At 36.4% G+C, this 72089-nt stretch overlaps 2 long non-coding RNA genes across 3 annotated transcripts; one reads left to right on the top strand and one right to left on the bottom strand.

Annotated features, from left to right (window-relative positions):
• Nucleotides 23350–53068, top strand: LOC110399062. Its single transcript, XR_002438861.1, has 4 exons — nt 23350–23422; nt 29299–29365; nt 46986–47057; nt 51116–53068. It is a non-coding gene; the product is annotated as an uncharacterized LOC110399062 (long non-coding RNA).
• On the bottom strand, nt 58412–61725 carry LOC110399061. 2 transcript variants are annotated; one of them, XR_002438860.1, is made up of 4 exons: nt 61525–61725; nt 59322–59440; nt 59128–59221; nt 58412–58531 (listed from the first exon to the last, which is right to left on the bottom strand). It is a non-coding gene; the product is annotated as an uncharacterized LOC110399061 (long non-coding RNA). The 2 variants fall into 2 exon arrangements; XR_002438859.1 differs by lacking the exon at nt 58412–58531 and having other exon boundaries at nt 58972–59221.

The following is a 72089-nucleotide window of genomic DNA, read 5'->3' as shown; positions in this document are numbered from 1 at the left end:
ACCTAAAATAGGTGCAGAAGGGTTGCAGTTGCAACAAAAGATAGCAAGCAATATTGGCTCAGAGTGACATAGCTAAAAATAAACTGTAATACTTAGTAGATTACCTAATGAAAATTCTAAATGAAAGGAAGTGGTGTCTGTAGCATTTGCAAATAAGCAGCTGCTGCCATACACAATCTACCCCAATTACCTTCTGTTAATCTGGCACATCTTTAAAATGAAATACTGTACATAATTCTTCATGGTTCAAAAACTGTAGACTTTTCTTCAGGTTCACCAAGAAAAGTCAGTATCACAAGTGATCTGTGTAATTGAAAGTGAGTTATTTTAGAAACAGATTTCCACAGAGGGAATGAAAACCAGAATCACAGGGAATCCTCAACATTTCTTAGAATTCTAAGCCAACATATAAATGTAAAGAGAGGTAATCTTGATATTGTTGAAAAAGAGATGAGTGTTCTTCTATAGAAAGTTATCATTTACATATTATCATATTTATGTAGATATATGCATAAACACTCTCGGGATATACTGTAATCTAAGAAATAAATTCTGCTGTAGTTATGAAGAAGAAATGTTTTATGGATGAGAGTACACTACTGCATCATCAAAGCATATTTCAACAGCCCATTCTGGTAAAGAGCCGCTATAACTACTTGGCAAATTTGGTGAGATTTGAAAATTTAAACCCAAAGTGAGGAACCTTGCTATCCTTGAGACCAGTACTTAGTTCTCATAAAGCCCAATTTTGATCCAGCTGAGTGACCTTATGTATGAAGTAAAGTCATGGAGAAATCAGCTGTAACAAGGAAGAAAGTTCCCATTCTGGAAGAACTGAGGCATGAAAGTTTTTGGAGCACTGAGGATGCATTGAATTTTTCTCTGTCAAAAAAACTACCACTTTCTATCAGCCACCTTAGGAGACTTACCTGTTTTTTAGAGCAATGCATATTGCTTTTACAATTCTGACTTCCCCAAAGAATCCTGACAGAGGCTGCTGTAACTTAGAATCTCTCAAACATCTGAATGATAGCAAAAGACATTTCAAATTAAGAAAAGGCCAAAAAATGAAGGATAGAAATATAAATCAAGGATCAACTTATTATTGTATCATCATCACCAAATTTCACTTACAACTTCCAGATTGTCTGGGTTCTTTTTCTATCTTATAGAAGAACAGTAATATAATTGCACCTCTGTTTGCTTTACAATAATCTAATTTCCAAGTGGCTAAAGACCACAGCCTAAGTATTGTATCATAATAGCATAATATGATTATCTCTTAGAAAAACATTGTAACAAATGTTTTTCTAACAACAACAAATGTTCAAAATAAATAAACCTCATTTTCAAACTCATGTAAAAAGCCCTAAACTATTGACCTTTTCTGTGATACCTGCTTGTGGTACTTGAAACCACAAGCAGTTGCTTGTAAAATTTATTGCATATCATTGCAGTGTAGAGATTTTATTATGAAGCTATAATGAGAAATGCTGGTTCAACCAAAAAAGTCCAGAATGCTGAACAGCTTCTGAAAAACCACCTCACTATGAAATGCTAAAGAAGAAATGATTACTATGGTATACTTCTTTTCCAATAATGTAATATGGAAATCGATACTTGGGAAACAACTTCTAAATAAAGGCTTTGAGGTAGTATAGAATTGGTCAAACCATGACAAGTATGCTTTGCCAGATCATAGGCACTCTCCATTAAGCGTTTAAGTAAAGTCCATAGATGTGTTTCTATGTAATGTTTTTCTTTTCTTTCTGATGCATGCTTTGGAATTGTTGTTTTAGCCCGGCAGGTAGTTAAACACCACTTAGCCTTTCACTAAGTTCACCCCAGTGGGATGGGGGAGAGAATTGGAAAAAAAAGTAAAAATAGAAATCATGTGTTAAGATAACTATTTACTATGACAGAAAAGGTGAAACACAATGCAATTGCTCACCACCCACCAACTGGTGCTCAGCCAGTCCCCAGGCAGCGTTAGCCCCCCAGCCAGCTCCCTTCAGTTCTGTAGTTTTTTCTACCATGTAGTGTCATATGGTATGGAATGTCCCTTTGGCCAGTTTAGGTCAGCTGTCCTGGTTCTGTCCCCTCCTATCTCCTTATGCCTCCCCCAGCCCTCTTGCTGGACAGTATGAGAAGACGAAAAACTGAAATGTCCTTGACTCTGTACATCACTTTGCAGCAACAACTAAAACATTGGTGTGTTGTCAACATTGTTTATCTCTGAAACCCAAAACACAGCATCATACCAGACACTATGAAAAAAATCATCTTTGTCCCAGCTGAAACCAGGACAGGAATTAAGTTTGAGACTTTTTTATAAGTTATTTTTTGTTCCTGTTTATTCAGATGATGCTTCATTTTTTTTCTATTTACTAAGTAACCCTGCAAGCAGAATATACACAACTTAAAAACAAAGTAATTGGTACTGCCTCATATACACAATAGCTAGTAATAACAAGCCTGCATACTAAACATCACTACGCTCACCAAACTCATGTGAGACTTTATGATTAAGTTTACGCAGACTAACCTTGCTGAACTGTTGCCTTGCAAATGTTTCAATTTACTTTAAGACTTGATATCTTTATCAATGTTTTTCTTCTTGAATCTTTGAGCAGCTGTCCCCATCTCAACAACCTAGCCTCTGAGTGGAGCATTACTTTTCTTACTTTCATATCTGCTTTCTGTGGACTTTCTCAAAGTTCTACACAGTTATGCAATTTTCTCTGAGACAAGGTTATGCAGCTAGACTCTATCAATGTGGCTTTGGATCAGTTAGATGGTGGAACCTCTTGAGGGAGGGCTAAAGTGAAACTTCTAAGTCATCAGTCGTTTGAGGAAAAAAAATGGGGGAAAATATTTGCCGTGAAGAAAAACCACAAACTCCACATTTGGTGTTGTATTGATCTTCAGACTTGAGTCACCTCATCTCAGAACTTCAGTTTATGCTAAGCTAAGCTAAACACACTGTTGTTTTCTACCGCATTTTGATTTTCTGTTCATTGAGTCTTTTGCAAAAATCTGTCTTGTCTTTGTCACTTTGCTTTTTATAATCCTGTCCAGTACACATTTAAGTTGTTCATCCATCATAGTCAAAAGCTATCTTCATGAATCACATCTTGGTGCCAATGATAATCATTTATTTTGTAGGAGCCAAGAAATTGGATAGGCAGAATTTTCACTAACAATTTATCCTCTGAAAACCTGGATCATTCTCAACACATTATAGAGAATGTTCCAAAATATGTAGATTCTTTAGACAATTAATTATTTTTTCTTTTTCATAATTAAATTAGAAAATGTTTTCATTTTAGACATATATTAACATTAAAATAAAAAACTAGTCTCTGCTACTTTGCATACAATATCCATACATTTAAGGGTAAGCTTACATGTACAGCTGTTTATATTATAAGGATTTATAATTTCATTAGATTTAGATGACTTGGTGGAGAGTAGCAAAATCATGCCAAATGTCATATTGAATTTGCGTTGAAAGTAGTCCCAGGTTTCAGTAGGGCAGAGATGAGTGAGGAGAGTTGATTAGTTACACTGCGTTATGATGCAAAGCTATAAAAATTTCATTTGTAATATTGCTGTTTATATTCCAGTAAAATCTAAAAGGTTCACATTAAGATCATCCCCCCAGCGCTAGACCTTGTACAATCAGAGAATAATAATCAGTGTTTACTAAAGAAGCTCTCGGTCCAAACAGATGAGAGAGTGGGAGGGAAAAGATTTAAATAATTTCCTCTTCTCATAATTATCTCTAGGATGATTGCTAAAGTATATTTCATGTAAGAGAAGAGTAAATTTGAGAAAGGTAAAGGAACATATTAACATTATTATTTTCTCACATCCTATGTGAATTTATCCTTGGGCTGCTCCTTAACTACTTCTCTACTCCTGAAATTCCTAAGTTCTGGTCCGAGATCTGGTCTCTGGTTCTCAGAAAAATTGATGTTAGTGAATCTGCAGGGATAGAAAGGAGGTATTTAAGTATACCTGATGATATTATTTGTCTTTAAAGCCTGACATCGCTGTCATTTGATCTGTTGACAGACTCCTACTTATTTCCACAAAGTCAAATCAATGTCTAAAAATAAAGAATTGCTAGTGTAAGTTTCTGTATTCCTACTACTGCATCCTAGTTTTTGAAAAGTCTTAAAATAATGACTTAGTATTTACTTTTCATCCTTTTTCTTCACCCTGTCTAGTTATTAAGGTAACTCATAAAAAAGAGATTTACTTATGCTTGTGCTCGTATTTCACCTATTCCTTTTAGGAGCTGGAATTGAGAGCATCATTTCCTTTCATCTACTTTTTCTGGAGAGATGTAAGAAAATGTACTTATTTTTACATGATAGGCTAGAATTGATGAAGTCTATCCATTCTACTGAAGGATGATTCTTAATAATCCATCACATTGAATATTACCTACTGTTTACATGTTTCACATTAAATGTGTTATATGCAAACACGCAAATTCCAGAAAATTGTTTTTTACAATCTGTAACATTTTACATGGCCATTCAAAAATATCTAAGGAACGAAAATAGGAAGTAGAAAGTGAAAATTACTTTCCCTTTGAAACTATAGATATATAAACCTTTATTTGGGGCCAGTGGAGATAGGGATTTTTTATTATTATTATTCTGAAACTAGTGCAAGGATATCAGGAAATTGATCACATTCCATAGAGGCACACATAATAGTGATTTAGTGCTTATTCCACAGCAACTTTCAGATTCTCTCCTCTCCCTCCTACAAGATAAAAAAACATATTGTTAGTTTTTTATAGTACCAACGTTTAGAAAAGATTCACAGCTTAATTGGCAGAAGATGCTGACTTATACAGAAAGAGACACTTATATATTTCTTCTTCTCAAATGTTGATATAAAATCATGGACTTGAATGGAACCACTCACATAAAACTGTTTTGATACATTGGTGAATGAGGACCATAGTACTATTTTTATTTCTGCTATGCCCTAAAGCTGAGCTTACATTTAGAAAAGGGAGAAGATAAAACAGTGTTAAAAGAAATAATTCTTTTTCTTTAGTCACATCAGAAGCAGCAAAAACACAGCAAATGGCTTACTGCTATAGTGATTCCTCAAATTGCTGCATGTTAAATTGACACTCACTGCTTGAATCCATGCCTAGGTCTTCTGAGGTAGTGAATGAAATATTGCAACAGAAGTAACAATAAGAGAGCTGAAGTTAAAATGTTTTATTTGAAGATATCGAAAAGCTCAGATGTATCTTTTCCAAATATTATCGTCTCATTTGACTATGGTATCTTCAAGATATATTGGTAAAAATTAATATGTTCTGTAGTATTAGGTAACAGCTTCATGCATGCAATCCAGTTAAAGCTTTTTCATATACAATTGTTCTGAGTGAAAAAAGCTACAATTCATAAGAGTTTGTGAACATGGGTGTAGCACTAGTGAATAAGGAATTTCTGCCTTGCAATCTGCATGTTGTTTTACAGAAGCTTCCAATTTTGAGTTAGATTTTGTTATGCATACTTTTTGTTCAAATTCTTTCTTTAAGCTAGATGAGTAAATCCCATCTTCTCTACTCTCATCATAGTTTTCAGCATGTTAGTGCTACAGGCAAGATTTTATATGTATTGTAGCAACTCTTAAAATAAGTGTTGTTTCATTGGATATCCTAAAAGATCCATGAATGTTAAAATATGAATCATAAAATATATATATACACAGATGCGTGAAATTGTACTTGCATGTTTTTCATTACTGCATTCTGTGATATTAACCAGTTGTATTGGTTTATGTAGTGCCATAAAACTACTGAACTGTGAGACACATGAAACACAGTTTTAAAATGAAAAAGAATAATGCTTTAAGCTATATCTGGTTTTAGACCTGGAGCCCCATCAATAACCTGCAGCAAAATGAAATTATGCACACATTTGTGTACACAACATATATTGGAACTAGTTTCTAGATGAGAGAAAATGGATAGATCTTATCAATCTGATATTCAACAAAGCATTTAATGTTGTGACACATCATAATGTAAGTGTCTGCTGATATAAAATTAACATAGAAGTTAGAGTAACTGTAATATGTCTAAAAATTTGAGAAAAATAAAGGGCAAAACAACATTGTGGACTCCCATCCTGCACTGAAGAGTATTTAACCAGTTTCTAAAGACTCAGATGGTTGACCACTATTTTCATGGAGGATTGTGATATAGGAGGTAGAAGCAAGATAGTAACATTTGGTAATAGCCCAATGTCAAGATCCAGACTGTATGTTGGTCGACTACCTAGCCTGCAACTGTGTAGGGATAGCAACTGTGAATTTGTAGGATTCTCTAACACTTGGGGTAAAAATATCAGTGAGACTAAGAGGGTGTAGGGCACCACCACAGGTAACCAAATGTCAACTGTTAAATTTTGTCCTACTTCTGAAATAGTCAATGGATTATGATATTTCTTGTTCTCATTTATTTTCTTCAAACAGAACTTTTATTTCTCACATCGCTTTCCACTTTCTCAGGCAATAAATCATTCCTTAGTTTCTTGTTTTGCCTTTATCAAGGCAATCTTCAGGATGCTTCTCAGCCACACTTCAAGGATATCCTTTGTTGACAGGCCAAGTTCCCAGGCATGCAGACATGTTCTGTAAGTGTTCAGTAGACATTTTGTGTCAGAACTTTCGCATCACAGACAGGTTATCTATGTTACTTCTGTCACCCAGATATGAGAATCTTCCTTGTTAAGAACAAGGTTAAACATGACATACAGGGATACCTGAATGATTTTAAGCAGGGTCTGTTGTGACAGGACAAGGGGAGATGGTTTCAAACAAACAAACAAAAAAGGAGATTTAGACTGGATATAATATAATGAAGAAGTTGTTAACTTCTTCAGGAAAAGTAAAGGTGGTGAAGCAAGCACTGGTGCAGGTTGCCCAGGGGGGCAGTGGGTGCCCTCTCCCTGGAGACACTCTAGTTCAGGCTGGAATAGGGCACTGAGGACCTGATGGAGCTGAATACGTCCCTGTTTATTGCAGGGGAGTTGGACCAGATGGCATTTAAGGGTCCCTTCCAACTCAAACCATTCTATGATTCTATCTACAGAATAATGTATTTGAGAACACTTAGTAGTATGGATTGCAGTTTAGTGTACCCAGAAAAGAAGAACTTCTGCAGCTAAATAAGTATTGAACAGATGCAAACAATAGAGAAGAGATGTCTTTTAAACATAGTTAAGACATAAATCCTCCTTGTGGAGAATATAGGTTTTGGTTACAACAGATATGAAGGGCAGAGCTAGTATTTCAACAGAGGACATGGAAACATAAAAGCCAGGCTATACCTATGGTGTGATTTGGTATCAGAATTGTCTGAGGAGATGCCTTGCATTATTAATTCCTCTACCACAGCCATACCTGATCCAAATAGGAATGCCATGTTGCAAATATGTTGTATTTCTCAGCTGCAATTAGAGAGTGCTGTTTGTGTCTGACATGTTCATCCCTGATTCTCAGATTACTGACTAATAGTCATTCTGAGCAAGATTGTCAAGAATATTCTGATAAAGGACTCCATAAATGCAAGTTACAGCTTGGTTACAAGCTGGGGCGAGACTGGAAGACTGATTTACAATTGCAGGAAATGGACCTTATGAATATTTGCTGCAAGTAAATTCCAAGTGAGCTGGAAACTAAGCTTGGTACTGAAAGCGATAGGGAGCACAGTGACTGGGTAGGCAGAGCTCTCAAGCAGCAACAATTTAGATAAAAAGTGAAAGCACTCATGTTCTCAGGAATGAAAAAGGATTTATAAGCCAAAATACAACAATGCAGGCATGCTGCTTTCAGATTGAAGCAGTGTGATGGCATGCTGCACTAACTAATTGAGCCAGTGAGAACTGGAGGATCTGTGATACACTAGAGCAGTGTGTTCATGCTCTGTAGAATGACAAAAAAGATACACTACATTATGACGCCAGCTTCCATCACCTTCTTGTTACATTTTCAAACCAGCACTTCTATACTTTCTCGCATGGGACAACTCTCCTATAAATATCCACACTACTGTTTGCTTGACAATAGACTGCTGGTGTCTCAAAAGCACATACTAACATCGTGTGTATTAATAGTTTCTTGTTGCTTGCTCATACTTCAGAGTTTCCCTTTACCCTTATGCTTTACCTGGCCGTATAAAAAGAATAATAACATCAATTCAACCAGGTATTTTTGCTCCATATTTGTCTATGTTCTTGGCAAAATAGGGTTCTGTTTCACAATGTACAAGGAAATAGCATGCTACTGCATAAAATGCATTCATAACCAGGCAGCTTAAACAAAGCCTTTTTGATGTTTTTTTCTGGATCTACTCTTCAGTTTAATACTTTTTTTTATCCCACAGAATGTGGCAAAGTGCAGAATATGTATTGAACATTCATTCTTAAATTCTTCTGTAGTTGACTATAAGAAGACCACTGATTATAAGAAATGTCAGACAAAAAAAAACATGTTCATTCACTTACAATTTCATTATTTCTCCCTTCTTCTATTTGTCTTTTCCATTTTCTTAACTCGTTTTCAGTAAGAATAAATCTAATCTTACTCTATTATTTTAAGCAACATGTAGAAGCAGCAGCTATCTAAAAATGCACATTTAATGCTGTAAATATTGGAATGTCAATAGCTTTCAATTACCTTGGAATCTCCTGTCTTCATGGGATCTGGAGAGACTGGTATCTATGGTCTTTGACAGGTATTTTCAGTGTTTAGTTTCTTTATCTCAAAGTATTAATATATGATATCTTTTTTTTTTTTTTTTACTCCTGCAAATGCAGAGTAGGAATTACTTTATGTATTTGTTGATATAGTATGCAACAGTTTTTTGTTCACTCCTTTAGCTTTTCTGAGAATAAAATTGGCTTCTCTCCAAAGGACTGCACTTCGGGAATGAAAAGGAATGTGCATCACTTAAGCCTCATCTAAGATTTAAAACAAATGCTTTAAATAGGATTTTAGATGAGTCATAATTACTATACAAGCTTTCTGCACATAAGTGAATGTGATTTACCTGCATATTTTACTCAGAATGTAATTACTTGCCAATCTATAACCACTCAGTTTTGCTGGATCTATTTTTAGAATTAAATCATGATGTATCCTTCTGTTCCCACCACAGAGAAGTCTCGTCCTAGGCTTTCCAGTGCTCTTGGAGGTGATCTCTGAAGTCAGAGAAATTTCCCATAAGACGGAATTTAGAATAACTGAGGTGATTTTATACATAAATTGTTTCTTGAGAAATCTTGAGAGCAAGTGTTTTGATTCCTTAAAGTCATGTCACTAGATTAAATATAAGTTCCTTTAATGGAAGCTTTCTTAGGAATCAGTGCACCTGTCAAAACCTTCTGGTATAAGATGATCCATTCCTGCCCTCACCTTGTTGGTTTTTTTCCTTTTTTTTTTGTACTTGAGGAATAACCTAATCTCATTCAGAATTTATAAAACCAACGTAGTTTCCTAGTTCTTATGTTTTATTTGACCTATTAAATTTTACGTTATTTTCTTTTTCATCTCCAGTGCTCTTTTTCTCAAGCCGTGCTATTTTGCATGTTCCACTTTGGACACTCTTAGCCTCAGCTTCCTTCCCATTTCTCTACCTGATTTCTTCCTACAGAAACACAAGTCATCAGTCTATTTTCGGACCAATGCTATCATCATACAAATGTCTGATGAGTCTCTTAACTTCTGTTATATGGTTTTAATAACCAATGTTCTTTTAGAAGATAGGTAGGAAAAACTTCTCCAGTTCCTGAGGTGGTCCTGAGCATTCAATATAATATCAATAACCTGGATTTCTCAAGCCACCTTCTCTAAAACTCTGTTCTTCTTCTCTTAAGTTCATTAGATACCAACATTTCTATTACTATATTGTACAACAAACATATATGTTTTTTCCTCAGCCAGCTCTTAGGCAGGTCCTTCTTTTTGCTTCCCACACGTTTCCTGGTTATCCATTTTCATTACTCCCATATTACTTCAGTGATGCCATGTTCATTTATTTTTTTAATATCCACCTGAGATGTTTTTTTTTTCCCCCAGTTTCTGAAACTATAAGAAATAGCACATTAACATCAGAAATTTAACAAAAGGATGACCTTATTCTGCTGTGAACCTGTTGTGAAAGACAAAAAGTATTACTTGCCAAGCTTCAGTTTTTGTTTGGGCAGTTGCCTACCTGTGACTGGCTAAAACATGTTCATTTAATTTTATTGCAGTATACTTTTTGTGATGTGCCCCAAACTGTTCCTTGCATTTTACTTGAGGAGCAAAACTCCAAAAATCTGAAAGCTGCTGATAACTTCTAGTCAAATGAAGAAATCTGTTTATGGATGAACTGTCTAATGGGAGAGCACAGCTCTCTGGTGCAGATTGCTACAAATGAATGAAGTTAGTGAATTATTCCAAGTCCACTGGGATATCCTGGAGAAGTCTTCATTAACTAATACTTTACTTCAAAAGTATCATTTAAACTGTGCTTCTATTCTAGCGTAATCAAAATGGATTCTGGGAAATCCTTACATTTATATTTCATTATTTCAAAAATATAATAATGGCCACTGTTTAAGAACTATTAAAGCTGTTAAAGAACTATGAAAAAAATTAAACATGCAAGAAATAGGTGCAGTGCAAGTATGCATATTCTTACGTGTTCTGAAATTTTTACATTGACTTAAGGTAAGTCACGAAGCATTCCCAGATAATTTTTATGAATCACTACATACTCAATATATTTAAAAGCTGTGTGTCAATACCTGGTTACTAAAACCCAAACATATCCTAAGACATTTAGCAGTGTAATTGAGTGGCATGTTTATCAAATGAAACAAACAAAAAACCCAAACAGGCAAACTTATTCATCTGTCAGTAAGTTGAAGGGAACCTATCGAGAATCCTTTGTCTTATCTTTCCTGGTATTGTGCAGATGTTTACTTCATATATATAGCTTCAGATGAAGTCTTCATTGCTGCTCTTAGTTCACTTTTTTTCTAATTATAAATTTACAAAATGCTTTCGTTGAATTCATAGAGCAGGGCTGAACCCTTTCCCTCTGTGATCACTGAGAAAAAAGTGCCCAGAAATTTCAGATCTTCATATCCAGGCACTGTTCAACACTTTGCAAGCTGGACATGAGCATTAGTAGAACACAAGTAGAATATACTGAAAAGGCATATGCCAGTGAGTAGGCAAACTGACTTAATTCACCTCTGAGATTAAAATTACATTCAGTGTTACGTTTTCATGTCAAGTGAACTTTGACCTATAGCGTGCTGAGGTTCACTGTGAAAAATAAAAGATTTGAGAATAGAGTAGAAAAGCTTCAAATTGTAAATTTGAGGTTTAGCTGCTCCAAAAGTGTCAGAATTTGCAAATTTGATGTTATTTTAATAACTGGTGGGTTACACTGCTACTTTTATGGAGACTTTGATATTATAACTTTTTCTCCTCTCGTAGTGATGTGTGATAATGTTCTCATTAGAACTATAACAGAATGTATTTCAACAAGAAATGGTGGTTTATAAGAATAAAGAAATATTGATGAATGAGGAAATTTTTCCATCTTATTTGGTCTTGAAGAGGAGAGAGACTTATTTTCTAAGGCTGTGAAACAACATGTTGCTCTCTAATGAGGCCTGACTTCCAGAAAAGCCATATGTTGGCCATTCCAGTGCTTATGGTTCCTTCTGTTTGAAAGACTTTGGGCTGTAACAATTGGATACATAAAATTTTATAGTATGACCTTGGAGCCATGGTCTTGACATGCTAAGTTGGCAAAGAAGATAGGCTAGGTTACTTAACAGTATGTTTACACAAAAGTTTGAAATAAGTACCATTTTGCTTCATTTTGGGAGAGTATGCTAGGTACATTCTACTTTATTTATTTATTTGTTAATAAAGTGCATGTTTGCAATATGCCCTAACTTAACATGATGTTCTTTGGACCCAGTGTATCATACTGGAGGGTTAAAGAGAATCATAGAATCATAGCATCACCATGGGAAAAGACCTTCAAGACCATGTAGTCCAGCTGTCCACCTACCACCTATATTTCCCTACTAAACCATGTCCCTTGGTACAACATCCAAACGTTTCTTGAACACCTCCAGGGACGGTGACTCCTCTACCTCCCTGAGCAGCTCATTCCAGTGCCTGACCACACTTTTGGAGAAGAAAGTTTAAACAAAGAAAGTTATTATGAAAGAGGTTATTCAGTGGATATTTTTGTCAGTATAGTCATCCTTAAAGACCCAACAAGCAATCAAGGTTATTTTGACTTAATTTGCTTTGGCCTTTTTCTTACCTGTGCTTGTCACTATTTATAAGCCTCTGGGGAAGTTCCCTTGCTGTCTTTGAAACTTCAGTAAATAAGAGTGCAAGGAATTCCTCACTGCTGATATACTGAGTTACTGCAGCCTGGCTCAGTGCTCCTGTCTATTCTGGAGTCAGAGCAGTTCACGTTACACTTCTTGCCTGACATTCCTGAACCACTGAATAGCTGTGTAAATGTGGGGATGGAGGACAGCGTTTTACATTTACCCAAATGGGAACAGCTTGCTTTGAAATACATTTTCATTTAGGATGTGAACAGCATCTTTTGAATATGTCACAAATTGTTTGTGCAAATGCTACTTCTGACTTTAATTATTTTCATTTTTCATCATTTCAGAAATACACAATCTCCTTATCACCTTAGACCGTAGCATAAGTTTTCTCAAAATCTGTTTATCTCCGTTAATGTTTTACCTTGAACAAACATCATGCTTGTGATTTTTCTGTAAATGTGATTAGCTGTAAGGAAGACACAAAGGTTATATCTCTCCTTTTCTTGTAATTCAGTGACTGAACTCCTTTTTCTTTTGTCCATGGGAATGGGTCTTATTATCAGTATGTGTATCCATTACAATTTATTTAAATAATAGTGTAATCCTTAGCTCTGTGACTATTAACAATGTCCCATTTTTTATTCTCCTTAACAGCGATATTCATACTGATGCTAATATTATTACACTACTTTAGTAATACTGCCAGTAAAATATTTCTCACTAATTGGATTTCATTGAGAAAGTTTTAGATATGCATTCTATTTTTCCATATGTGGCACAAGATATGAAAACAAATATTCTAGAGGATGCCAGCAAAGGAAAGTTTATATTAGCTACATTTAAACATTTTAAGAGGAGACTATTGATTGGCTACATATCCAGCTGCTTTCTTCTTTTTTATTTCCTCTTATCTCAATCTTTAATCTGCCTCATTTTTCTAAGTACTGCAAAGTAACTATATCATGAGAAACTGCCACTTAGAAAAATTACCTGAGGGCATTCTGACTTTCTGCTCGAGCTTTATTTTGTCATTTATTTCTATTAACAATCATTAAGCAATTTAATAATTATAAGCCTCATTAGCATTTTAATGAGACTAGTGGCCATTGCTAAGTGTAATTAAATTAGTTTTATTGTATGATATTTTGAAGCTGTGATTAAATCAAGTATTACTGTGCTTTGAAGAATAAACCTATGGAGATCCCTCTTCAATAACGGTCCTGTTAACTTATGGGGAGTCGGTAAAATAGACTTATCCAGGAAAAAATGGAAAAGTATTCCCTGCTGAGGTTAATCATAAAAGATGAAAAATCAAATGCTCCTGCTGCCATCAGCTCCAACATTACCAATATATTCTTAGTGATAGTAGTAGGTCTGTTAAATAGCATTCATTGTAAATAGCTTTGTGTAATCTATTTTTAATTTTTAGAAATAGCATCTAGATACTGTGGTGATTTGTTCTTTATAAATCATGGAGAGAATTGTATAATGCTTACTCAGACAAAACTCCTATTGAGTTAAAATGAAATTTCACAACAGTAAGAACGGCAGGGTATATAAAACCTAAGTATTATTGTTGTTTGTTGTTGTTATTACTATTATAGTTTACAGGAATACATTGGGTAGAGAAGAAAGGCAGTGAGAAGAAGAAAACAGTAGTACAACCATAGTCAGTTAAATTCCAGTGGTCTTTAGTGGAATTTTTTGGTCAGAAAAGCCATACAGAACAAAAATTAGGCATTTTTCTATCTGTGCTCAACCTCTCTCTGTGAAGTCTTTAGCAGTATCACTGTATTAGAACAGGTCAAAAACTCGATGGTTGCTTTTCCTTGCCCATTTATCAGGTGAGAACTGCCATATCTGTCTTTCACTAAATAGTTCTCTTATTTTGTTAACATCATGATTACACTCGAATGCATTGCACCACTTAGCTGTACTCCAGTGAGCATTAAATTTATGAATACATGAGTTTGCGTTTGATTATTATGGTAAAGGATGTTAAGTATATTTATGGATGCATAACTTTTTTTTTCCATTTAACACCATTTTGTGCAAGTTTTTTCAATCTCAAACTATTTGGGATTACATACTCCGTCCAGTTGCAACATAAATTAGGAGTAGGGCCAATGAGCCAGATTGTTCAAAACTAGCACGTAATTCTTACAGACCAGTGCCTATGCATGGAACCATATCCAAGAACCACAGCTGGTTTCAGAATTTCTTAGCAGCCTAGAAAAGACAGCTGAAGGCCCTCCACTAGTGACTGGCCTAATTTTGTTTCTCCTTTCATTAGTGAGATAGATAGATAGACAGACAGATAGATAGACCGACAGATAGATAGTTTTTTGCAATTTTAAGTTTAAATTTAGTTCAAATTGCAAATCTAAAGTTCCCAGCCAATCTTCTCTATAGATGGTAAGGGTTGTTACTTCATCTTTACCATTTTTAAAAGTAAGCATATTTTTGAAGTGATTTCACAATTTTAATGCTGAGAATGTTGGGGTTTATAAATGGCTAAGATTCAGGTAGCCCAGATGCATATGTGGTTTTACATGGTCTCTATAAGAGTGAGGACATTATTTCTCTTGAGAGCAAGACAGCATTTAGGGTTGCACAGACTGAGAAATCCCAAGGAAAGTTGTCATCAGATCAAATGACTGTAAGCAGTGGAATACTGTAGCAAGAAAATGACCAAGAAAAAAGTGTCTGATCAGTTTTAATATTAGGAATGCATATTCATTGGTACTTTAACTTATGTGTAATTTAAAGAAAGTTAGAATCTGAAAAGCTATTTATGCTATAATAGCTCACAGATTGTAGACCACACAGGACTTCTCACCAATAAGGCCAATGATTGAATAAATCACAGAACATTATTGGCAGCTACATTATATGTTGGGAGAAAGCCACCTGCTTATATATGAATCCTAGTTATACAAAATAAAATAAAATAAAAAAATCTAACCTGTAAGTAGTCTTATGTGTTTGGAGTTTCATGCCAGCCTGGAAGAAACACTTCTGCAGTATACCTTTTTAAGTGCAAATCCTAGTTCTTTTCTTATTCCTCTCTATCCTGAATCTTGTTATTCTTCTACATTTAAGTTCTGAAGTGCTTCTGAATTCAGCTCTCAGATTTAGGATAAAACATAGCACTCTATTTTTAGTTCCATTGTAACTTTTGATGAACTGCAATTCATCAAAATTAGGGATATTGCAGTAAGTAATTATTTTATGGTCGCTAGGCTATTCCAGCAGTATTTTTATAACAAAGTAAAAGTTCGTAGTACATAAAACCACTAAGAGCGTCTTCAGTGCCTATGAGAAGAATATGAGAGAAGGAAAGACTTTATTTTGAGAGAAAAAAAATGGATAATTTATTACTGATCTCTGACATTGGAAGCCTGTTCCCAGAAAGGCATTTCTAGATCTTTCACTGGTGTTTAACAGCGCAGGAACCATCTTGACTTCACCTGGGAGACTTCTCTGCAAGCCATCAGTGCTACCTGCTGAGGGAATTCTTCCTATTGTAAAGCCCAAATGTTTCTTCAAAAATTGTTTTTCTGTTTCTGTGTGTTACAGATAGAGGCAGGTTTAGGAATTCTACTCCCATGATGGTTGTTTCTTTCAAATACATGAAGAGGTAACTCTCTCTGCTCCTGTTTGTATTGTTTGCTCTTAGACCTTGTTTTAACTGATACTGCTAGGATTACAGAAGGAAGTTTTGAAATACCCTCAAGAGTATAACGAGATAGTTGTGCTTTCTGATGAATAGCTTCACAGAGAATGTAATTATGCATTTTACAGGATAGCAATTTGTATACCACATAAAGCACATGTTTACTTGTGGGAATTGTGTGGTTTTGCTGTAATTATTAGAGCCTATTGATTGTCTTCCATTATGTTAATGTTTCCAAATTAAGCAATATGAAGCAATTTTCTGCCATGCTGTATCTCAGAAGCCTTAGGGATATTATCTGCAACTTTTACTGCAAGTCTAGAGGCCTTTGTGAATAGAAGTTATAATTCACTTCATTGTAAGTTTTTCTCCTGATTGTAATCAATGAACCTTATACCATAGAATATAAATGAAGTGACAAAGGAGGAAATAACCCTTCTGAGGTAGGAGAAGGGTAATGGTAAAAGGCACAATGAGCATTCAATTGACTTCTTCAACAGAAATACTTTTGCCCTTTCTTTTGAAGACTGGCTACTTTCAGATAATCATAAGCTGTTTGCAGCTATGACCACTTTAGTAGAGAAGAATAATTTTAATGATGAGTCATTATTGTAATTGCTTTAGCATTTCTTGCACTAGTTAAGATAGCTTATTTCTGGCCATATAGTGCTTTATTGGCTTTTGAAATACTGTATCGTCTATTCAATTTGTGGAAAACTATCAAAGGAGAATAACTGAACATTAGGGGTGGAGGCACCAAAAGATTTCTGGCAATTATTTCCAAGATCAGCTTCAGACAAGTTGTCCTGATTTTACTTCTTCTAATCTTACTTCAAAAATGCACACATATTCTCTTTTCATTTCTACAAATTTCTTTTAGGCTATTCCTGCCACTCAACCATTACTATTCTATAGGTTTGTATTTTATTTTCATTTTTTCTTTATTTAATCCATTCTGATTTCTTCCAGTTCTAACTCAATTTTTATTTCATATGTACCTATGCTTTTATTTCTTTTTACTTCCTAAATTTTTTCTCTTCTATACCATCTTTGTTATTTCAATTTTTTTGTTTTTGTTAGTCTTTTTTATCTTTTCCCCTTCCATTTTCATATACATTTCCTTGTTTCTTTCATGAGATACCACTCATAAGAAAGACAGAAACACAGTTTCTGAGGTCACAGACATAATTATGTCTTTTCATTTCCCCGCATCTTAAAGTACTGGGAAAAAAAAACAAAATGGAAATACTCAAAAGTATGTGGATTGTGTATGTGCCTCTAAGAAAATATGAAAACACATGAACCTTTTGAAATGGAAAATATCACAATTTCCTAAAGTAGTCAGAGAATCAGAAATACATTTATGAGCAAATTTGTGGACATACAAGCCAGTACTTTCTCACCAGCTATTCTTAAATAAGAAATATAATGAAAATATTTTTGCATTTGTAACCCTTTCTAGCAATAATTTCAAATCTCTGAGTTTGCTGATATGATGGAGAAAAAGATGCCATTTTATTTTTTTTGCAATATCATCAGTGATTTAGATCAAAGTCTGTACTTGGAATCCAGAGAAGATCCGCTTCTTTTGCTTAGAAAATGTAGTGTAGTAGATACATATATATGTTAAATGCCAGTTTCTAGCTTGATTTCTTTTGTGATGATAATTTTGAGGTTTTTGTCCTCTCTTTTACTGGTTTTGCTAATAGATTTTATATGCATATAGATTTTATGTATCATCCTTCCAGCGGAGGGACACAAAGATGATAAAGGGCCTGGAGCATCTCTTGTTTGAGGGAAGGCTGAGTAACCTAGGTCTATGCAGCCTGCAGCAAGGAAGACTGAAGAGAATCTGATAAATGTTTACAAGTATCAAAGGGGAGCTGGGAGGCAAAAGGATGAGGTCAGGCTTTTCTCAGTGGTGTGTAGTGATAGGACAAGGAGCAATGGCCTAAAGCTTGAATGTAGGAAGTTCCGTACAAACATGAGGAAGAACTTCTTTACGGTAATGATGATGGAGTCCTGGAACAGTTACCCAGAGGGGCTATGGAGTCTCCTTCTATGGAGATATTCAAGACTCATCTGGACTCCTTCCTGTGTGACCTATTGTAGGGAGCCTAATTTAGCAGGGGGGTTAGACTCAATGATCTCTTGAGGTCCCTTCCAACCGCTGCGATTTTGTGATTCAGAGTGATGGATCTATTTGAACTGAATTGCACTAGCCCAGCCCAGTTCTCAATGAACTAGTTTTGACTGGAAATTCTACCACCAAAGTGAATAAGCATAGAAATTAATGGGATTATTTTCACTGCATATGTGGATGTTAGCTCATGTGCTTAGGGTAAGAGGCTTGTTTCCCTCAGTTACTTCCCTGTCTGAAGTGAAAAGATAAGCAGATTCGGAAAGTTAAAAAAACATGATAAATTTTCCTTCTTAAATGTTTTTGCTAGTGGTTTAAGACATCCTCTTTGATCTTTGCACTAAAATGGATTGCATGCACTCACCATCAGTTATAAACAAAAATGATGTCCTTATTGGATGTCATATAGAATCATGGAATTGCTCGGGTTGGAAAAGACCTTAAAGATCATCAAGCCCAACTGCAACCTAACCATACTACCCTAACAACCCACCCCTAAATCATGTGCCTGAGCACCACATCCAAATGGTTTTTAAACACATTCAGGGATGGTGACTCAACCACCTCCCTGGGGAGCCTATCCCAGTGCTTAACAACCCTTTCTGTGAATAAGTTCTTCCTGATATCCAACCTAAACCTCCCCTGGAGCAACTTGAGGCCATTCCCCTTGTCCTGTCACCAGTGAGAAGAGACCAGCCCCGCTCTCACTGCAGTCACCTTTCAGGTATCTGAAGAGAGCAATGAGGTCTTCCCTCAGCTTCCTCTTCCCCCAGACTAAACAGTCCCAGTTCTTTTAGTCTCTCCTCGTAGGGCATATTCTCCAAGCCCTTCACCAGCCTTGTTGCCCTTCTTTGGACCTGCTCCAGCACCTCAATGTCCTTTCTGTACTGAGGCGTCCAAAACTGAACACAGTACTCGTGGCTGGGGCCTCACCAGTGCCGAGTACAGGGGCAGGATGACTTCCCTAGTCCTGCTCACCACACCATTCCTGATCCAAGCCAGGATGCCATTGGCCTTCTTGGCCACCTGGGCACAGTGCTGGCTCATATTCAGCTGACTGTCCATCAGTACACCAAGGTCCCTTTCCATCAGGCAGCTTTCCAGCCACTCCTTCCCAAGCCTGTAGTGTAGCCTGGGGTTGCTGTGACCAAAATGCAGGACCCAACACTTGGCCCTATGGAAACTCATAGAGTTTACCTTGGCCCATCGATCCAGTCTATCCAGGTCCCTCTGTAGTGCCTTTCTACCCTCCGGCAGATCAACACTCCCTCCCAACTTGGTGTCGTCTGGAAACCATCCATAGGTATGGATAGTTATTTAAACTCAGTGCATGTGTATGTCTATACCTCTTCAGTAACTTTAGTCTGAATGTAAAGACTACACTGCACTTTAGTTTTGTGTTATTTGTGTAACACAGAACTGAACAGATTGATGGAAACTCTGGTGGCCTCCTTGTGATAGATCTCATTAAATCTATGCCAAGCTGGATGAGTCATTCTGCTGGCTGCTGGAATCCTAACTCTTAAGTAGATTTCTATGTACCTAGTCTTCTTACACTGTCTTCCTCTAGATGAATCAATCTATTGCTGCGACATCTTGTTATAAAGTCACGTTTCTGAGCATGTGCATTTCTGTTCACATGATGAGCAAAGAAGCAATGTTTTTTTTTCAGCTTATCAGAATCCTTTTTGTTCTTTGACAACAGTACTGAGCCAAGTACGTGATAACATACTTGATGTTGTTGTAGTTAGTCGATGTGTTGTGTCTGAGTCCAGGACTAGATATATAAATTGAATGACTCTTCAGATTTGACCTCTGTTTTTAAGAAGCTGATGTTCACTAGAAAGGCTCCTTACAAACTTTCAGAGTCTTTGAACATAAAAGTTCCTTTCAAGTTAATAATTAAGCCATTTAAAAATGAATAAAAACAAAGAGGTACAGTGCATTTAATCTAGCTTTTCATGCCTTCTGGGAATGATAAATAGAGTGCCTTGAACAAAGATGCTTAATTCAAAAGGTGATGAGCATGAAGTAAAATAGTGCCATCTGGATTAGAGGAGGAATTTGTACAAGAGAATGTTCAGCAAGCATTACTTCAAACAACTTACACCAAAGAACAGAGACTATGGTAATATTTATAAGTTATTATATGTAATCATACTTTTCCTAGTAGAAGACAGTGGCAATATTAATTCATTCTTTTCTCCCAATATTTGCTAATATTTCAGTAAAAATTACAGAAGGATAATAAAAAAATATAGGAGCAAGAAGAATTTTTAGTTTCAGATAAAAATTATTCATCTGAGTTTCAAAAAAAGACATTTTGCAGAAAAGTATATATAAATGTCAGGGCAGTTACAATTTGCAAATGGGTAGTTACAAAATTAAGATTCAATCATTACAAAATGATTACAAAATCATGTGTTTATGCTTTTCTATTTTCTCTTTTTTCAGTCTCTTTAATACAAAAACATCTTAAAAGTTCTTAAAACAAAATTATTTTTACATTAATTTCTGGGAAAAAAAGTTTGCAAGAATGCAAACAGAATAATTTCTGTATGGTAACAGCACAAGTCTCTAAAACTGATTCTTCATTTTTTCTGTTAGCAGAGCCCTCAGTAAGTAGTATTATTTCATTTTGGATTCAAATTTGAATGCACAGAGGCTATTAATATAGTAGACAACTATGCCAACTCTCAGTCTCAGTCTTAGAAATCTCTGTATCAACAGCTTACTGGTAGGTAATACTTGGTTTGCAGACTTCTGTTTTTGGCATTGATATTCACTGTAAAGAGAAGTTTTCCTGATACGTAGTTATATTAATATAGTTGTGATCAATAATCATTAAAGCATTAAAATAATATTAAATATTATTTTTTCATAACTGTATTAAACTGAATGCAAACAACTGTTTTACTAGAGGTGTTTATATTTCAAAGGTAAATTCTTTCAGTTTGTACAAATTCAGCGCTTTGGAAATAGGCCTTTTGGATTAGAGAATAGAAACTGGAAAAATCCTAGGAAGCACTCCAGATCTGCAACAGAATAAATGTCACTGACCTGATCCTTCTTCATTACTAAGGGTCAGAATACAAAAGATTAAATATTGAAACCTATTTAAGCGCAACTGAAAACTTACTGGAACCGCTTTAAGAAATGTTTGTAAAAGCTACTTTGAAAAACATGCACAGAGGATTTTTTTAAAATGAAATTGGCTTTGAAGAACAACTTAAGTTGAATTTTTTTGAGTGTAATGTAGTTAAGATTAATTTCCTGGGAAATGCATAGTGTAGTTAAGTAAGCAATGACATGATCCAAGGGCTCAGAGGGCTGGAGCACCTCTCCTGTGAAGAAAGGTTGAGGGAACTGGGCTTGTTTAGTTTGGAGAAGAGAAGGCTCCGGGAAGACCTCACTGTGGCCTTCCAGTACTTGAAGGGAGCATATAAACGTGAGGGGGAACAATTATTCACGAGGGTGGATAGCGATAGGACAAGGGGGAATGGTTTTAAACTGAGATAGGGGAGATTTAGATTAGATGTTAGGAGGAAGTTTTTCACTCAGAGGGTGGTGACGCACTGAAACAGGTTGCCCAAGGAGGTTGTAGATGCCCTGTCCCTGAAGGCATTCAAGGCCAGGCTGGATGTGGCTCTGGGCAGCCTGGTCTAGTGGTTGGCAACCCTGCACTCAGCAGAGGGGTTGAAACTCGATGATCTTTGAGGTCCTTTTCAACTCAGGCCATTCTGTGATTCTATGAAAGAAATAACCATAGATTATGTGATAACCAATCTAAAACTGCTATGTCTAGTAGTATATCAGTGTCAGTGTGCAAATATAAAAACGCTGGTCGCAAAATGAAAGAAGAACACTACTAGTGGCCAGCTGTATTCTGTTATATTGTATATGTAAACATTCTGTATCCAGAGATATCTAAAGTTATGTTTTCCTCATTTTTTCTCTATTCAAATATATTTCCTTGTTCAATTTAAATACTTCTGGCATGTGTTATATGCATATCTGCCCTTGCTATCAGTGTTACTACAAAGACAAAAAAATACTTGTAAATAGTCAGAACTGTTTAATCAATGGGACAATAGTTTTACAAATGTAAAACCATTTGAGCTGTTTTTTTTTTCTTTCTGTCATACTAGCATTTGAAATTATGGTTCTTTCCACCAAGTTTAAAGCTTAAATAGATTCTGAACCCAAGAAATCTGTAGAAAATATTTTTCCTTTTAGTTTTGAGCTCACACTGAGTGAAAAGTAGGAATTCAGATTCTCTGGATACTTAAAAAAAAAAAAAAAAAAAAAAAGAGGAAGAAAAATTGAATACAGCTGCATACATGAGGAGCTATCAGGAACCAAAGCCTTGGCATTATTTCTTTTCCATAGTTTTCCAAACAGTTATAAAATGTAGGTAAAACTTTATAGGCTTCTAACGCTGAATTTTGTCTTGGGGAAATATTAACAGAAGTCAGGTAGCTCCTTTAATTTATAAGAGTATAGTACATTTACGTGAACAAGTATGTATTTTTCTTTGAAGCATTGTATGTGCATGAGTAAGGTACACATAATCAAACCTTCTGTCATATGTAGCTGTCCAGGTTACTAAACACATTTTTTTTACATCAGGGTTCTTCTACTTTGTTTATAATTCCAGTAATTGTCTGCAATCACAGCTTTCCAACATCCAAAGTAAAAGGGATTATCTTTTTAGTGTACGTGATGAGCTATGCTGTAACTGTCCCTGTCATTACTGTAATTCTTTCCCAACAATATATTTTCACTTTGTTTAATGGTAAGCCATGCTTCACATTATTGTTCTCATTTTCTCAGAAAAACATCTGGAGATAGACATATAATGGTATTGCTCTGGTAATAATTATGTTAAATAACTGCAGAAATGAGATAGCACATAACTATTTATTATTATAATTCTGGTGCAATTGCACTCCAGCGAAGACTGGGGCTCTAATCTGCTATATAACAACATACTAAGAGAAAAATTTGATGAAAGGAGCAGGAATAGAGGAGCAAAGGAAAGAAAAGTGAGAGTGAGAGCAAGCAGGTGATAGCTGTTGGGGTTGATTGAGCTCAGCTGGGAAGACTGCAAGGATATAACAGGGCTTGCTGGTGGAGGCTTAGGGGATATATCTGCCTGCTTGAAAGCACTCTTAAACTTTCTATGGAAAGGTAATTTATATTATGGTGAGTAACTTGCAATGAAATACCGGGTGTGGCAGTGAAGGGGAGTCAGAAGGGAAGAAGATAGAGTTGGATGCTGCGAAGATGCTTTATTCTATATTCTAGTAACTTTTTGCTAATCAGTCCTGGTAGGCTGTTAGGAAGAGCTAGGTAATGACAAATATGAGTTCCTAGGGGCAGACAGTCTGCAGTGTCAGTGACAGGAGCTGTAGGCTGTGTTTCTGTAATTTGAGCTGAGCTACTGTGTGCAGTATTCCTACTTACTTAATGTAGCTATGAATGAGGGATGTTTCAGGAGGCCTTCCTGTGCTATGGGGGTTCTGGGTGACTCTGAGGCACAGAGTTCCCTTCTTCCAGTTGTAATGTGCTCTCAGCCTTAACAGTCAAGGGGAACATGAGGAGTCTTGCTGCAAATGATTGTTTCTTTGGGCACTATTCCTGGTATACTTTCTTTTATTCTTCTACTGTATTACACAGCACCTTGTTACAGTTGTTATTTTTTTGTAGCCAAATTCTACTCTAAGCCCTTATCTATTCTGCTACTGAATTTATTCTCCCGTGTTGTTTTTTTTTTTTTTAGTTTTTGTACGTATCTGATGTTTTCTTCCTTGATCGTTTTCTTCTACCACCATTTGCTTTTGCTTCCAACCCTCCTTTTAGTTCTCTCTTTATCAGTTTCTTTCTGGTTCTGTTTTCCCACATATTGTCCCATTCTTTTATCTCGTTCTGTTCTCATTATGTATCTCTCAAGGGGATTTCCTTAAGGTAAGAAGAAGAACTAAGTACTTCAACAGTTCCCTTCTAAAGGTCTTTTCTCTAATTACAAGCAAACCAGTTGTACTTGCTAAAATAAATTACCAAACAATGTTTTCTCCTGTGACTCACTTGTCCCCCTGTCCATATGGACATGAACTGTAGGTGTCCATATAGAAGCTGCAGAATAAAGTGATGCCTCCATCTGGTGAAAGATGGAGATTGGATGGCACTTGACCAACCAATATTTCTCTGCTGGGAGGAAAATTGAAATATGGGAGGCACATAGGAAAGTTTAGCTCAGAAATCTAACTGTAAATAGAATTTTTAAAAGGCATCTTCAGTAAAAAACTTAGACCAAACAGTGAACTGATATTTAATCTGTGATTTTAAAAGTTACTAAAAACAACTGGCAGTCATAGAAAGCAGGATAACTCCAATTACTCCTTCCATATATGAAAGCTTGCTTCAGGCTTTTTTTTTTTTCTTTTAAATCAACTTTCCAAAGACATAGTAAATGTCAGGTGCATGAGAAGTGAAAGAGAAATTTCTTTGTATATTCTTTTTTGATGCTCTTAAAAGATGATCTTGTTTCTTCTCGCTCCCATTTCCTGCTAATTATTGCTAACTGTAACGCTGCTTCTTGTAACCGTATTTTAAATGATATGCTATGGATCTCTGACCTGTACAGTAGAGTTTTTTCAAAAGTATTATTTATTTAATCATTGGTACTTTAAAGGTTTCTTTAGAATAGTGTTCCTTTTTCTTCCTCTTTTTTTAACACAACTATTGCACTTTCGTGGTCACTTACTTTAGGAGTGAACAAGTTCTTTTCATTTTCTATCCCTAAGATCTTGGTATCTTCTAAGAACTCTTTATTTCCCCCTGGGGAAGAAAGTACTGATGGAAATGTGAAATTATGGGAAAAATGAGTTTGATCCCAGCTGTAGGTCATATATTCTTCATAGCAGATTCAACTTAAGGAAGAGAGGGAAGAAAGTATGTGTATGAGCAAATCTATGTGCTACTGTTACGCTGTTTTCATTGGTGCAGTGGAGTTTGGGATACTAACATGCCAGTTTTTTAAAAACAACAACAGAAAAAACACCATGCAAACCAACCAAAATATCCCAACTCAAGACAGGGTTAAGGTATGTTGGCCCCACTCTGTGGAAAGTGGTGTGGATGTCTGAGTCAGTGCTCGACTAACAGATCTTCATGATTTTGTGCAGTATAATGCAGTATGATTATATTACACAAAGACAGCACATCTGTCTTGCCAGTGTAATGGGTATGCAGTGATATAAGCCTTGCCTCTGAAGTGTAGGTTTTCCTAGGTCAGGTGCAGTTCTGTGTTGAGATTCCTACGCTAGTATAACTTCGGAGACAGTAACCTTCAGGACACACCTTCTCTGCAGTGCTCCATGTTGTACAAAGCATGTGCTTACAGTCCAAGCCCTTCTCTAGATACATGGCTTCAAAAGTTATCTTTTTTGGTTTCCTTGTTTCTATTGCTTCTCTTTACCGATGTCTGTATTTTTGAAAATATACAACAAATCTTTCCACGGTCCCTTTAGTTTCTCTCTGTTCTTGTGTCTGAGCTTTTGTGAATTAAGAGTGAATGAGGTAGTCTGTTATTTCGATGATCTTACTCAAAACAGAGATTAGTTGTTTTCAGAACTGTGATCTTAACTTCAGCTTCTTAGGTTTGTAGTACGAGGTATTAACTATTCTACTTGAAGAATTTAATTTATCAAAAGTTCTGTTTCCATTTTTTCTTTTTCTAGCAAAGGGAGTAGTTCTTTACTTCAGAACTAAATGAGTAGATCTAAAATATGAATGAAGCATGAGGGTCTGTATTGAGCCAGAAGCAGAATGAAGTTTTCTTTTCAGTGATCTATTACCGTTGCTTACACAGATGTGATAAATTGTCTGTGTATAGTAAAAACTGATTCTTTGTGATTCACTCTATTAAAACTGATTTCTGTAAAACTTTTATTGACTCTTGTGTGCTTTTTTTTTTTTACTTTGTTTTGGATTTTATTCATCCTTAAACAGTTCCTCAAGGTGTTATTTTTTTTTTTGTTTGCCTTTGTTCTTAAGTGTGTTAACACAGTTGTTATGAAGTGGATCTCACAAATGCTATTAAACAACTCAGAAGTTTAAGTGATTTTATAAACTATTGATTAGTAACTTTGAATTTATTTGATTGTGTTTATGATTATTCTGCATGATTTGGTACATTTTTATACCCACCACTTCAAGAACTGCTAAGTATCTTGATGCTTTTTGACCATTGACTCAGTAAGAAACCTCCTGTAAGCTCCTGTTAGCAGAAGGCATAAGGAAAGGAGTTGATTGTTCTGTGGTTAGCTGATGTTTGTTCTTTTAAACCTTTCAAGCATTATGTGTGCATCTTAGCCCTTCATAGCAACAATTTGCTGGCAGGCACTTGCTACTGCTATGATTCATCTGCTGCCAGCTCTCTGCCTGGCACGTGAAGCTGAAATGGACATGTGCAGCACTGCTGTCTTTGAGCCAAGGGAAGGTGTGCTTGATAGGTAGAACAATTCTCAGAGTGCTTACTTGCCGTAGTCTGCAGATTTGCTGCTGCCCTGGATGTTGCCCTTGTTATTAATGTGATTATGAAGGGAAATTAAATCATGTTAAGATAAAATGACTTTTATTATAAGATACCAAAGTTATTTAGGAAAAGTCATAAAATGTAAGATGTCAAGAAATATTCTTGATATACTCAGGCTGAAGATCCCTCTTTCATCTGCAGCTGTCCTGCTTTCTCTCTTGGTCAAGAGCCAGTCAAGAGATCTGAGGTGGTTTCCCTTATCAGCCTGTCCAAATTTCACGGATGAGTTCAGTTATTCAGTTTGAGTTCTTTCCTTCTTAGTTTCTGTCACTGAAATAGTTCAGTGATGACAAACATTACATCAAGGTTGGATTTTTGTTGTTTCTTTGAGTTTTCGTTTACAAATGTGTAGCATAGCATGATCAGCTTTGCTTTGTCTGTTAGTAAATAAGAGCTTATTATGCCATTTCCACCAGCAACTTGATGGCTTTATGCTGCACTATGCATTCTAAATAACCCTATGTGTGAAAAACATTGTAATGCAGATGTTCAAAAAGAATGAACTAACTAGCTATGGTGATAATTAACTGCTTTGGATCACCTGATCTTCAACTTCTTCCTTCTAATCCAACAGACCTTCCTTCTATTTTTTCTCTTTCCTGTTGCACAGATTCCATTGTGATGAATTGTAAAAAGCAATTATTTGGAATGGTGTGGATTGTGGAAATTAGTTGCAAATACTCGTGATTTCTTTGGGTTTCTGTGTTGTTTGTTTATTTCAGGATAACTTATTTTGACTAGTCAGAGATTAGAAGCAATTGTGTGTGAACTGTTGTTTTAATTATTATGGTTGCTAATGAGTTATAGAGATAAAATATACAGATTTCTTGCAGTGAAGATGTGCACACTGTGAACTCCAGGTTTGATATATGCAAGGGCTGCTCTGAAAGTAATGCCTCTTATTTTATAATGTTGGTCCACAACGTCAGAGGCAAATGTTGTTTATATGGCGGTAGAGGTAAAACCTTCCTGCCAGTATTCCATTACATGGTGTTGCCATGTGACAGATGGCAGCAGAGGGGCAGTCTGACAGAATGGTGTCTGACATGGAAGTGCATTTGAAGCGGAGGTGTGTCACTGAATTCTTCCATGCATAAAAAATGGCACCCACTGACATTCATTGACACTTGCTGAACATTTATGGAGCCCAAACAGTTTCAGCAGTGGTGACAGCAACATTGAGTCACTGGGTCACCTTTGCTGGTGCAGGTTAAGATGAGCATGGCATGCAGGCTCTTGTTCATCGCTGGAGAAAATGCTCAGCTAATGGTGGTGACTATGTTGAAATATAGTGCTTCGTAGCTGCAAATTTGCTCTGTCAAACAGTGTTATTGTACTCTTTGTGCCTGTTGTAGTTTCAGTGGAAATAAATAGGTGGCATTACTTCTGGAACATCTCGCAGACATCTCAATTGCTTTTTCTTGTTATGTTTCACCTTGACTTTTATCTAGGAACAAAGCATACTGATTACCATCTTTCTTCTTTAAATGGAAATATCAATAACATTTATGGAATATAACTCAGACAATGAAGTATATAGAGTATTTCCCCTTCAACATATCTTGATCAGAGATATGCTTGGCCTGCCAACCAGCGTTTTTGATGACTTTACCTTTTTTTTTTTTTTCCCCTAACGGGGGGTGAAAACATATTATTTACAATTAAAAGAAGAACTTCTAAGGATTGGAGAGGAAAAAATATTTAGATATGGGCTTAACTACTTCCATGGACCTTAAAGGCCTGATTTAATCAATGTTAATAAAATCGATGTTGCTAACTATTTCAGTTGATAGAAGCTGGTATTTCTCTGTAAGGAAGGGGAAATACAGGTAGGATTTCCTGTAAGATAAGGACACAATATGGAAAACCAAAATGAAGAACATTTCATTTGCTGCTTTCTTCCACTTTTCATGTTGAAAACAGAATACCTCACTGTTAGTGAGGTCTTGTGCTATTTGTGTTATATCTAAAAATAAGAAAATTAGTATTGGCAATGGGGTCAAATCTCTATCTGATCAAAGATAATGCAATAACTGATAATGTGCTACCATCAACTTGGTTTCAATTAAAAAAAATGTTTAGCATATACCTCTATCTGCTCCAAATCTTTGATTTATTAGTATTGCTAGTAATGAGAGAATGTGTCTCTGTTATTATAATTTGTGTCTATTGCTAGAGTACTAGAGTGAGTTAGGGCTTGCTTTTCATTTTGTTAGGCTTTTATTGGTGTGCATCCCATTTTTTTTTTCCGTGGTCCCAAGTTAGCATTTCTTAGCTCATTCTGTGACAGTATCTCTAGTAAGACATAATTTCCACTTGCTTTGCATTTGTGATTCTTAATGCATGGGGAAAAAACAGATCTCAGGCATTATTGTGGGTATATTTCTTATTTATGGTATGAAAAGATGCTTATTAGCTGTTGCAGTTCAAAGCTTATTCCATATTATATTAACATATTCATGTTGTTTTGACTTCTTAACAGGCGATAACTTCGAACACAACCTTCAGGCTTTCATTGAGAGCATAGATTCTATAGCAACGAAATAACAGTAAGTTTTTTTTGTCAACCATTTGTTTATGTTTGTTTTTGTAACAGAAGTCTTTGTGCTGTTTAATCTAAGTGTACTCTAGAAATGCAGTGCAACTGCCAACTATGGCTGATACTGAAGTGGTACTAAATAGTTCTTTCTCAGTGCATCTGGATTTAAATCAGATTTTTTTTCTTCTGTGAAAGGCAACAAAATAGTAAGTCTGAGTAAAGGTTTCTGTTTAGTTAAAATTCTTTATGCTTTCACTGAATTCCATGATTGTGTTTATGAAATGATTCTTAAGTTATTACAGAGAATTAGAAGTGAAAGAGAAAGCATTAATATTCCTGGAGTTTTACTGTATTTTGGTGAGTAACAGGAAGCTTGAAAAGAAGAAAATTAATATATTACAACTGAAACAAGTGTCAGTATTCCGTAAGGTTAAAACAGGGTACTAAACTGATAAATGCTAAGCTATTTCTAGATAATTGCATGGTTTTTTTAGTCAAGGTTTGAAAATAGCATTGGACACAGTGTTATTACGTCCTTTTAATGATGTCTTCATTGTCATGGGTTCTCTTAATGGCTTTCAACAGCCATCATGCAGAACAACAAAATGCAGAATTACTATGCAATAAAGATTAGTATCCTCTCTAAATGTATTTTAAGCACATACCTGTTGTACAATAGGATATAAACATAAAGACATGCCAGTTGTGGTGTTTATCACCTAGATATTACTTGAGAATTTACATCCTTTTCATTGGCTCCAGTTTGGCTTCAGTTGTCAGCAGTTATTGAGTAAGGATTGTTGGAGGGAGACAGGCAGGCTGGCTCACACTGAGTGGCAGTGTGTGATGCTGTGTGGTGTTTGTAGCTTCAGGACATCATAGCTTGGGGCAACATCTAGGCAAGATCATAGGAGAGTAAGCGCCATAGTATTTGGAGGGTTCTGTAACAATCAGTGCCAGTACAAAACTGTGCTGTGAGGACTGTTCTTGGTAATTTGTTTTTAATTTAAGTCTCTATATCTCTTTTCCTAAATTCATGTCTACATGTGAGTTATCAAAAATGGTTGCAGTAATCTTCCCTTTCCACAAGTAGCGCTATGAGTCAAGGGAAAATGTTGTGACTAAATGTTTGAATACAGTCTTTTACTGAGTATTCTTAAATCAACTTCCCAATTCTGCTTCTAATTCTTCATTTTTCAGCACTGAAATCTTGGGCTGGTATGGAATTAAGTGTTTTAGGAGGCGGTTCTATAACCTTATCAGTACCCACATAATTTTTTTCAAAAGGCTTTTTGTACTTGAAAGCAGACAAAATCTTCTGCAGGGATCTGTATATTTACATAAATGCAAATGGCTTTTTTCCTGATCATTGCAACCTGTTATCTCTTACTTCCTGTTGGCATTGTGGGCTATGTAGAAAAAATGTTCTTTTGCAGAGTGCTGTGCTTTTGTTCTTAATTTATGTAATATAAATGAGTGGATGGGTTGGGGAGGAGGAGCTGAGCAGTGGGAACAGAGTGTTTAAAATTCATGGATCCTAACCCTACCTGCGAGAGGGAGGGGAACTTAGCCTATTTGAGTAGGTAAAGTCACTGTTTCCTCCTGTAAAGGAAAATGCAAAATGTGCAGGGAACATCAAACTTAACCAAAAGTGCCATTCACCATTACTGTTAGAGAATCGATTAAGTGAACTCTTTATTTTCTGTCTCCATATCTTCTACGTCCTTGTATTGGGCTTTCAGGGCAAGGTTTTGGTAGCAGGGGGCTGCACGTTGGTCTCTGTGAGCAGAGCCGGCTCGCGCTGCTCCAAAGGGATCCGCCGCTGCTACAGCTGAGCCGTGAGCGAGGCCGCGTGTGCACCGGGAGAGCAGAACGAAGGAAGGGCGAAGCGCCGTGCACAGTAGTGGGAGAGAAGCGGCCCTGCGGGGAGGGCGGGAGGTGCTCCGGGCTCGAGAAGCAGTCCCTACGGCCAACGGAGGAACGGGCCGTTTCCCGCCGTCCACGGGCACCGCGCGGAGCAGGTCGCCGCGTGCGGGCACGGAGGAGCCCGCGGTGCAGCAGCCCATGGGGCCTGGAGGGAGTGCAGCCCACAGGGAGCCCCCCAGGAGCGGGCCCGTGGGGAAGGGCTGCAGGACGGCTGTGGGAGCTGCTGACCGAGAAGGACCCGTGTGGAGAAGTGCGCTCCTGGAGGGCTGCACCGTGCTGGATGAGGAGGTAGGAGCGGGCAGGTGGGAGGAAGACTCCCCCTGTTTAGTTGTCCCAGCTCTAGTCCGTTAGCAGTAGGTAATAAATCCATCTTCCTTATGCTCAGCCTGTTTTTTCCTCTGATGGTGATTGATGAGTGATCTCCGTGCCCTTATCTCACCACTTGAGTTTGTTATGTTTCATTTTCTCTCCCCCTCCTGAGGAGGAGGCAATGAGAGAGCAGCTTGGTGCTGCTACCAGTGTTAAACTCCCATGGTTCTGTAGTGCTGGCTGTTCTGGTCTTTTCAGTGGCAGCTACTACTCTTTTTTTTTTTTTTGGTCTACACACCTACTGGTTAATTCTGATCTATTCTTTTTCCCCCTAGTTATGGTAAAATGTGGTAAAAGTTCTCTGCTTTGTTAGCTCATCTTGAATGTGAAGGGGAGAGAGAATTTGTGTGGAATTTGCTCTTTTTTAACATTAGAGATTTGATTGCCAATAAGTAATCATAAAGATTCATATTTCAAGTATGAAGAGCTAACATTTATGAATATCAAGGTGTTGATGCGAATGTGCTTCCCTGTTCATTTTAATCTTTGCTATCATGGCTGGGTAACCTATGACTTTCTTGTTGCTACTGAAGGCCGGTGCCCTTTGTTCTCCAAGGTCACTCTCTGTTCCTGGTGGTTGCACAAGCCAAAAGCCCCATGTTACAGGTGTGCTCGGAGAGCCAAAATTGATGTCCATAAAGGGAATGTTGCCATATTTAAATGCAGACTTTCTAAATTATGGTAAATTAAGTAATTTTGGAGGCATCTCTTCTAATTATTTTCATCTGAAAGTGAAATAATGTTATCTAAGTCATATAGATGAGACTTTTGTATGGTAGTATCTGAAAAAGAGCCTGTCATACTATTCAACCAGATGAGCTGTGAGGCAGGTGCACAATGTGTGTGGGTTTGGGGTTTTTCAGTTTCTTTTTTTTTGCATAAAAGAAGCATTGTTAGCATGGAATCAAAATGATTATGATAGTCTGGGAGACATGCTTTCAAGGGTAACTTGCACAAATGAGGGTCATAACTAAAAGCTCTTCAGCTAGCACCGAACACATTAAACTGGAAGAACAAACAAAAAGCTGGTGTTGGCAGATCAAAGAAAATGAAAGCATAGAAGATACTCTTAGAAGATCAGTTGGCCTAAATATAAGAATTGTAGTAATATATTTTCTGTCTTATTCTCTTCTGTTTTACTACTTTAATGTGTACCTTGATTATTTTAGTCACTGGTATCGTTTTCTTCAAAAAGTTGCTCATTTACTGCCCAGAATTTAATGGGCTAGTAAGTATTCAAGCCTATGACAAGAGAGTTCCTTGTTTGAAAATAGAATGTTACCAGTTTTAGGGGAAGTAATTGAGTTCATATTTTAATGGGAAATAAATTTTTTTAACTGAGGATACTCAGAGAATCTGCTAACTCTAATGAAGTTAAACCAAACAGTGGTGACTGTGTATAGCACATAAAAATGTGTAGGTGGCAGTGGGTGTATGCATACATGATAGCTATAGAAAGTGAGATAATATCTGCCTGTTCACCAACAATGTATTTGTAAAGTTCAGTGTTATTATGCATTTCACGTGATCAGTAACCTAAAAGGTTTGCGGCTTTAGGTGCTTCTAGACTATATGATGGCTGAAGACTGAATCAGATCTGTCAACTCATAGGTCATGCATTACTTGCCTCTTTTTTTTTTTCCTATTTCCTTATGGAAATACGGAAAAGCTATGATTCTTTCAAATGGGCAGGGGTTGAATTAGAGGCTGGATGAATTGTTCTCGTCTCTCATTCTCTGGTATGTCCCTGCCACTTTTCATTTAACTGAAAACTGTTCCACTGAGTAAGGGAAGTAGTCCTCTGTGTAAGCGATTCTGAGTAAAGTAAAAGGCTGTCTTTGATATTTCTGGTGAATATACCTGTTTAATTATCCATACAACTGGCTTTCTGCACGTGGCTTGGTCTTGATGCCAGCCCCCTCGTTATGTATAACTGCCCTCTGTAATGGAATTGTCTTGTGCAGTTGTGATAACAAAAACCTTTCTGATCACGTACCAGACAAGGAGTCAGGCTTGAGGTTTCTAAGGTGCTGCTAGGAGTGTGCATCTCTTGGTCTTGACTAAAGCTGAGTAGTCTGTCACTCTTCTAGCATGGGAGCCTTTTACTAACTAGGGGAAAATGAGGTGCTTCATTATGAGGAACCTGTCAAATAGGCTGAAACATAATTTATTTGGTTTTTATTCTTTAAAAAGGGTGGATTAAACTACTGCAGAACTGCTTTGTAGCCATTTAGAAAAGTTTTGGTTAGTGACTGGAGTTTTAGTTGAGATACTGCAGAGAGAGAAAGAACTTGTCTTTGTATGTATTTAAACCAGTTATGTAAAAATCCATATTTTGAATGTTCCTGTTCATAGTTTATATATATAGTGACTTATTATTATGAATGAACTCATTCTGGTTTAGCACAAAATACTCTCCTCCAGATAGAGAAATGGAGACTGGAAAAGTTAGTAGGAATTTTCAAAACACGTTGTTTTGCGGAGTGCTATGGTTTGTACCATAAAAGCCACTACTGGCTGCAAAATTGAATGCAATGTGAGTGGTACTGCATTCATAATATTAGCTGTAGAAATGGATGTTAATTTTCCATTTTGCTTCCATTACCTTACTGATTAGCATAAAAGAGACTTTGCCTTAAGAACTCAAAGGTAAGAAATGAATAAAAAACATTTCTAGCTCCAGGAAAATGCCTGGATGCTGGAAAAGTGCTGAGGGAAGGATGATGTTTGTTATGTTCTCAGACTCTTCCCAGACCTTTACTCTGTGCCATATTTATGGAGGGGGAAAGCTATTGTGCAAGGCAGACCTTTTGGTATACTTATTGCATGATAATGTCACACCATTCTTTTTGAAAACAATAATTCTGAGTGCTGTAGGGGGGGAAAAAAAAAACATTTTAATTGCTACTTCCCTTGGAAGCTCTTTGTTTTAGAGTGGCAGTTAGGGGAATTATGCTACAGTTGTCACTTCTAATGCTAAACCATTAGCAACAATGTTAAATGGAGATTTTGATCTTTGTAGATGATCTGACAGTGCTTTCCCTCAAGTATATCATATGTGTATGCAGAGCAGACTGCAAATTTTTCCCCTTCTTTGAAGATGGGAATATTTTTTAGCCGTAATCTGGTGGAGTACACTTCACCCTCTAGTGCAGGAGGGTTTTCAATGGGTCAAATGGATAGATAAGTCCATTACATTGATGTACAAAAAAAGTTGAGTTTGTATCGCGTGGTGCAGGGTGCTAGGAGGGAAGTACAAAGCAGTGGCTTTGCCTGTAGAGCTTGGAGCACTTGTCTGTAAAGAGTCCTTGCCTTCACTGCAAGGCACAAGTAAATCCCCTGTGGTTGCTAGAAGCTCATCAGTCCAACATAAGGACTCTTTTTTTTGAATATACTTACAACTTTCTCCACAGTTAACAACAGGAAATGCTGCTTATATAGTTGTATTCAAATGAATGTGCGATTGCCTTGTTCAGAGTGTGTAGCAGAATAATTTTAAAGCTAGGCTCAGCAAATACCTAATATGCAGTTCCAATGATTAGTATTATGTATACCATGTGTCAAAATAAATCAGTGTAATGCTGTATCAGCACTTCAAAGAGTCCTCATGATTACGAGGGCCATACAGGGGAGAATAAAGTGTGGAGAAGGTAATTAGAATGACCTTATGTTACCGAGCTGGTGAGTGGTACTGGATCTTTGTCCAGAAGTAATGAAGTTTTTCTGTACGGCATTGCTTATCAACAACATATGCATACAGATATCAGTGACAGTTAATTTGAATACCTAAATATGAACATTAATAACAAACTATGTTCTGCTTGAATTTTCCAAAAGCATTACAGTTTTAGATGAGCTATTCACAAGTAATTTCCTTCTTGTTCTCATTTTTATTATAGCTTTCAGTTTATGACACAATCAAATTGTTTTTAGAATATTCCTTAATTATTGCTATGCTAATAGGATTTATTTCTTTCTTTAAATAGGCAGTCCTCCTGCTCTGACAATTAATGGCTAGGTTTGGAGTTATGCTACGTTAATTTGTTTCATTGTTTGTTTTATGTTTAATTTATAAATGGCTTATAATGTTCTGTAGCCTTAATGCTTCCAAAGAGGTAGAACTAGATGCTGGTTCATCCTTGAAGCTGGCAGTTTCTTAATGTATGCAATTCGAAAATGTTTATTTCTTACTTTGCATTTTGTTTTTACAGTTGGGAAAATTAAGCAAAATAAATGTCTTAGAACAACTATTGGAAAAGTAGACTGTGAAGTGCTGACTTCTAAAATATCTGTAGAACAGAAATTTTAGCTGAGTACTGAAGTTGTTTTCTTTTTTCCTATTTTCTGACATTGACTTCTATTGTGGCTGTCGAAAACTAGTCTGAACTTGTGTCAGAATATGCCAGGTTGTCTATAAGCAGCCTGCAGGGACACATCTTTAACTTCTGAGGCTGCATGATCTGTAATGAGGCTATATCAACATATACAGCATGAACTGATTTAATGTTTATATTATACTTCTTAGTCTTAGCATTAGCAATCAAGCTGCCTTTTGGCCCAGATCTACTTTGTGACTTACATTGAGTATTTTTCAAATAGTTTTTGTTTGGCTTCTGCTTCCTGTGTATGTACTGAGTCACTTTTGAATATATTAATCTTCTAAATAATAGCTTTGTCTAAAGTATCTTGTCTAAATTTGTCTGAAGACATTTTTCTGAAGGAAAACTTGTGATGTGACCTCCAGTAACTTCAGGGATATAGGATGTTAACCTTGTGGAACAGGTTAAATTGACAAAACCTCCCATTGTTTCTTTTTTTGGCAAATGGATTAATAGTAGTCCACTTATTACCTGTATTTCTTAGTCCTTGTGGAAAAGAGATATCAGCAATGCAATTCTGCATATATGGTTTTTACAGTACAGCTGTTTACTTTATTGCTTCGACCGTTCAGTATTTCATATGCTGGCTAGTAAATCACCTCTTTCTGATGGGTTAGCAAGGCTATCAAGGTGGAGAACAACTTTTTGGCTGATCAGTCACATCATTCAGGCAGAATATGGATAAAGATCAAAGGAGCAAATAGTCTAATGCACAATAAATGTTAAAGATTTTGGTAGCTCAATCTAGTGAAGTTGTAATATGAGTAGAACAGAGAACAGTGTAAAAAATGTTCTTTTCAAGACTCGAGATTTAAGTATATGAAAATATTTTCTTGTGATCTTCAAAATTTTTTTGTTAAAAGGGAAGTACATAATTGCAAAGGAGAAATATTCATAAGCATTTCATGTATGCTTAATTAAATTATTGAGTGGAAAACTGCTTGCGGACTGGCAAAGTATTTCAGTGCGAAAGAACAGGAGTTTTCAGGAACAGAAAGCTTCTGCAGCTTTGCAGAATTAAGAGCTAATGGTCAGGCCGAGGGGATGTGTTCTCAGTAGACCAAAATGTTGCTAAGGGCAGAATCTTCACCTCAAGTATATGGAATTCTATAGAGGATTAATGTATAAAGCTGATAATTGGATAAGTATTAACTGCTTTGATGCTTACCAGAAGATAAGCTTTTTTTTTTTTGGAAGAATTCTTGAGGAAACAATCTTGACAATGTTCTGGATTTTATTTTAAATGACATACTCACATAGGGTTTATCATCCAGCTTAAAAGATGTAAAGGCTAACTGAAAAAAAAAAGACAACAGAATAAACAAACAATGAAAAACCTTTACAAGAGAAACAAGCAATTCTCTTCCAGTGAAAGCAAAAAAGTAATGTATGAATATTTCATTTTTACTATTACAAATTGTATTACGTGTCCTCTAAAAGTTGTCGTTGTTCGGTTTACCTGACTGGTCAGTCAGAGTGCTACCTGGAAGAAATTATCTTTTGTACACCTGTGGCCTATGAAGAGGCTGATGTTTACAAAACAGGAAGTATAGGCTTGTTGTCAAGGCTGTCCAGACAAGGCTAGGCTTGGTGATTCAGAGGGGCAGTGAGTTTGTAGGTAAAGACCATCTCAAGAAAACAGGAGAATCTGAAGGGGCTGCACTTGCTAGTCTTTATCACCTCTTCAATGGACTTGTTTATTTGCTTATGCTGGTGATCCCCTGTACTAGTTATTTCACAAGCTTAAATGATCACAGTGGCTCAAACAGCAAAATAGTACTTAAATTTCTTCAGCTGTGTCTTAAACTCTGCTGTTGAAAACACACAGAGATCCTACTGAGGAATGTTTCCAGTCTATCTTGTTGGATATTACAAAAACACTAAATATTCATATTCTTGCAAGGGCTAGTGGATTAATTCTGAGATTTGTAATGGAAGAAGCATCCATGTTGATATATTTGATTTTAGTTAATTAAATTTTGCTGAGCATATATGCACAAAAATAATTCCTCAAATGACAAATTTCTTCTTTCTTCAGTGTGTATAGACTTCTAATTTTACTCAAAACTGGAAAAAAAAAACAAAACAAAACCATGAAACAGAAGTTCATTTCCACTACTTAGATGTTTTCTTTAAAGACAAGTTGGAAAGTAAAGTGGCTTAAATATGAATGAGATTTCTTTAAGAGCCTATCATGCATCTAGACTACTGTTTCTGTTATGTAAAGAAGCTATACCAGATGCGTATATTTTCAGTGTGACTCAAGTTGCAAAATTGATACCTGCACCTGTAATGATAGGAAGAAACATATTTTCACCTAAATTCCTAATACTTTAGGATGGATATGATAAAAGTTAGTAGAACAATGTAGATGTCTTCCACTTATATATTACACCACTGCAGTACAGAACATATATTTTTGTTCTAGATTTGCATAATCTGTTGTCTAAATCAAAATCTTGAGGTCTTTTCCTCCAGAACTTAAAAACTGCTTTTTTTTTCTTCTTGGTATTTTAACCTCTTAAAAACATCTGCACTCTGTACTTCCACAGTAAAGTTTCTCTCACAGGAATGATATGTGCTTTTGAACGCTTTAATTCTTTGTGTGATCCATTCAAGTATTTCCAACAGTTAATTCATTTCACTGTACTCTGAAGAGGGTCTTGCTGTCTAGTACATTCAGCTGGATGAGAGAAGAGGCAGTTTCCAGCATAATTAAAACTGTGTTCAGATAGAGGTGGGAAACAAAAGAATAAAACAAGCGCTATGCTATAGTTTAGTATTGTTTCTTATGGACAGAGAACTGTGTTTCCTTATTAGCTGAAGTATTGCATAGAAGTGAGTTATGGAGCAAAGAGGCACATACTCTCAAGTAACTCTCAATTTTAAAGGAATTCACAAATTCTAATTTTTGTTTTGAAAAATTCCAAGATTGCGTGGAAATAACAATAACAAATTGTAAGAATGAATACACCTTTGAGTACCTTAGTTTTCTCTTCCTTGCATTTATTCTCTGTTCAGAATGCTAGAATCCTACAGCTTCTTTCTGAAGGCTGTGCGGAATACAACAGGAGCTAGCAAAAAAAGCAAACCTACACCTGATTTATAAAAGCATTTGAGCTCCGGGTGAAGCTGTTTTGATATGTAAAGAGCAAAAGCATGAAAGTGGAGGCTGTCTTTCCCCTTCAGTAAATTGATTATTATGTTCTCTGGCCACAGCTGTGTAACATTTAGAGGTGAGTAAGGTAGTATTACAACCTGCTCAGTTTGCAGAAGAGGAGAAATAAGGATACAGTTTTATTCACACTTTTATTCATAGTCTACCATCGCTATGACTGGTTGCCCATTTATCACTGTTCACCAGTTTTCATTCTTGGGGTGGCCTCTGGCTATAGATTGCTACGAGACTTATAGTGGATATCTCAACAAGCGAAGAACCCCAGAGATTTCCACTTTGACTTACAGTTTTCAGATACGCACCAGCACTATTACTTGAGAAATACTGGGATGTACAGGAGGATAATCTTTTCAATTACAGAGGCTGATATAATTGAAAATAGGAAACTGGAAAAAAAAAGAGAGGGGGGAAAAAAAATCAGATCCTGTGAGAAAGATTTTGTTACGTATTCTGAGACCAAAGCAGACGATCTCAACATACTAGGGAAAGTACCTATTACACAAACTAGAATGATCTTAGAAAAATGTGAGCAGCTTTCCAGACTACACCATATTTTAAAATATGTGGAAGCCAAGATAAGACTGGGGATTCTCTTTGTTAAAACACACTTTCCTTATGTGATTCACTTGACAAAAGTTCCTTGTAGTAGATTGTGCAGGTTGTCAGATCACTTTTAAAAACTTAATTGGACTTGAAAACTGATTCCGCTAAAATTTACTTACATGTTTGTGTCAAGCTTGTTGAAGTAAGAATATGTAAGTAAGGACATGAAGGTGTTGCTAAATTGCAAGTATTCTAAGTGAGAACAATCAACATGTAAATTACTGAGCTGTCAGATTAAATGAAGCTGAATATTTTTGAAGCAATTCACATGTAGATTGTTATAAAAAGGTACAGATTTTTCATTAGCAAAAATCAGAAGTTCAAGTTAGTGCTCATTACTTCTTAAAGGGAACAATAAGAACTCTCTATCATTACTTAGCTGCGCAGGAGTAGTGAATTGTCCAGAAAATCAACCTAATCAAGGTTCTAAAGAGATGTCCTTTTAAAAGAGTATTTTCATACCTTTCATATTTATTTTTCTAGCCTTTAATCTGAATGGATTAGTTATTACACATACTGCATTAATACTGATTTTTGCAAAGTAAAATTTTGAAGTCTTGTGTCCACCTTTTTTTTTTTTTGCTGAGAAACTAGATGGCTAGTAATTCTGACAAATTGTCATCCGTCAATGTGGGAAACTGTCATTGTGTTAGTTGGAAGTGGGTTTTCACACACCTTACAGCTATTGTTCTAGATGTTTTTGCAAAATGTGTTTGATTTGTTTTAAGGATTTGATCACTGTGAAGGCTGATCCTAAAAAGAAACGTTCTGGATGAGGTGCCTCTTTATTGGGGAAAAAAAAAGTACGGAATATATTTTAATATTTGGGAGTTGCTTCTGTTGTATTCTCATTCAAAGGGATTGCATTGGAATTCTGCTTTTAAGACAGTGGTAGTCACTTTATTTGGTATAATAGGAGAACAAATACTTATTTGCCTTCAATGTAGCATCCTTTATTTGAGGGTAAGGAGGAGGAAGGAAAGAAATCTAAATTCTGTGAAGAATGGGACTTCTTCAGTATCTTAGCCTGTGCTTAACTGGGATCTGAACAAAACTCTGTGGGTGACAAATATTGTCATTAATGCAGTGGGTGTTGCTTATTGTGCAGTGGGGTTTAGTGTAGACATACAATACTGATCCTTAAAACTGTATGTCTTGTAGATGCTGTTTCTGATTTTTTTCAGCTGTTTCCCATGCAGTTCCCAAATGGATGCTGCCATATCTTACTTTCTCTAGAAAGCAGAGGATTTGAGTTTTTCTTAATTTATTCACCTCTGATCCAAATGATTTTTTTCATAAAAACAAAAAAAATATTTTTCAGTCAAAGCTTTGTCTGTGCTATGTTTAGTATATAATGAGCTTCATTTTAGCTACACACAGCAGCTGAGACGTGGAGAGAACCCTTCAAGCAGCCATGCTTTTAGTGCCTTGGAAGCGAAGCGATTGATATCAAAGCAGATCCTTGGTAAAGAGAAGCTTAATGACCAACACTGAAGGTCCTATTTCTGTTAAGTTCTTAAGTTTACATGCTAGTTGAAATTAATGAAAACATTTCAAAATACAGGGTAAAGCAACTCAGGCTGTTTATAGAGGATTTGAGAGGTGCTTGTATCAAGATTTCCCACCCCTGCACCCCCCTCCCCCCATTTTCTTCAACCTCACTTATTCCCTCTTGAAAGTCAAAGAAAATAAATATTGCTTCATCTTAAAGATAGGGATGTAGTAGTAATCTGCATTCAGAGAGTTGAACTTCTGCTCACCAGTACCGATGCAAATACGTGATTGAATTGTGACAGCCTAATAAGCTTACAGCATTTGGGCCACTAACAAGTGATGTGGATACACTTGAGAGATTTCTACTGCACAAATACATATGGTCAGGTATGTCTGCTCACTGACAAATTTTGCCCAACCCACTTCTTGTTATGCTGTGAAACCAATGGTGTTTGATTTGGTTCTCGTATTTTGCTTTGGGCAAATCACTGCTGTTCCTTGTCTGTTTACCCAAGTAAAACAGTACTGCTATTTACTTCCTTTGATCTGTTGATCACTTTTACTAGGGTGTTTTCTTTAAAAGTTCCAAACTTAGTCTAGAATGGGATGCATCAGTGCTAGTAATGTAGCCACCTTCTCCCACTTTTCTTCTGGGGAGTATAGAAGGTTCCCAGAATTGCCTTCTGACAAAACTACTGCATTCAGCCCTGCAGCTCCCAAAGCCTTGCAGGGGGCAGGAAAGACTTTCAGCACTAGCTGTAGCACATAGGGACTTCAGCTTGAAGAATCCAGTATTCTAGGAACTTGCAGGATGTTGGTATCACAGGGAATACTAGTAATTACTTGCAGACTAATTGTGGCTTTTGGGACCATTATAGCCAACAGAACAAAGTGCTGCTACTGAATAATGAGTCAAGGCAAGTTAAATAGTAGTCTGTCAGCTGGGTTTGAAAAAGATGGTCAGATTCCAAATTGGGATCACATTATCTAAAATGGCCCCTGGGAAATTTATTTTATCAAGCAACTGCTGTTATTTTGTGCTTTTGTGGGGATCCCATTCAATGAATGGGCATGCAAGTGTATGTAAAATATGCTTATTCTAAATTTAATATTAATGCATTCTATTTGAGAGTGATGTAATGTATTTGTTACCACTAAAAATTAGAAAATAATTTCACTGCTAGAAAAGACTAAAATTGGTTTCTCATTTTAATGTTCTTCATTAGTCCCTTAATCTGTGACTCTCAGATGAATTGTGTTTTATTTTAAGAACTGGAGCATGGACTTCTGATTAACCTTGGGACTGACTTGGTTTTGTCTGCGTTTTGTCACTGATTTAAAATCACAGAATTGCAGGGGTTGGAGTGGATCTCACGAGATTGAGTCCAACTCCCCTGCTAAAACAGGTACCCTACAATAGGTCTCACAGGCAGGAGTCTGGACTGGTCTTGAATATCTCCATAGGAGACTCCACAACCCCTAGCTTGTGCTAGTGCTCCATCACTCTTGCTGTAAAGGTGTTCTCCTGCATGTTTACAGAACTTCCCATGTTCAAGTTTTAGGCCATTACTCCTTAACCTATTTCCACACACCTCTGAGAAGAGCCTGGCCTCATCCTTTTGTTTCCCAGCTCCCTTTAAATATTTATAAACATTTATCAGGCCTCTTCCTCAGTCTTTGCCGCAGGCTGCACAGACCTAGGTTACTCAGCCCTCCCACATACAAGAGATGCTCCAGACCCTTAATCATCTTTGTGGCCTTCCGCTGGACTCGTTCTAGGAGATCCCTGTCTTTTTTGAACTGGGGAGCACAGAACTGAAGACAGTAGCCTAAATGTGGTCTCACCAGGGCAGAGCAGAGGGGGAGGATCACCTCCCTCCATCTGCTGGCCACACTCTTTCTAGTGCACCCTATGTACAGTCTGTGATTTCATTGTTGTAGCCTTCTGTGATCCTACTTGAATGATAACAAGCAGGTAGTAGTCTTTTTGTTTTATCAGATGTGGTAGAGTCATCTTAAGATCTCTGACCCATGCTCCTGGAAGACAGCAAACCTCTCTGAAGAAGTTATCTGGATGTTATCCAGTTATCATTAATAGTTACTGTGGTTTATCCAGTCAAGTTCCTCAGGAGGTCTGTGTTCCTACCCTGTGAGAAGTGCTTTGTACTTCTGAAATGAAATGCTGCTAAAATAGGCATTACATTTTAGTGTTTGCTAGTTAAGCTTACTCAGTTTCATGAGTGAACCTATGAAACAAAGCAGGAACATTCAAGACTAATTCTAGGGTCTGTAACACCTTTTTAAAGGTCAGGAGTCTTTTCCTTTGAGATAAACCCAACATAAAGTACTCGTGTGGTATGCTTGTGTATTGTAAACTTATTTGAGGAAGAGTATAGTTAAAAAATAATAATCATTGGTTTAATCTTAGCCTCAGACTCTGCAAAACTGAATTTTGGTGTACATTGTTTTTATTGCTGTAGCTCAAGAAAGTCCAGTAATAAAGCAATTGTGTATGCGCTTTACCTGTGAAATTATTTGTAATGGGCTTTGTCTTAAATTGAAAGCCAGAACAAGTAAGGTATTGTTTACTTTTTAAACCTTTGCTTTCTGTGTTGATCAGCCTGTGTGGGCGGTGGAGCAGTGGGGTGTCCGTGCAAACTAGCTCACCAGGAGCGAGCTGCAGCTCACAGCACTGCGCTCAAATTGTGGCTTGCTGTTCTGAGGCTGTGGTTCAACAGCAGGCTGAATCTAGCTTTAGGGCTCTCGCTTCTAATCAAGAATGTTGCTCCTACATGATGGCAAGCACTGATCCAGTACAAACATATTCTGCTAACTCAACAGTTTTCTGGGAATTTTGACAAGTTAACGTTATTGTCAGACTTTATGACAGATTGACTATTATCTGTTCTTCTATAGCTGTCATGTAACCCATGTAGAGCATAAAGCTATCACAGAGACTATACTGTGTGCACCGTCTAATTTGAGGAAAAAATATAGTTGCGTTCTCATGTCTGATACAAATAAAACTTGTATTGCTATGCACAGATCCAGTCTTAAAGTTATGAACTAGAGCTTGAAGATATTGACTGTTGTCTCCTGATATGGTGTAGGCAGGATGAACATCTTGACAAAAGTCTTCAGTGCAACACTTACATATGTACATGGGATAAGCGTGTGGGGGTAAAGTCTCATTCTTAAAAACTTGAATGGGAAAGAATGACTTTGCATCTTGCAGTCTTTATAATTCATAATATTTCATGCTGTGCTCTTGTGTTTACTACATCTCATTTTATGTAAATAGCGTACATGGGTAGTTCTACAGAAGAGGTAAAACTGTCTTTCCAGTTTAATAAGTACATACTAGAATCCAAATATACTCATTGCTGTCCATATAAACTGCAGGTTATTTCTCTGTATTTCTCTAAAAATGTCGGGTTCCCTATGTTACTAATGAAGCACTGGGGGAAAAACATTTTTGCATTGCAATAGACTTGTTCTTCTATCAATGCAGTACAACAGTACTTGGCAAATACTCTGGAAATCATCGAAATAGAAAATGCTAACCTGGTAGAGATAAATTATGCTTGATTTCAAACAATATGATGTTTTCCTTCTGTCTTCCATTTGTTAATGTTGTCTGCAACATTGGCACAGCAGGTGTAATACAGTGTTATTGGGTAGACTTTTTTTTTCCTACCTGAAATGATACTAAAGCGTATAACGTGTTGCGCTGGGGCTTTTTTTAAAATATGAAGACTGAGTCAAGCATGAGCAGCCTAGGTTTTAAGTTGTGATGAGATTTCACCATCCAACATAAGTTACTGAATGGTAGTAAGTTTTGCTTGTAAAATTTGTGCATGAAGAAGCCAATAGCCATGACTGAACTGATATGCAAAGTCTGTAAAGGATGATACGTCAAAGTAATGTTATGTGACAGGAAGCTCGTAGATGTGGCGTTCTCTAAAAATGTTCTGTGGAGAGGTCTGTTAAAATAAAGATACATAACTTTTCTTGAGTACAACAAAGGTGCATGGATCTTGGAGATGACTGAGATCTTTAGTTTCCTCTCTTTTTTTTCTCTTCAATAATTCCACAATGCACTCTCTTCATGGCAAAAAGTTGCCCCAAGATGAAATCTGGTCTATGATGTAATTTTTCTGCCTTTCCACTACACTTCCATTCCTCTCTAGGATAACTGTGGTCTATTTTAAATTTATTCTTTTCCTTTCCATAGTTGCTTCATTCTAATTTGGGGGCCAGGGACATAAGGTCAGCAAATGGGGAAATGAAATGTTAGGACAGCTGAGTGGCCAGTGAAATTATATGGACTGATTACTGCAGCTTTCTAGCAGTCATTTCCATTGTCTCAGTGCTTCCGTCATCAGTTTTCCTAGGCTGAAAATAGGAACAGAGCATTTAAAAACTGTGAAGTGGTATGCAAACATAAAACTTACAGGCACACAAGATGTGTGCAAGATGAGACGCTTCCATATCCTTACCTTGTTTGGAAAGCCATTGCTGTTATCTTTTGTGTTTCAGCACTGGTAAGCATGCAAATCATAAAATTAGGGAGTTAGGTTTTTCTCACCCACGTTACTTTTGTTTTTACTTATAATCATATGGATTATCTAATTAACAGCTTTTGCTTTACAAGTTTTTACCAAAACCCGTTGGTAGGCATAGCGCATAGCAACATACTGGCAGGGGAAGAGTCTCACGTGACAGGGAGAACTGTCTTCAGTTAGGTTGGAAAAATAATCAATGTATGTTCCATATGTATGTAAGAGAAATTGCTGTACTTTGTTAGAGAGGCAAAAGACTAGTACATACAACAAGAATGTTCAGTAAAACTGGCACAGTTAGTGTTTCATGACCAAGTGTGGGAGCTTCCAAAAGTTGTCATGTCCATCTTATGAAATATGAAATAAACATGGAATAAAGAGGAAAGAAATCTCAATGGAGCAGCTGACATTATCATTTACAAACTATGAATAAAACAACTATTTATTTAAAGGTATTTTACGCCTTGACTTGTGCTTTTGGAACTCCTTCTAAAGCCAGAGAAGGTACAGATGAACATATTCATGATAATTTAGGATTTGACTGTACCTTTCAAATAATCTTCAGAATTTTTCAGAGTGGTTTATGTTCTTGTTTAGATGCATGAGAGAATATATTATTAAACAACAGCAACAAAAAATGCTTCCAGTGAATGTAAGATAATTCATTCATAAATACATGTATTTATTTAAGGAAAAATATCTCAATCTAAGGCAGTTTTAGACAGAAGTAACTGGAAAAACAGCTGGCATGACTTTGGAAATACTAGTTAGGAGGGTAATTTGACTATCTCAAATTGCCCAGAGATGCTGTGGATGCCCCATCCCTGGAGGCATTCAAGACCAGGTTGGATGGGCCCTGGGCAGCCTGCCCTAGTACTTGATGTAGTGGCTGGCAGCTCTGCCTCTGGCAGGGGACTTGGAACCTGATGATTCTTGAGGTTCCTTCCAACCCAAGCCATTCTGTGATCTCTTAGTTATCGTATTACTACAGCAAATAAACGCATACATGTTAATACATCTTCTGCTTAAACTCTGAAAGGGAAAAAAATGGATGGAGGAGAGGGGGCTAAGAGAAATGTAGCAAAGCAGCATGTGTCAAAGAATACTTTTTCTACATAGTATTTTAGCATCTTTGGAGCCTGGAACTGTGTGCAGCATTCAAGGTGAGGCTACCACAAGGCTGAATGTAAGGTGAGAATCACTTCTTTTATTGCTTACAGTGTGTCTTGTATGTAATAAGCTTCTGATGGCAGTGATACAGGAGATATTGATAGGAATGTTAATTTTTTTTTCTTGCTGTGATACGTTGTTTTACTGTGATGCTTCATTGTTGAAAAACAGAAGTTGCAAGTATTCAAATTCTAGCACAATCAAGCTAGCTTGGACTTTTTCTCTCCTACTTTTTACTGTTTTACTACTAATTTTGTTTGGAAAGCTGTTTTTTTTTCTATAAAGCCTTCTTGAATAGGTACTGAATGTTCTATGACGCTTCTGTACTGCAACGATATTTTTCCTGATGCCCTGCCTTCTACTGTTTGTGTGTTGTGTTTAGATAATTTCTCTCTCAGAGTATGAAGATGCTACGTTGCAGTGTTTTTCTGTGTTCAGTCTCAGGTTTTGTAATCACATTGTATACACGGGTTCTTTGATCTCTCCAGGTAATCACTGCGTGTATTATTGCTCAATTTGCCCATATTGGTCAGTGTGTATGTGCGTATCATCAAGATCCTCTCTAGGGAAGTGGCTTGGAATTCTTTGTATTGAAATATATATTTTATACTCTATGTATGTTGCTCCAAAAGTAATGCCTCCTTTTATTTCTATGGAAACTATGGCAAAGAGCACAATAATGCTATTTGACAGAGCACATTCTTAGTTAAAACACTAGTTTTCAGCATAGTCACCACCATTTGTTGTTCATTTTTGCCAGCGATGAACAAGAGACGGCCATCCGTACTGTGGTGTGTCTTTCATGTTGCTGTCACCACTGCTGAAATGCACCATCACTCACTGTGCTCATGTCCACTATTCAGTCTCCAGAAACATTCAGCAAATACCAATGAACGTGAGTGGGTGCCATATTTTCTGCATAAATGAATTCAGTCAAACACCTTTGCTTTGAATGCACTTCCATGTCAGATTCCATTTTGTCAGAATGCCCCTCTGCTGCCATCAGTTAGTTGCACAGCAGTGAAATGTAATGGTATTTGTGCAGGAAGGTTCAGCCTCTACTGCCATACCATTGGTATCTGTCTTGACTTTTGGGTCAATGTTTTAAAAAAAAATAAAATAAAAATAGGAGACATTACTTTTGGAGCACCCCTTGTAGTTTAAAAAAATAAATCGTCTTTGTTGTAAGGATGCAGGGTGATGTAAACATTGTCCAGAAGTTACACATCAAACGATTTTGAAGTATAAGTATGATACATAGTGATGATGCAAAACTGTTAAGAGGAGAAATAATTTAAGACTGAGTAGAAAAGGGGGTAAATACTTTTTCACAGTAACTACTATTATGAAAATTGAAGGGTATGAAAGTATCTGCTACAGGTGGTAGAATCTCTAAGGGACTTCCTGAACTTATTGTTTTTCCTCATTTTCTTCCAAGTATTCAGTTTAACAGTATGTTTAAACATATATCCTTGTCTACTTAAAATGCAACTGTCTTATTATGTACTACACTATTTTTTTTCCCACTTTATTCCACTTCTCATATGGGAATACTTCAAGATAACTAAAAGTATTAGTATTCCCGAACTATTTTTTTCCTCAGAAAAATTTCTGCAATTTAGTTTTTATACAACTGTGTATAATAAATCTCATGTTGGCCTGAGTAAGATTAGGGCAAAATGTATTACAGTATATAGATGAATAAACTATATCTGTACGGCTTCAAATGTTTTCATCAGGTATAGAGGTAGAGTAGCTTTTATTCAGTTCTATTAATTTCCTGAAATAGTTACATTTTAGCCCTAGCTTTGTTAGAAATAGTACTGATTTGTGTTCGGAATATTCAGATAGCCTAGCAAAATTTCTTTTTGTAATGGCAAACAAGACTGAAGCTTGTATTAAAGCATGCTGTCTGTTTGTTTACTGGAGATTCATCAGGCCAGCTACAGATGCTAGTTCTGCAAGATCTTCCCTAGAGTGGAGTTTTAATTAAAACAACTCTTTTTACCCCAGCTGTCAATGCAACCAGTATAAAAGGCAGAAAGCTTGTTTTTAGGAAAGAGCTTGAATGCTTAGCTTGTCCTAAAGTCTATAACCACAAAATAAAATGAAACATTGAATTTCCTACTTCTCAGAATTCTTTTTTCCCTAGCCAGTTTGCAGTAACTTTCCCTGGTTGAAGAAGTCATTTTAGCAGATTTTTAAAGCTTACTTTCTTCATACGTTTTCAGAGTTCACAATGCATGCTCAATTCTACTGGAAAATGTACTGCAGGAGGAATTTGGAGATTGGTTTAATATAATCCTTGCTTTGCAAATAGCTGGAGCTGTACAGTGCCATTTACAATGTCGTTTTTTTCCCCCATCACTTTTCATATAGGGTAATATCTCAAAGTTTCACGTATTTACTGAATCAAACCTTCCTTCCTTTAAGCTGGAAGATAGTTAAATATCAACGTTAAAATGCTGTACAAAAAAAAAAAAATGGAAGATAGCTTGCAAAAAAAAGAAACTTGTTTTTTTAACAAGAACTAGCAGTTCCTGTTTATGAAATTCTGGTCTTCATGCCCACTACTGCTATTGCTTGGTAAAAAGAAGCGAAGGAAAAAAATTCTGGGGGAGAGAGAGAGTACATACTTGGTCTCTAGGAAAGAATGACTTCTACACCTGATCTGAACAAAACCTAGCTAACTCAAATATCTAAAATCCTTTAATCCCCAAATCCCACCTGAACTACCTCTCCTGCTGCTGCTAGCCTTCTGCTTGCATAGCTGCAGTAGGAGTTAAGTACAAGAAGTGAACTTGTCCTCAACAATATTTACTACAAAAATAGATTACTATAATTCTACTAAATATCTGTATTCTGTCATCTTCAACTCCTTTTAAGGGGTTACTCATCCTTCAAAAATGTGTTTCTAGTTACTTCACCATTATTTAATGGTCATTTCAGAACTTGATATGGACTTTAAGTAGTCTTTCTATCACTATTGTTCATGGAATATGGGTCTATCAAATGATTTTTTTCTTCCCTTTTTTAGTGAGGTTGATTTGAAAGATCTTCCTCTCAAATGTTTCATTCTCATATACCTGTCTTGTTGTTTTACTGTCTGTATCTGTAGCTTCTTTGTAACTGTTATTCCATGGCAGCCTACGTGCCTGCCTTCAATATTGATATTCATAAATTCTGTGGGTAGATAGGGGTTGAGTAAATTTCCTTGCACCCACTCACCCCAGAAAGCTTGGCATAATTCCTAGAATGAGAATGTAGAAGATGTAATGCACCCTAAATTACTGCCCAGTGCATATTTCTTCAGGTTTTGAATACCAAAGATAGTTTAATTTCTCATTAACAACATTTTAAACTGACTGATGAATGATTGTTATAAAGAAAGTCAGAGCTGATACAATCACAGCCTTTATGTGGCTATAGTATTCTTAGTATATCATGTTTAAATATTGCTAGAGATTTATGCTTAGTAAGATCTGGTTGAAAGATTTTCGGTAGTTCAAGCAAAGTAGTTTAGTGATACCAACAGTGAGTTTACAATACCTTTTAGTGGATGATAATGATAATATTTATGCATTTATACAGTCAGTCATCATATAGCAAGATACAAAAACCTGAGTGTTACATAAATGAAGTTGTAAAATCTTGGAATATAGAAGTTCTAATAATTTCATTACTAAGATGACTTTTAAATTTCTTTTTCACACTTTTGTTACAATGCAACTAATCTGAGTAATACAGGAGCAATTTTAATATGTTTGATTTATGTCCTTAGTTTTGCTTTCTGGGCATATTTTGTTGGTTGGCTTTATGGGATTGTTCTATATACTTTGATATGCTAGTATTTTTTCATCTAACACATTTTCCTAATGGAATTTTTCTTGGTTTCTGCGTATCATAGCATCAATTACCTTACTTGATAAACTTTACTACTTTCTGTCATAAGAAAATATGAATAATTTGCTCATCGTTTAGAGAACCTAATAATAACTATTTATGAAGACATAAACCGAGGCTCCTGAATATGGAGATAGAAGGCTATGTCTGTGGATGTCTCTACGTTTGCATTTCAGACCAGATGACGCATGCTTCTCATCTGACCTCACAGTTCGTGTCACCCAGGAATCAGCTGCAGTCTTTTTAAACAGAGCTGAGCCAGCAGATGCCTTCTGGGCATCAGAAAATCCCTGCAGCCTCTTTCGGATGTTCACCAAGCTCAGCTGGCCTGGTAACCTGTGAGGGCAGTGTGAATGAGGTCTCCTCAGCACCCGCTGTGAATGCATTCTTCTGGAGTCACCCTATGCTTAGAGAGACAATGAGGGGTTTTCTCTCCCTCAGAGATTTCCTAGGAAGGCTGCTTTCTCGGTTAGAATTAGAGGTCTTGGATCTCTCTTAGTGAACTTGCATATATGGGGTATATAGTGTTGTTTTTTATTTTCCTGAGGAGTCTGGCTTTGAATATATGTATGAACATATAGCCGTGCACCTTCTTGAAATGTCCTTGCAGTGTCTTACTGTACTGCTGTCATTAAACACTTCCAGGAAGCTGGGGGAAGAAAGCTCATTTCCTTGAGCAGATCCCTTGATGACTGAGCTTTAGGCTGGGTATGGAGCAGGATTGGTTTGAAGGAAGGAATGGCAATGTTGGCCAGGAACACAGATGGTTGTGTGGGATTCATCAGTAGCTGGATCAGGTGGCACAAATCTGTTCTCTGAACTTGGTTACCATTTCATTGGCTGGTTAATGCAAAATTCAGGAAGAAGCCCTTGTGAAAGGGAATGGATCACAAGTATTATTTTTTTTCAATCCTTTCTTAAATAGAAAATATTTGTTTTACTTTACAGTTATTCAGCTTTGATGGGAAAACCATGATCAACAAGGACTTCTGTTGTTACATTTAACCAGGAATGATTAGGATTAGAGAGAGATTTGCATCACAGCAGTGACAGGCAAGCGCACCAGCACTGACTGCTGTATGAAAAGGAGTTATCAGAGCCAGTAACTATCGGAAGGAGGTAGCATCAACTGAATTTTCTTTAGGGGTTGTTATAAAGCAAATTAATAGCAACTGAATTCTGAAGAGTGCAGTTTCTGTTGAACGAGCGTGGCTCAGTGGACCTGTAATCCAGTTTCTGCAAGACTGTATAGGTGCGTATGAACAAGGGACTGTGGCAAACCTCTCTCAGGTTTGCCTCTATGCTTAGACTGACTCCAAGTACCTGGAAATTCAAAATATAAAATATTGCAAAGCAAAGCTCCCTGTTGCAGTTGCCTTTGCTCTGGGCTCTTTGGCTGTTGGATCCTTCGCTGAGCCGTTCCCAAGCTGCCCCTACAGTTCATGTGCTGGTGAGGAAACATCCCCAAACTTCCCCTTTGCAGATGCTGAGCATGTCTCCCCACTTGTTGTTGTAGCTCTTACTGTTGCTGCAGCCTGCTGGAAGCAGACTATCCTGGTGCCTGGCAGGGTAGGTGCACCTAGGGGAAGGTGGCTGAAGAAGTCAAACAAGGCTTTGGCCCCTACTCTGTTACCATATCTGTCCTGACAAGTATTTCCTTTTTTTTTTTTTTTGAAATAACTCTCTAAGATGTTATGGTAGCATCCTGGTTAGTGTTTAATGTGGCCACAGGTTTCTTCTAGCATTATTCTGGGTACTCCTAGGCAGTTCTGGGTTCTCCCTTCATGTGCTGTTTACGCTCATATCCCAGCCATGCTAACTGCTGTTATCTAGATCAGGAGGGCACATCTATGACAAGGAACCACGTGCTTTTTTGTGTTTCATATGCTCAGGATGAAGACTTGGTGATTTAATTACCCACGTACCAGGGAGCAGACAGAACTGTGAGCAGAGCAATAAAAGTAGGTGAGAAAGAGAGAAGAACAAGACCTTTGTCTCAGCAGTGGCGAGAGTTTTAGATAGCTTTTTTTTTTTAACCATGCTATGCCCTTGGGCACAAGTCATCTGTGTCTTGCAACTTTATATATAACTATCTACATTTACAGAGTCTAGCTTTTCTTGCAACTTAATTAAATAAATGCAACTGCTCTTTTTTTTTCCTTAGAGCTATTTGGTTATTTTGAAGTATTTTTATATGGAAGTTATTTAATATAGAAGAGAGGAAGATTCCTCTCACCTTGCAAGGGACCGCTGAATAAACTCCTTCCTTTTAGTTTTCCAGTAGTCTCTCAGCCCATTCATCTTTGCACAGAAAACCCTACATTCTTTTGTCAAACAAACAGAAGACGAAACTGTGCATAACATCTATTTACTTGAAATGGAAGCACATAACGAGTCTTAATATTGCTGTAGCAGTAAGCTTTTGAGGGTCTGTCCAGTGAACCTTACTGAGTGATATTGGTTCATGGAAGGGATACAGTTAGTGCAAGGAAAAGTTCTGGGGAATAGAATAAAATTAAATGGGAAATCTGATTAATGTTTTCAAATAGCTAAAAAGAGCTGGGAGGCAAAAGGCTGAGGCCAGGCTCTCCTTGGTGTTGTGTAGTGATAGGACAAGGAACAATGGCCTAAAACTTGAATGTAGAAATTTCCATACAAATATGCAGGTGAACTTCTTTATGGTAAGGGTGATTGAGCGCTGGAACAGGTTGCCTAGGGAGGTTGTGGAGTCTCCTTCTATGGAGATATTCAAGACCGATCTGGACTCCTACCTGTGTGACCTATTGTAGGGAACCTGCTTCAGCAGAGGAGTTGAACTCATCCAAAACCAAATAAAACATTTGTCTTAAAATTGTTTGTTGAATCTCTTTCATGTTACACACAAAAAAGGGAAACTTCAAGGAGCAGGTAACTCAAGGAGTAGCATGGTGTCTGGATTTAATCAAAAGCAAACCCTCCAAAGATTCAGATTCATCTTGAAGTCCATTTTTGAGAAGGACAAAACTATTTTGCTTCTGTTGCTTAGTACAGGAAGAGCACTATCATTAATTTGCCCTTTAAATCATTGCAATGTGGTAAGCTCATTTTTAAATCACTCTGAGTGTTGTGGTAGGCTGTCCCTGGAAACATGATTACTGCGTTTCTTAAGGCTGTGGTCCTAATGGTACCACATTCTAGGTTTTCTCCCCCTTGTTCAAATGTAATATGATGTTGCAATTAAAGCACCCTTTCTTCAAATGCATCACAGTACTCCATTAGCTATGCAAAGGCAGTGAAAATAAGGGTAGTCTGTGTTCCATAAGAGGAGGATTAAAAGTAATCCTTAGCTAAATAGACTTAAAAGTAGGTTTGGTGCCATATCGTGTATCCATTGGTCTCCATCCTTCTTTTCAACTTGCCAAATATTTGGAAAACAGGAAAATTAAGTTCTACATAGCATTTATGGTTAAGTAGTAGAAAGCTTATCACAGCGTTCAAAGAAATTGTCATCCCTTACCCTTCTGTATGTGTGTAGCATATATATATATATTTTGTAGAACTTCAAAGGAAAATGGATTGTTTAAAGTTTTTGTGGTATTCAGGCAAATTTGTCTAATTGCAAAGCAACTCATTGCACCACAGTCCTTTAAAAGAATTCTTAATGACTGTTTTTTAATAGTAATCCTTTACTTTCCTCCCAACAGCTAAATATGTTTTGAAATGGGCTGGGTTTTTTTGTCTTAATTTTTTTCAGAAATGGGTGAAGGCAGGTAGTAACATATCAAACATCAGGATGAAAGATTAAAGATTGGTGAAGTTATAATCACCTGCAGACAGGAGGTAGGGGTGGAACGCTCGGATCTGCCTACTTTTGATGTGGGTGATGCACACAAAAAATGGAATGGCATGAGTCTTCTAGCAGTTGTATGCATACACATAAATATAATGAAAAAGTAATTGAAGGGATGAACTGAAAAGTGCATAAACAGTACTTATTATCTAAATCTAGATAGGTACAACCAAATACTTCACTATCAGTTGGTAGCATTTAAAATTGTTGTAATGTCTTTATTAAGTAAAAAATATTTATTTGAATGTATTTGTATAGTTAAACCTAGATATGACAATGAAACATTTAAGCAGAAAATGCTAATGATTATTTCTGGCTGATGGTAGCTAATGTGGCTTCTAAATGTTCTAATTCTTTTTTTTGGTTTACATGCCTAATTATATTAGTTCTTATATGTTTTCATCTATCTCACTTTAAGCTTTTGTATTTTTTTTATTTTATAATCTCACAGAGTTCACAAAAACATCAGTTTTGCAGAAGATTTAGAGGACATACTTTATTACTGTGTTGTGTTATTGATTTATATAAAACGTAGTTGAAATGTTTGACTGTTAAACTGATTGGAGTGGTGATTTTTTTTGTTTTTATTCCTTTTGTTCTGTGAAATGAGTAACAATAGAAAAAATCCAGAAAGCGTCTATTCAGCCTTCCCTAGCCAGTTTAAGTGACTCTCTACATTTACAGATCCTGATAAGCTTCATTAAGACATTTTTTGGTGCCAGTGCCCCCGTTTTACTTCAGTGACTCTATCTACTTTTTCAAAATGCATGGAGTTTTTCCACTTCTGTGGTATTTCTGGTCATTTGTTGAAGACAAATGGAGTCACATTGCCCCCAGCAGGGAAAGTGCAGAACATAATTCCATGGTGTTCATATTGAAATGCAAGCATAGTGCTAGATTCAAGGAATGTGAGTTCGCAGAGTAATTTTGGGGACCAAAAATAAATGTAACACGTAAACAATCAATCTTCGTTTACCATGTTTTAATAAACAATCTTATATTTTCCTTATCTGTTTGAAACTTATGGCTTATTTCAGTGTGTAAAGTAGTCATTTGCATAACTAGGCATAGAAAATGTAACTGATTCTTGCTTTCTAAAACCTATTTTTAGTATTGGATGAATGTATTCTGCTTTGTTTTTGTTTGCTTTTCCTAAGGCCTAGTTTGGTAATGCTTCCACAGTATAAACAAAATTTCTTTTTGAAGTGTCTAGAATCTTTTTAATAGTATACAAAAGAAGATGTAATGAATAATTTTAAGAAGAAACATTTTTAATTTAGAAGTCCTTAGGAAAAGACTGCGGAGATGACTTTCATTTTAGTTACCTTTTTTGATTTTCATTACTGCTGAATATACTCAGTGTTGTGTGTATGGCTTTGACTTCTTTATTCACTGCATTCTGTAGCCAAATTGATTTTATCCCATACTAGAATTCTATTCAGAATCAGAGTGCTATGAATAAAGAGCTTCTTAAAAAAACAAGTAAAACATTGCGTGATTTTTCTTCCATGCTGAGAAACGCTATTTTTCAGTATCATTTTCTTTCTTGAAGATTTTCTCTCAGACAGAAAAATATACACCTAGAGGAGTTACCTGACGTATAACTTGATAAAATGGGATAGAATTTATGGAGGTTGGATCTTAAACAGGTAGCTGCCAAATATCAGAAACTGGCACTTGAAATTGCAAGATTTGTTATAGCTTGTGTACCTTGTTTGCACTTTGCTATATTTAAGATACGTGATATCAGAGAAGGTATTTAAGATGAACCATGTCCTCCTACTGATGTTAGATTAGCTACATCTGTGAGACCAACTTTGCTTGGATAACACCCTAGATCTAAAAGCTAGATAGTTGTACTGGAAGCATGCTGTACTCTGCTGCATTTTGATGCCAGACACAGGTTGATTTCTTTATCCTATTTGTTTATGTTAAATGAGGGGAATAGCTTAGTCGCTTCTGAGAATACAGCAAAGGAAAACTGCTGCTTGTGCATGTTTAAAAAAATTTGATGACGCTTTCTTTGAAATTGTCTCTAGTCACTGTGATTTAGTAGGTACTTAAAACTTAGCACTGCACTGGGATTTGTGCCAGGTTGTGTGTCATGCCATTTTGTTGCTGTAAGCCTTGGGAAAGAAAATTGTATTTTGAACATGTTCTGTAGACACATTTCTGGGGCAGCAGTGAGACTAACAAGCTTTTTGTGACTGAAAATACACGTAAATCGTACTGCTGAGAAGTCTGTGTGTGCACTCTTCCACCAGTCAGTTAAGAATGTTTCATTTTATCATGGTGTGGGTCAACCAGGCTTTGTGCAATCCTGAAACACCCGTATTACCCCCCAAAAATGTGAATGCAAATTCTCTCCATTTAGGTTTAATTACAATGCTTTTTTATGCTGGGCATATTCAAGAAACAGATGGAATATCTTGAGAGAGCTCTTTCAAGGTCTCAGTGGCTTTTTTTAACTTTTGTCAAATCAAGAGTTTGGATTGTTTGATGCCAGAGTTAGGAGAAAATAGGATTGGAAAAGGGTGAAATAGGAACAGCCCGTCTTGGTGGTAATCCAGGCAAAGGATTCTTTGCAAAAGTTAGAATACATTGATTGCCCAGTTGTACTGGACTAAGCATGGGGAAATAAGGGAATTGGGTAGTTTTCAAGTCATTACTTACTGACCAAAGTTTAGCCCACAGGGGCAATAGAGTGACAAGGCTGCATTATATTGTCTCCAATGGCATCAGTGTAAAGTTTATGGAATGTTTATTGCTTTAGAAAAGTGAGATAAATACAGGAAACAAAATGACTTATTTTCCCCTTGTATCTGGTACTTTCAAATATGTAACTACCTGAATTTATGTTTGTTAGTGCTGCTTTGAACTTACCTTTTACAAAGTGTTAATGCACGTTACACAGAGAAAATTGTCTCACAGAAAGAGAAGATTGCATCTATCTACTTAAATATCCACATGGGATGTTACATGCATATTTTCGTCATGTTTATCCTCTGTGTGTGGTTTTTAGTTCTTGAACTCAATCTGTTGAGCACCCATCTTCCATATGATTTAAGTGAGCTCACTTGCTGATATAAGACACTGATTTCTGTAAGTTTATCATAAGCCACAAAAGGATAAATTATTCAGACCATATACCATTTCAGACCAATTCTTAATTCTGAATCTGTTTTTAGGAACAGAAAATGTGTATGTAAGTACATACACATCAAATACTTTTTGGGGGGGAATGGGGGAAAGAGGGGATCACTGCAAATACTTGAAAATATTTAAAATATGTTGGGCAAAACTTGAGAAAAATTCAGTATCCATTTACGAAACGTCAGTATAAAAAGCACACTAATTGCAGTGTTGTAAACTGAAAACAAGCGGGTAAACTCTGTCATCGCATTTTTGAGATGGTAAAATCTAGCAGAGTGTAATTGTCTGAAGTGTGTTTATTCTAAATTAGGAGAGGGTACGGTTGATTTCAGTCTCAGCAACTGCTATAAGTATGATCACAAAAATGCAAATAGTTCCTATTTGATCTTGCAAAGGCTGCTGTCTGAACTTCGTACGGAACTGATGCTCAAGAGAATTTTACAAAATATTGAATTAGACAAATAGGAGAGGTCAGACTTGAGCGTGCGGTTTTAACATCTTTTATTGAAGTCCAACACCTGATGAACTTCATTATTTTTTAAAAATATTTCTTTCAGCGCTACTTTTGTAGTGGCACTCAAACATATTTCTTTTCTAGAAATAAAATGTCCTGGAGAAAAAAGAGGTAACGCAACTTTACTAAACATACATGAATTCTCAAAATGTATGCAGAACCTGGCAGTCTCCAAGAGCTATCAGGTCCTACAATTCACCTTTAGTAAAACCTTTTTTCCTGAATATTTTAAGAAATTACTATTTTTAGAGAATAATTGTAAAAGAAAAATTACATTAAACTTTAATCACACATTATCTACAAATCAAAGCATTCCTAAACCCTGTTAGTTGTACAGAAAACATAACATTCATGCTTTTAATACTACTGAAAAGACTGATGTCTGTACAAGGCAATCTCACGTTTCTTCTAGATTTCTTCATTTCATTACATTCATTTGCACCTACTCTTTGCAATTTCTTGCATATTTAGAATGTTAAAAATAAAATAAATCTCCCAAACCTATGAAAATTTTAGAGATGCTCCCTATTTTTATATACATTTTAAAAAAGAAACAAAATGCAGAGTTGACACCAAAACAGTTTGGTAGTAGACAGTTGGATTTGTGTACTGATGGATTTATATACTGATAATTAATTAGTTTTGTTCTTGTCACGTTGGTGCTTGTCACGTACAATTCTGAGGCTTCTTACCAAAATGGTAGTCGTGGCTGGATCTTGCAGAGAATTCCTGAAGCATAACACTTCAGTGACATGTGTACATCTTCTTGAGGAATAAGGGTGTGCACTGTAAAAAGCAGACTTCATGGTTTGCTTTTGGTTGAATGTTGTGCAGTGTAACATAAAAGCACTTATATAAAATTAAATAGAATCTTGACTTTCCTTACCAAATTATGCTGTAGTTATCTTCGCTTATACTGACCCTCAGCATTACTGAAATTGCTTCATTACCTCTCTGTATGTAAGTAGATTTGGCTGTTTAAATGTATTCAGGATATGGTTTCCCCTGTAGAGTTAAACAAGAACTTTTTAAAAATTAATGCTGAAGTATTAGTCTAGGGAACTTTAATATATAAACTCACTCTACCTAGAGAAATTTAGAAAGGAAATGAGAGGGCAAAATGCTGGAGCATATATTATTTACTGGAAATCACCTGTATAACTGAAAAGAGAAAGTAAGTTCATAAGTGCCCCATCCAGTCCATTCCCCCAGGCAGAAGCAACTATTGAAAAGCACTACAATTTTCTCAGTTTTTTTTTTCCCCAATTAATTTCTTTACGTTTAAAAGGAATTGTGGACTCTTAATGCTACATTCAGAATATTTCTGTCTGTCTCAGTCCCTAGGGGCTCCATTTAATTGGGAAGGATTTTAAAGTTTGACAGATGTCATAACAATATGCACAGTTAAAATTTAGTACTCTGACTAGTTTATTTGGTTAGGATAAAAGGATAATATATTGCTACCCTCGAGAAAGACCAATTTTATATATCTAATGAACATCAGCATATAATGTTAGCCTTTCACCATAGACTTTAAAAATATGGATTGAATGTAAACAGTGGTATAATAGTAATAACTATATAATTGCATGTCCAAGTTTAACTCTGTGTAGTCATACATGTTCTCCAGCTTCGTTTTCTTTCTTTCATTTCTACCTTTCTTCATCCCTGTAATAGTTCCTTGATAGTTTTTGTTTTGCCAACCTTTTCTAGTTACATAAAATATGTACTTGAAAGCTTTTTTTTTCCAATAAGATGAAATTTTACTGGAACTAAGTGGAAACAGCAGTTCCCTTGTAATTAGAAAACAGAAGCATAACTGATTTACTTAACTTAGCTATTAAACCATGATCTCAGTCAATTCTCATTTCTGTTTCGCTCAGGACAATGAAAATACCATGTAGACAAGCTGTATTTATCAGTCCCCTACAGCTAAAGGAAAACACCTTAGAATGCACAGAGCTCGTGGCAGTAGCAGGGGGTTGGATGGGAGAAAAAATAAAGGACGTATCAAATTAAGCAATGGAAAGAAGTCAGTTATATTAACATAGTATAGTGTTATTCTACAATAGACATGTTGCCTCACAAGGATACTCTGGAACTTAGAGTTCTCATCTTTATCTATATATAAAGGGAAGAGATGCAGAGGCAGAGGTAGTTGAATGAATGTGTAGTAAGTAGTGGCTTAGATAACATGTTCACGGCCATGTTTCCCTTTCTTACCTTGGGAGAACTTATCTTGCATATTTAAGTAAGTTCTGGCAATGGCAAACATTAGAGCTGGCTCTTCCAGCAGAGCAGGTTTTGTTTTGTTTTAAATGGCCTGTTTTTTTCTGCATGTAAGCAAGTCAAAATCTTTCTTTTCTGAACTTTTAGTTGAACTTTTAGATGAACTTTTTAACTTTAGAAAAGCAATTTGATTTATTTGTTTGCTTTGCTACTTTTCTGAATTTCTGTTTAAGGATAGCTCTAAATCCATGCTATATTATACAAGATCTTTTCTTTAATGTTCATACATTTTGCATGCTATTTTAAATAGCTGTTTTAAATCACTCACGCAGAATATCAGTAAAAATACATAAAGATTTGTTAGCTTCTTTTCCACAAGCTGTATTTCACAGCAGTGGTGATTTGCCTGATTAAGAGATTAGTCTCTGAGAAGAGCATATTTGAATGAGAATGAACTCCAAATGCTCAGTGGTACCAAGTAGATTATTTTCCACAGGATGGAGGTGGTTCTAATTATTTGCACTTACTTTGATTGCTATATTGTGTTTTAGTTTCAGATTACCGTATTATTACCATAAAATGTGTTGCTGTGGTGTCAAAAATAGATTTTGTATTTCATGGAGAAGAGCAGAGATGTGGTTGACATGGAGAGGTATTATGGGGATTTTAAAGGATTGTATGAGTTATATTCTGGTTCTCAAAATGAAAGAGTTTACAGATTTGACGACAGTTTATCCATCGTGAATTACAGATCATCTTGCAAAATGCTGTGAAATTTAAAACAAAATTTCAGCAATTTTCTTAATGCAGAAAACTTTCTGTGCTCTCATCATTTTGTCAGTCTCTAGAGCCTCTCTTACACTGTCAGTTGTCTGTTTTGGTGCTGCCAACGAGAAAACAAGTAGCTATGTCAGCACAGCCCCGTGCCTGTGATGATTGTGAGTAGGGTGTGGCTTCAGAGGTAATATGGGAGGAGAATGCAGAGCAGAATAGCTTGGGAAATGCAGCGTTAATCGGATCGCATCATGCACTGCTGCCTACATAAGATCCTTGCTAAGTCATTCCGGAATGCAGTCTCTGTGAAGTGGTTGCAAATCACTATGAGGTGTGACTGAAGGAACTGGGGCTGTTTAGTCTGGGGAAGAGGAGGCTGAGGGAAGACCTCATTGCTCTCTTCAAATACCTGAAAGATGATTGCAGCGAGAGCGAGGTTGGTCTCTTCTCACTGGTGACAGGTGACAGGACAAGGGGAAATGGCCTCAAATTGCGCCGGAGGAGGTTTAGGTTGGATATCAGGAAAAACTTAATTTCAGAAAGGGTTGTTAAGCACTGGAACAGGCTCCCCAGGGAGGTGGTTGAGTCACCTTCCCTGAATGTGTTTAAAAACCGTTTGGATATGGTGCTCGGGGGCGTGATTTAGTGGTGGGTTGTTAGAGTAGTATGGTTAGGTTGCAGTTGGGCTTGATGATCTTGAAGGTCTTTTCCAACTTGAGCAATTCTGTGATTCTGTGAAGTGCGCTTTCCTACCTGACATTACTATACCTAGTGGTGAGAAGTAGGGTCCAAGTGCATTGTGCCAAACTCAAAATGCTTGGATCCAGCCAGCAGGCCTGCAGGGCTTTCTGCAGGAGCAGGGAAGCTTTACAAGCTACATGTGTTGCTGAGGTCAGGCAGTAGGTCCCACACGACCCGGAACACCCGGCTTACTGAGCAGCATTGTACAGAGCAGGTCTATGCAAATATGGCTCTGGATTGTTCAGGTATTTGTCTGTCTGTCCTTCCTTTGTCCTTGACATCTCATCTTGTTCTCAGAGTGTACCGTACTGTGGCTGACAGGTGAAAGTATTATTCTTTGATTTGATCAGTATTCCTCATGAAAGAGGCTTTACAAGAGAATATACTGAGATTTAATGGCTAATATAATTAGCCAATATAATTTTATGTGCGTAAAATCTTAAGAAAAATGGCAGTTTGCAAGCTTAATAGGGTATGTGGCAAGTTGGTGAATAATAAATAAAACACAGTAATAAAACCTAATTAATTTCAGATGTGCAAATGCATTGGAGGAGTTGATCTGGCAAATAATGTTATTGTCTTATTCTTTAAAAAAAAAAAAGAGAGAGTTTAATATCAGAATTGCCCAGGTAAGTGTAACTACTTATTTCTGATCAATTTATAGAAAAATCGTGTGCATATTGGTACTATAAGGAAATGTTTATATACCTGAACATCCAATGTTTTTCAAAGAGTTTCAAATCTGAAAATAACCAGACATCTTTGAATTGTCTGTGGATGAATACTTCTAGTTCTAATCCTCGTTTCCTTGAAATTAATTCTTAAATTAAAAGAGCATTGTCTAGACCTTCGTATTCATTAAGGCACAGTGTTAAACACTCGAGATCAGACTCCTTTCCTTCATACAGTAAACGTGCTCTGTTTGAACTTCAGCTGTTTCGATTTGCTCGATGGAGCACAGACGCATCATAAGTAGAGCACACTAAGCACTTGTCCCATTTATTACTGCAGCTGGCTTTACAGTTGCCTTTCCTTTGGGGAATTCTTTGAAATATTCTAAATATTTATTCAAAGAACAGTCTCATTTGTGTCACTGCTTACTATGTACGCTTCTATAACCGTAATAAAAGTTTTCTATTCTTTTGTACAATTTAGTTTGAACATTACTTTATGGAGCACACAGGGGGAGGGAGGAACACACCACACCTTTTAGAAATACATGAATCTTTGAAATATTAATTTGTTGAAAGCTTATTGGTGTATATTTTCAGCATATTAACAAAAGAAATGCATATCTATGTTTTGTGATCTGTAGTACCTGACAAATTTTTTTAAGGTTCTGCAATTGTAAAGTCTTTTATTACCTTTAAGCAGAAGTCTTTGATTCATTCTAATAATGAAAATGCCAGTTAAATGAGGCAAATTGGTTGCAGATATTAAGCCACTCACTATTATTGCTGGTAATTAGTTAGTCCTAGCAATGTTTTTCCTTAATGTTCTTCTCAAATACTGTATCGCAGCTTCTGACTTGATGAACCCCAAGCCATGAAAATATGAGGCAAGCAGTACACATTTAGTGTTGAGGGAATTTTCACTTAAGTTTTTTGTAATTTAAAAACTAGAGGATTTGTAAATGCTGCTTAGACTGAGTTTTTTTTAAAAGTTCACATAGTAGGGCATTAAGGTGAGCGGTACTAACATGGTATACAACAACCCAAGAGATTGCATGTATTCACATCTTAATCATTTTCAGATGCTGTGAGATAATACGCTTTGGATTATAAGCATCTCACGCGTTGTTCTGCTTTCCCTTTACTGACAAACGTTAATGAAAGGTGAGCTTTACAAAGCCAGAAAAATGGTGCACAACTGCTCAGGAAGCAATGCTAGGTATTTGAAAATCCCTCTTTTACAAAGTGTGCTTTAATGTGATGGGCAGAGCTACCTTTTAGTTTGCTATTAGGTATTTTGAAACTTGTTATTCTGCAATATACTGAAGGATGTATTTTGTCCGATGCTTAGATTTACCAAGTGCTTAAATTATAATGCTGAAGCTATAAAAAAAATACTTGTTATTATTAATCTTAGTCCTGATTCAGAATTATCTCTCATTTCTTAACTGCCCTTACCGCTTTTAGTTTAATTTCCAACATTGGAGTTTGTGTGCTGTTTTTACACTGTTCTGTAGCCAGAAGCCATGTGAATTCCAATGAGAAGTCATCTCGAAAGTAGAGAACAGTTTTGCTGGATAAATACTAGCTGATTTCATACACTTTTCTTGTAAATTAAACATTTAAACACTGACGAGAAGAAAAATATGGATTTTCTGTCCATGTTTCAACAATAGAATGTACGGTAGGCAGAAATTCACTGCAGTGAACTTGCTGTGCTGCTGTTTGTGCACGTCAGCAGGTGGTGCTGGAATGCAGTGCAATAGTTGAGCCAGCGAGTCTTGCGCACGCGGTGAAATAAAAATTATGCCTAGTCTGTTTTGGTTCCTGGGCTATTGGAGTTGTTATTCTTCAGATCTTTGTTATGAAAACATTAATTGCAATTATTAGCAAATTTTATAAACTAGGGTGTTTTTTTTAAATGCAAACATTTGTGACACGTTCCCTGTTTTGTGACAAAAGGGAAAACACAAAGGTATATTCAGGCATCTCTCTCTTAAGAAGCAGATGAGAGATGTGTATGATTTTATGAGCTGACTAGTTAAAGCAGTAAGGAGAGTGAACTCATTCCTGTGCTGCTTGCCACAAACCCATCAAGAAATCATACAGGGAAACCACCAGCACTACTCCTTCCCACTCTTAAGGAAGCATTTACACAGTAGAAACGACAGAGTAATGGTGCCATCTAGGGATTAATTTTCTTAGTGCTCTGTGACTACACTTCCTCAGGGTGTGGGCAATGCTTTTAAAGTCATTTTGCCAATTAATAACATTTCTGCCTTAAATCCTTCTAATGAATGAGAGATACTGAGAAGCACCAATCCCATTTAGGAAAAACAAGGAAACTTTCTACTCAGTCTCGTCTTTCTTTTCTTTTTTTTTTGGCCAAAGGCAGCTCAAGAAATAACTAGGAAAAGTGATTTTGAATGCTGTTGGCAAGACAGCATATGCATTTTGATAACAGTGCTTAATTACATGATTGAGTACTATTTTCCTCTCTGTCTCATTCAATGAATTTGGTAATTAACAGGAATATTGACTTTCTGGTACACCTTTTTACTGCCATTCTACCTTTAGCAATAAACTCTTCCCAGTTGCAGTCCCTCTGTCTTCAAGCCTTATGTGGGGCATAATGGCAAAGATGAAAGTGGTTCAACCTCCTTTTGCTACTCCCTGGGTTTATATAGTCAGTGGTTTTATGTGCAAGTGTTTTGTTCAGTGGTAAGAGACTGGTCTTGCATTGGAGAACGTGAACATTGAGGGAAATATTGAGGGGTTGTCTAAGGTTTAATGACAGGAATGTGAAACTGTATAATATATATATAATATAAATATATAATATATATAAAATATATTAATATATATAATATATAATATATATTTTTTCCTAGATGGAGTTGTGAATGGAGCTATAAGATGTATTGTCCTAGGTAATGTAAGGAGTTTGATTGGCATAAATCAAGACCTGAAAAAGTTTTTGTATTTATACTGAGATTAACTAGGTTTCACTGCTGTTGTTGCATGCCTTGTTTTCGTTATTAAATGCGTTGCTTACAAATGAGCAGGTGTGTTTGTTACGGAGGTTTTGGCTTAGCAGAGACTCTCACTGGCCCATATAAGCCAGTGCATGTGTTTACCTAGTTTTGTCCTGTATTTCAACTACTGACAGTCTAGAAGGATAGAAGGCAACAGGTGGCCCATAATGAAAATTAAGAGGTAACTTCGAGTTGTGTAATTTTGATGGGTCCTCACTGGCACATCAAATGCTCCTAGCTAGTTAACTGATTCAGCATTTCCAGTATCAGTCAGGATATCTTAGCTACTGACTGTTGCAGAGTGGCAGCCAACTGACTTCAAACTGCAAACAGTTTCAGAGAAAGGAGTTTCCCTGAATGAGTTCAGTAGTTCAGCCAAACTGATGAATTGGACACTTTCCAGACTGTCCATTCTGGTCCTAACCTGTTTCTTCTATTTCAATCACAATCCTAGTTATATGTTCTCTTTCTTGCACTCCAGTGTATCTCTTATGCTCTCAGCAACTATTCTTGCATGAAGTTCATTTTTGTCCCTTTACAAAACTATTTATTATATAAAATAGTTGGCAACAGCCTGAAACTTTGAGCCACTTACTTCAGTTAGAACTTCACTGTGTTATTTGCAAATAAGTGCACTTTGCAAACTATTCGGCACACAAATAACACAGTGGTGAACTTTTTTAGTTCCTTTTCAGGTTTGTTTTCATGGACAGCTGCAAGTGCTCTGAACTTTTGAAAATAAACATTCACAGATAAAACATTATTGAAGAAGTGTAAGGATGAGGAAACTTTTAAGTGGAAATTATGTAAGATTAGGAATCCGTAATTAAAATAGAATAATTCAGACTATTAAAGAAGCTCAGTAATATATAGTTCTTTACCAAAAAAACAAAACAAAACAAAAAACGAAAAACCATAAAATTGTGTTATGCAGCATTTTCTATTCAGAGGGATTCATACTAGAAATTGGTTTAAACGCTGAATTGACTTTCAAATTAATTTTATATTGATTACCATATCATATTTTTAGGCAAACTAAATACCCCAATGTCAGAAGAATTTTTACCTCAAATCTTTAACTTAAGAAACAGCTGCACATTAACCACAGTTCTCATGAACAAGTGTTACCTACTTTACCACTCTTGACCTTATCATATGGTAATTTTCTAGCTTTTACGATGTAATTTTTTAGGTTTTCAGATGTATTCCCAATTTCTTCCCAAGGTGCTTTTGCTGTCTTAAGTAGTCTTTAAATGATGTACTTGTAGTACTTTCACTTTACATTTCATATGTTGATTGCTTGCTGAACTCTTGCCTTGATGTATGAATAGTAAACAAAGCTATAAAAAGCTTTAAAATTAATTTGCATCAGCTTCTAAAATCAGACAAGATTTTGTATTGAAAATTCCTAATCTTTAAAAACGATAGGCAACATTTTTATAAATTTAAAAATAACTTGAATACTATTCTTTTTAAATGCCACACATTGAAAAGTCTTTGGGTTACCAATGATTCCCTATTTATTGGGATGATTTGTATATAAATCTTTTCTGAGAAAGGAAGAAGAAAAGTGTATTTCTTTTTCATGCTCTGCCAGCCTCATCAGCTCTGTACTTAATAGTTTTCAAGGCTATCAAGAAACTTGAAGAAACACATTCAGCCTTCAGAAAAGTGAAACGTAATAAAGTGACAAGAATGGCTTCACTGGTTAGATCTTCAGAGCTTATTCATAGTCAGAATTGCAACCTATCCTAACATTTTTATTACTGTTTTCTTGAAATTCTTATATCAGATTTACAAAGTAAACTCTCCCACTGTATATCAGTATTTTCAGTGAGACCAGTTAACTGTGGCAGCATTTTCTGTTAGAAGCGTAGAATCAAAATTGTGTAGATGAGAAGAGAATATATGGAAGTCACCTAGTCTAACTTCCTACTCACAGTAGAGCTGATTGCAGTAGGTTGTGCATGCCTTTGTGCAGTTGGGTATTCAGATATGTCAGAGGATGGATATTGTGCATTTTGGGGGGGGCCTGTTCCAAAGGTACCTGTCTCATGCTTCTCCTGTGCGTCTCTGAGAAGAACTTAAATTAATCTTCTCTATTTCCTCCTATTACGAAGCTTTAAACATCAGTAGGATGTTCTGTTAGCTTATCTTAAGACTGGACAAAACTGTTTCACTCAACTTCTTATATGTTATCCCATTGGCCATCCTGGTACCCTGTGGTTTGATTTCCTCCAGAATGTCTGTCTTATAGTGGGCAGTCCATAACAGGTCATAGTACTCAGTTAATAATATTCAGCAAGCTCTTGTCAAAAAAAAGGAAACGATTGTGATCTGAAGTAACCTCAGAAACACTATTGTGCTATAACACATTTGTATAAATGCTAGTAAATTAGAGTAAATGATTCTTCTGTGAGGTTCAGAGTTCTGTGAGAGAATACCTTTTGGAAACCACAGGTTTAAGGAGAACTGAGAACTATTCAAGATAGGTGAAGAGAAAGAATCGCAAATTCTCCTTGTATGTACTTTGCTATTAGTCTGCTTTTTATCTGACTTCAACTCACAGACATTGAACTTTGTTTTGTGTCTTTCTTCTAATACAAGAATTTTCAACGTTTTTTAGTTGGTTTTCTCATGCTTTTTTTCAAAATCCTTCTGAGTTGTTCAGTGTACTTTTCAGAACTGCAAATTAAAATACATATTCAAAACATATAGTTTGTTACTTGAACTCGGCATGCAGTGAAGGATAAGAAATTAGCAATAAAGGATTTAATTCAATGTATTATAGACCTAGTTGGCATTTTAGGTGACTAATGATGAGGAGTAGGTGTAAATTACTTTCGAAGTTTGTTTTCCATTTCCTCATTTACTATTTACGATATCACTACTGCAATATCAGTGGCCCACTGTTTGTCAGTATTGATTTGGATCCTCCTCTCTGGCTTATCAACTGTAGGCAAGCTACCTGGCTTCTACTTGGAGCTAATCCTCTCTCCTTGATCACTCATAATGTGAAAGCAGCACACACAAGTGATCAATTTGTGGTATCTGTTCACTTGTTTTATTTTTCAGGCAAGTTCTTTAAGGTATTTTTTCATTTCAGCCGTACCCTTGGGAAGATTCTTCTGCAAACACGCTCAGCTGCCCCATTGTTAGATCCCCCCTAAAAACTTTTTTCTGTTACGCTTACAGAAATGTGATAGTAGTTAGCTGTATGCCTGCTAAAACCTGACATTTCGATTCAAATGCGCTCAGTGGGAGCAGGTTAGAGGTTACTCATACCCACAGCTCACCCTCTTGAAGCAGAATTTCTTGCTACCTTTTCTGACCTGAGAGCTACGCCTCCTAAATGAGCCAGAGCATTACAAGAGCTAGTTGTTTCATGGGATTAGACTTCCAGAGAGAAAGAGGCTACTCCAAAGAGTAATTTTGGACAACTGAATTTACCTTACTTTGGAGAAAGTTTATAATTTCCCATTGGCTGTAGAGGAATTCAGAATAAACCACCTTTTTTATTTTTAGGTGCTAAAGGTATTACAGTGCATATCATAAGCTTGGTACTCTCTTCTAAATCTTAAAATATTTTATTATCTATTTCTTAACTTTTTGATTGTTTGCAGAACATAGCTATTTCTAAACTCAGTCATTCCTTACTGTGACAAGGAGAAATTCTGTGTGTCAGAATGCATTATATGGGATGTCTGGAACTTACTATAAAGCCGTATGCAGGAAAAATGTTCAGTGCTAGATGTTCCAAGAAACATTAATGAAAAGGGGAGAAGTCAAACATAAAACTGATGGAAAAGAGAGAGAGAAGAGAGGGGGGGGAAATAACATTGGAAAATTTCGAAGTAGCAAACAGATGGAACCTAGATTTGGAGAGTTTCAATTCTCTCTCAGTTATATCCAATGATCTTTAGAACAACCATAGCAATTTACATGAAGTCTCAAAGAATAGAAGCAAATCAACTGTAAAAGTGCATGATTTCTTTTAATGCAACATGTCCAGGTTGGTAGGGGGTGATGTCAAGGTATAATGTAAATTTAAGAAATGGCTACATAGTTATTTTGAAGTGGTGTTTGTGTTTAATGTTGTTTCATAATGCTAGGCTCTTAAAAAAATTAGGTTGAGGCAATTCAGTGCAGGTGTGGAGTTTTTTTTGTTTTGTTTTGTTTCTGCCTCTGTTAATAAAAGCTCAAGGATCAGGCATCAGGTCTCATGTCAAAGTCTGAGAAATTCTTCAGCGTAGTGTACTAAGAGACTTTGGCTGCTAAATGATTTTGAGTTTAAAGACTACTGATTTATTATGAAATTTCTTGCAGCTTTTATGAAATTATACTGTACAGGAAAAAATATCTAAATGATACTTTAGATCAAAATATTTTCTCATGTTCAGCATACACTGCAGTCACACTCAGTATGACTTACAAGTGTATCATGTTAGTGTGTTGTTTCACATTCAGGTGTATCAATTCACTTCAAAAAAGAAAAAAAAAAACAAAAACCGTATATAGGGACAATTAACTAACCTCAGTGAAAGAAAATAAATCTAATTACATTTACAAAGGAAATCCCAGGTAAAGGTTATCTCACAACTGGTCAAAAATTAACAGTTCCTTTAATATTTTTCCAAAAAGAAGTCCAGCACTTCAACTTGTCCTGCAGGTGATCGTTTTTAGCAATTAAAACACGCAGAGGTCGCACAAGCACGTGTTCAAAAACTACTTGCAAGTTGTTTTAATATAGTGATGAAGTTTAATACATACACTCTTTTGGGTGTCCAAGAGGACCGTGATGTAGATTGACTTAAAGTATCTGTAGTTTTTCCTTAAATCTATTACCAGGGAGAAAATGCCGAAAGGCACTGAAATAGTTCTTATGCATAATTTTATAGTTGAATAGTTCTTTTTATAGTAGATGTCTGTTTGAGTGCAGATGAGGCATCCGCTTTCCAATAATAAGAAAGACAGGTAAAGCTTTCGGGTTTGTGCATGCTCAAATTCCCAGGCTTAAAGAAACCCTCTCAAGGTACTCAGCCACTTTGCAGTCTGTTTTAGCTCCTTGCTTTGGAACATGCAGAAGTTCCTTCTGCCCTGCCCTATGTATGTAGCTAGGAATCATTCTTCTGGTTTCTCCTTCTAGAATGCCTTCCTTTGGCAGAAATACTTTTTACAAATATTTAGGAGTAACAACTAACATACCTTAATGGTAGTAGTGTTAGGAAGAACACCTAAAGAAGCGGACCGTCGACTCACAGGATGCTTATCAGAGATTTCCCGTTGAAGCAAAACATCAAGGAAGCTAATTATCATTCTAATTCAGCTGGACCACGTTAAAACACTATCAACTTTCTGTACTGTGTAGCAAATATGCTAGAAATCCCTGTAGTTCCAACGGAGAAATAAATTTAAAAATACACAAATTACCAGTGCCAAGACTAAGGAATTTACTTCCAAGAAATAGAGCTAGATATTGTTATCCAGTAAATACTGTTAGACCCGTCAAACTATCTTTTTCATTTTTTTCTTTTTCAGTTAGGCCAGAGTTTCATAAAATGTTAAGTAGTATTTCTGAGAAAGTAAAAATCCATAGCTAGTGCTGCTATGGGAAGAAAGGACGCAGCGCCCCCTAAAACAGTGACTTGTAAGAAAAGCAGAATCATTTGTGGGTTTTATTTCTTTTCAAAAGGAAAAATGTTATTTCCTGACCAACTGTTAACAGAAATTCTATAAAAGAAGCAGAACCATTGTGCTTGTCCACTGGTAGTTCACTTATAGAAACAGTGTGTTTTGTAGTCACTTCTTACTTCATTGTTATTGTCCATAGAAGTCCCAGACAGCCACTCACTCCGAATGTACAATACAAAGGAGAAAATAAAGAAAGAAGTAACTGTATTAAATTTGTCTAGCCTTTAAATAAACTTGCCATTTTCCCCACAATCTGTCACAAAGTAATTGTTTTGCTATCTAGCTGTAGCAAATTTTAGCAGCAAGAAACTCATTATTTAAAGGGCTTTTAAATTTCACATTTTATCTCATTCAACAGTAATCTTTCAAATTCTGTTCCTTTATTCTGCTAATACCACTGACTAAATTGCGAGCAATGTGTGATTTCTCATTTGGGTTGATGTTCAATGCTGTAGCCCAACATGCTCTCCCTTTTGTTTTCGTGGTGTTTTTAGCACTGTATTCTTGAAGACT

This window comes from Numida meleagris, chromosome 4 (genome assembly GCF_002078875.1).
Source record: "Numida meleagris isolate 19003 breed g44 Domestic line chromosome 4, NumMel1.0, whole genome shotgun sequence".
Taxonomy (NCBI): Eukaryota; Metazoa; Chordata; class Aves; order Galliformes; family Numididae; genus Numida; species Numida meleagris.
The sequence above is the reverse complement of the archived record's forward strand: the minus strand, read 5'-3'. Positions and strand labels throughout refer to the sequence as shown.